The following is a 63813-nucleotide window of genomic DNA, read 5'->3' on the forward strand; positions in this document are numbered from 1 at the left end:
GAGTACTAATCAGCCATAAAAAGTAAAATAATGCCATTGGCAGCAACATGGATGGACCCAGAGACTGTCATTCTAAGTGAAGTAAGCCAGAAAGAGAAAGAAAAATACCATATGATATCACTCTTATGTGCAAGTAAAAAAGGAAAAAGAAAAAGAGGACACTAATGAACTCATCTACGAAACAGAAACAGACTCAGACGTAGTAAAAAATCTTATGGTTACTGGGGGAAAGGGGGTGGGAAGAGATTTGCAAATACTAACTACTATATATAAAAATAGATAGAAAACAGATTTCTTCTGTACAGCACAGGGAACACTATTCAATATCTTGTAACAACCTTTAATGAAAAAGAATTTGAAAATATACATGACTGGGACATTGTGTGCTGCACACCAGAAATTGACACATTGTAACTGACTGTACTTCAATTAAAAAAAAAAAAGGAATTACCAAATTATTTTACAGAGGGGTTGTATCATTGGACATTCCCCCGATAACGTGTGAGAAATCCAGTTTCTCCACATTCTCACCAGCGTACGGTGTGATCAGATCTTCATCTCAGCTACTCTGATTGAGGTATAGCTACTCCCATTGCAGTTTTAGTTTGCATTTTTCTAATGGCGAATGATACTGAACATTTTTGCATGTGCTATACGCCATCTGTATATCTCCCTTGGTGAAATGTCTGCATATCCTTGTGAATTTTAACGTGTTATTGGGTGATTACAACTTTAGGGTTCTTATATCTTCCCCATAAATACAACTTTTTATGATGAGGTGTTTATTCCGTTCGTCACGAGTAACGTCTCTTCCCTTAGCATCTGTTTTGTTTTGTATTACAGCTTCTCTAGCTTTTTGTTGCTGCTGTTGTTATATTTTACGTGTCTCTTAAAACAGCTGATACCTGGAGGGAGGGTATAGCTTAGCTGTAGAGCACATGCCTAGCATGCATGAGGTCCTGGGTTCAATCCCCAGTACCTCCATTAAAAAAATAATAATAAATAAGTATTAAATAAGTAAATAAATAAACCTAATTACCTCCCCACAAAAAATGCAATTTAAAAAAGGCAGCAATTAAAAAACTAGCTTATACCTGAATTTCTCAAAATCCAATCTGATGACTCACTAGAGTTTAATCAAGTCACATATATTGTGGTTACGAATGTATTTCTTCAACTTTATTACGTGTTTTCTGATTTTCTTTCTTTTTAAGTTGAACTTCTTTTCCTTTCTCCCCCATGTCCCTGCCCCGCCCTTCTCTGGAAGGTGTGCGCTGGATAGCGGTAATTTGGCGTGGTTCTCCTGGTTGTTTTAACACACACAGTGAAACAGAAAGTTAGTGTCTTTTCCCTCCTGAGGAGCAGCTGAAGTGCTTTAGAATGCCTCAGCTCCGCACACTCCGCCCAACGTGCATACCATTATCGACACTGTTTAGGTTCTATCCTGCCCAGCCCTGTGAGCATCATCATTATCATTATTTTTACCAAGGAGACGAGAAACTGAGACATTCTGCCAACAGCCCAGTGGATGTGCCATCTCGGAAGTACGTCCTCCAGCCCTGGTCAGCCTTGGAGGGGACCGTGGGCGCAGCAGACGGTCTTCACCGCAGCCTCACGAGACCCCAAGCCCATCTGGTTCCCGCAGAAATGGCAAGAAAATAGGTGTTGCTTTAAGCCACCAAGTTTTAAGCTGACGTATTCTGCAGCGATGGGTCACTAATTCATCCCGGTCTGTGATTCCTTCTAGAATTTTGCCTTCTCTCTGAAGTCCTTCCTCCGGAGTTGCCTTTAGTCAAGTTCTGTTGGTTGGAAACTCTCAACGTCAGTTTGTTTGAACCTGCTTTTATTTCGCCCTCACTCTTGAAAGACAGTGTCTCTGGGCGCGGGCTTCGGGGTTAGTTGCAAGGCTGTCTCGGCCACTGAAGGCGTTTCACCCGCTCTGGCCTCTGATGTCACTGTGGCGGCTCCCTTGTAGGCACCTGGCTTTCCGTCTCCAATTCTTTAACAGTCTGGTAAGAGAAAGTGGGTGTTTCTTTTTATTTGTCCTGCCTGGGAACCACGGGAATTCCTGGATCTGAGAATTGATTTTTTTTTTAGACAATTCCGGAAAAATTGAAGCCAGTTTAACTTCATGTATTGTCCCTCCTTCAGGAAATCCATCCAAACAGCCCTTTCCCTCTGTCTTTCCCGCCCTCCTCCTCCCTCACCTGCCCATGCCCTGTCCCTCTGGGCCGTGTTCGGGATCATTTCTGAAGTGCTGTCTCGCAAGTCCTTAAGTCTCTTATTAGTGGTGCTGAAATTTCCCACATGAAGTCCATTTTACTTTTAAATTTCACTTACTAACTATATATTTTTAAATTTCTAATTCTATTTGATTCCTTTTCATATTAATTGATCACTTTTCTAGAATAAAAGATCGGATTTTTTCTTAACGGAATAAGAAACTGTAAAGGCTCGTCCTTGTTCATGTTTTCAAGGATGTCTTTTATTCAGTTGTACAAAACAATTACTTTATATCCTCTGTCTGATTATTCCAACATCCGACATGGCTTCAGAGTCTGTTGTTCCTGCTGGCTTTCATGGTAGATCCTTTCCTTGTGGTGTCTGTGAAAAGGATTTTAACCTGGAGATGCTCATCCTCCTGGAGCTCAGTCGACAGGAAATCCTTGAGGCCTGGCAGAGCTGCATTGCTCTGGAGCAGAGATGCTCAGCCAAGGCTGACTTTGCCCTACCGCCATGCCTGGGCATTGGCAACACCCCGAGACATTTTGGTCATTCAGAGCTGAGAGAGAGAGAGAGAGAGTGTGTGTGTGTGTGTGTGTGTGTGTGTGTGTGTGTGTGTGTTGCTGGCATCTAGTGGACAGAGGCTGGGGACGCTGCTAACCATCCCACAGTGCACAGACTACTCCCTCAACTCACCTGGCCCCAAACGTCCCCCACGTGCAGCTAGAAACACTGCTGTAGCGAGGATGTGTTGTGCTTCTGTCGGCCACCTGGCCTTGCCAACCTGGGACCACTTACTGTTCTCCCCTTGAGGTCTCCGGGGCCACACAGGCAGCCTAGATTTCAGGCTGCAGGCAGAGGGTGCACTTCCCGCCCTGCGCAGAGTGCCAACGCCACGAGTAGCCTCTCCCTGAGTCTCAGGTTTATTCCACCTGAGGCTGCAGGCTCCACTTTCAGTGGGAGGTCTACTGAAGACAGTCGCCCCGAACAGACACTGCGTCCTGGCCACCTCGGCCACTTGCCCAAGGTTGCCGCCTTTGCTGTTTTGGGCTCTGCAGGCTCATTCACCCTGCATCTGTGCTGGAGGGCTGGGCAGGACCAGCCAGGTATAGCCAGGAGCAGTGCTCCAGGACAGGGACAACACGTGCAAAGCCCAGAGGTGGGAGGGCCTGGCTGCCTGCAGGGCTGCAGGGTGGGGGCCGTGGAGGCTGAACCCTGCTTGGGGCCTGGGTCTGCCTTGAGTCCTGAGGGGGTGAATGAGGGGTGAGGAGCAGGGAAGGGAGCCATTTTCAGTTCTGGAATTGACAAGGGCTGTGTTGGGAGCACGTGCAGGCAGAGGGACTCCCCGTGCCAGTGGGGGGACTGGTCATGGGATGGAAGTGGGGAGCGATCCAAGAATCAGGACTGGATGGCCTCAGGAAGGTCCTGGTGGGCAAGCCCCAGCTGGATAGCCTGATGGAGGGCGGACCTCTCCTCAGTGGGCACCGGTCTAGCCCTGCACCACAAGTCTGCTTGGGAGCTGGAGGCCAGGTCTGGTCTTTCAGGACCAGCTCCCTTTCCTGCCTCCCATCCCAGGGAACCTGCCCAAGAGGTCTAGGTCAAAGGGCGCATGATCCCCAGGAGTACCCACCCCTTTCCTCTGAGAAGGGCTGGGCCTGACTGGGGACAAGCGTCCATCCCCCGCCAGCCCTGAACACTGTGGGGAGCAGCTCCAGCCAGGTTGCTGCTGGCCTGGCACAGAGCGGCTGCCCTGCACCCTGGACCCCTCCTCCATGGTCAGCCCGCCCTCCGGGGCCATGAGAGGCCATGCACACAACCTCTCCAGTCCCCAGGTCCCCAAACATGCCCACACCATATCCAGGACTCTCGACCACTCAGCCTGTCTGTAATGTCATTGTGTCCTTGGCTTGAGGGGGGCGGCGGTGGAGGTGCTGTTAGCAGGCCCAGCTGAGCAGGGCGTCCCCTCTAGAGCAGGCCTGGCGCTGGGCACAGGGAATGACTCCTGATGGGACCAGCAGCCAGCCTCTTCCTATGTCCTGTGGGTCCCTTTCCTGGGGCCCAGAGCCAAGGCCAAGCTGGGGGTGGCAGGGTGGAGGGGGTGGCAGGTCCCCGCACTTGGGGAACCTTGAATCTGGTCGCTAGGGAGGTCCTGCTCAGCCCAAGAGGCCCCTTGAGGCGTGTCTGGGGGGCCCAGGCTGACACACTTTCTGGAGACAGCGTCCGGCCCATGGAGGGGCACACTTGAGCCTGCCTGGTGACCATAGCCCGCCCTGGCCAGCTCACCTGGCAAGCCCAAGGCTCTGCACCTGGGTCACAGATTGCTCAGTGGTCTTGGCCAGGAGGGATGACAGCTAACCCAAGTTTGTTTAGCATTCGAGGTCTGTAGGGAGGCGCAATCAGGCCAAACTTGGTCCAGGCACGATCCAGAACACCACCCCTGGGGGCTCCCCTGGAACTGGATGCAAGTAGAACCCCTCTTAGAGGCTACCCTCCATCTGCTCCTGGCTGAGGGACAGACCCTTAGTTTTTAGGGAAGGAAGATGCTCTTGGGCCCCCGGAGCCAATCACCTGCTGGGCCCCCTACTGCAGGCCCCATCTGAGACACCACCGTGGGGGCGTTAGGGCCACAGTGACCGGTGCGTGTAGCGCTCTCTGCTGGCCGCTCTTGGAAGTGCAGCCTAATGTGACGAGTGCGTTTTACTGGAGACTCCAGGTGGGAGGGGAGACAGGCCCTCTGAAAACACCTGGGCAGGTGCCCAGGATTGCCTGAGATCAGGTAAACATGAGGGGGGTGCCACTGTCCACTGACAGTGACAGTAGCAGCTTCAGGCTGTGCTGGCACGATGGAGTTCCACCCCAGGTCAGCCCCCCTCCCCTGATGACCAGGATGGAGTCAGTTCTGGGCGCTGGGGTTGGGGGAGGCCTGAGGAAGGCCCTGGGGCAGCCTAGGTTGGAAGGGAGGAGGGAGGGTGGTGTCCAGGCTGGCCAGGTGCCTTCAGCCTGAGAGGTGGGGCTCAAGGAAGTGCCTGCCCGGGGCTGAGGGCCAGGCCAGGCTGCAAGGCCCCGTGTCGGGGCTGGTGCCCGGCTAGATGAATGTGGAGTCCAGAGGCCCAGCATCCTGCTGGCTAAGGGCGCGAGCCTCAAACAGCTGCTTGATAAGGGCAGACTTCTCCTGCTCCAGCTGCGTGATGCGTTCGCTCTTGTCCGTCACCTCCTGGCGGGGGGGGGGGCAGTCAGGGCCTGCTGGGCCTCAGCACCGCCCCGTGCCCCTCCGCCCCGTGCCCCTCTGCCCCGTGCCCCTCCCTGCCCCGTGCCCCTCCCTGCCCCGTGCCCCTCCGCCCCGTGCCCCTCCCTGCCCCTCACCTGGGTGAGGAGCCTGTTCTGCTCTTTCAGGATGAGGACAGCCTGCTGCTGCCGCTGCCGCCGCCGGCCTAGGGCGGAGGGCGAGGCGGGGGCCAGGGCGGGGCACGGGGCCCCCGAGGAGGAGGACGAGGGCAGGGCCTGCAGAAGGGCACCGTCAGGCAGGCCTGGCATGCCCTGGCACAGCCTCTAGGACAAGGAGGAGGGGTGGCACAGAGCTGGTGCCAGCTGGTCTGGGGGACGCTCACCCTGCCAGCACAGGCCGCAGCCAGCAGATCCCCCAGGCACCGGGCCACCTCCTGGACCTTGGGCAGCAGCCGCCCCAGCAGGCGGGGACTCCCCTCAGCCCCAAAGTCCTGAGAGGAAAGCAGGGGCAGAGTGGTCAGAGGACAGGCCCAGCCTGGCATCAGCCCAGTGCCTCAGGGTGTGGGGGGGTCCCCACAGGTGAAGTCAGTGCTCAGAGCCAAAGGAGCCCAGGCATGTTGCAAGAGGGGAGTATCACGGGGGGAGGGTCCCCGTATCCTGGGAAGAGGGACAGCCCCTGTGCTCTGGAGTAGGGCAGCCTTACGCCATCCCCCCCAGGTGCCTGGGTTTAGGTGGGTGATCGCTGTGTGTGTTGGGGGGGGGTCACCCGCCTGGGGATGGGGGCAGCCTAGCCCTGGGCAGCATCACTCACAGCGCTGGCCCTGCTTTGGCCCAGGCGACGCTGGCGCTCCTGCACACGCTGCAGCTGCTGCTGGTACCACTCGCGGCCCCGCGCCATCATCTCCAGACCCTGCAGCAGCACCTCCTGCTCCTGCTCCAGCTCCTTCATCTGCTTCAGCTGCCACACACAGGGATGCACACATACCCATGAACACACCCGGGGGCAAGCCCGCCTCTGCCCGTGTGTTCACAAGGAGCCAGTCCACGCAGGTGCAGGTCCACCAACCTGGGTGCACACACCTGGACACGGGTGAGCCCTCGTGCTTCTGCATTGAGGAGCATTGCCCCACTCTTCCTCCCGGGGTTCTGGGCCTTCCTCAGCCCCTCCATGCCGGCTTCCCCAGGGGACCCTTCCTCTCTTTATGGCCAGTGGACAGCACTCAGCTGGAGCTGGCCTAACTTGGCAGGGAAGCAGGCAGTGCTGGGGAGGCGACCCAGCCTTCTCCCTAAAGGACTTCTTGACCTGACCCTGGGCCATCCCTCAAGTGAATTCCAACTAGGATGGGGAGAGATGCTTGGAACTGACTGATGTTCCCACCACAGGCTCCCCCAGAACCTAGCTGCCCCTTCTCAGGCAGAGGTGTGCTCCAGGAGACCAACGGTGGGGGCCAAGTCCAACCCCAGGCAAGATGGAGAGTCCCCCAGACCCCCCCGGGCCCCTACTCACCAGGTCACAGTCCACACCATTGGTGATGGTGTGCCTCCGACGTTCCCCTCGGGCACGGGGGGCCCACCGGGCATCCCCCGTACCTAGCTCCCTGGCCCTGCAGACCACTGCACCTGCAGCAGAGAGGTGAAGGCCTAGCTCGCCTCCAGGCCTGCTTAGTTGAGCTCAACTTCCCCCACCCCCCAAAGCCTGACTTCCAGGTCCATCTTAGACCCACCCCCCCAGCCGTCCTGGCAATGCAGAGCCAGGTGTCCAGGCCTGCAGGCCACTGGGATCATCAGCAAGTCAAGGCTTCTGCTGGGCCCCTCCCCATCTCAGTTGGACCCAGGGTCTTGGGGCACTGGCCTAGCCCCGACCCCCTTTGCCTGTGCCTGGCTGGGGTCTGGTCCTCCCTTGATCCCCACAAGCTCCCCTTGCACCTGCCTTGGGGAGGGCCAGGCGGCACGTTTGCACACACACCGCATGTGCCTCAGATGTGAGCTCCCTGAGGGCAGGGGCTTCATCTGGCTCATGCCTGCACCCCCAGGGCCCCGGATCCATCAGGTACACCTCAGGGGCTAGAGGCTGCCGGAACAGAGTGGGGGATGAAGCGGCCTCTGGTCTCCACTCCTGTCTCCTATATGCACTGGCACTTTAAGGATGACCACAGGTTGTGCAGGAAAAAGGTGGGGCGTGGGTGGCAGGGACCTGATTTTTCCCAGGGAGGTGAGCGTGCTGTAAAGTGAGTCCCTGTATGTGGGCAGCAGCAGCCCGGTCAGCGGGTAGCTGAGGAGCTCCTGCAGTGTACACGCCTACTTGCAGAGCTGGCTGGGGGCCAGAAAGCCAGGTGCTTCTCAGTGCGGGCCTCCTGGAGGGCCAGACAGCTTCCTTGGGGGTGGAGGAGTACGTGCAGGGCTTCCCAGGCGGGGAGGAGTGGGGTGCAGGTGTGGAGGAGGGCGCCCTCCCCTGGTTCCCTAGCTCTGCACCCCGCCTGGCCACGGCAGTAGAGGATGCAAGAAGAGGTACAGGCATGCCCCCCAGGGACACCTCCAAAGGGCTGGCACGGGGGCCATGTGGGCCCCCGTGCCAGCCCCGGCAGACGGGCTCCAGGCAGGCTCAGAGTTTACCTTCCAAACTGCTGTGCTTGCGGGGCAAGCAGAGAAGGCACAGCAGAGGGAGTGGGGAGAGGACACCCCAGAACAGCTCGGCTAGTCTGCACTATCATCTGGAGGGCAACTCCAGAGGTCCCAGATGACAGCATGCTGGACGCCCAGCTAGATAACCAGCAAGCAGAGGCAGCCCTGCCGCTGTCTGGGTCTGAGCAAGCAGCCTATGCCTACGGGGCTCAGGCCAGCCTGGGGTGCACAAGGAAGGAGGGCCTGAGAGGCTGTGGGGGGCTGGCTCTCTGAGCTCCAGGCTTGGCACCCGAAGAGTATGTCATGCCCCTTGTCTGTGCCTCTGCCTCTGGAAGGTGACAGCAAGAGCCCTGGCCTGACCCTCCAGAGGGACTGGCATGAACACTACCCCGTGGTGGGCACTGTCCACATGCCTCACCCTGTACTGGAACTTAGAGGGCTGCAGTAACTAACCTAGTGCCACACAGGGCACCAGGACAGAGCAAGGCTGGGCCACAGGCCAGGGGCCTCCAAGCCTCAGTCCTGTGGCTGATTTCCAACTGTGTGCAGTCACGTGGATGGCACCCTGCACTCAGGGCCAGCCACACCCAGAATCCTGCCCAACACATACACACACCATGGGGACAGGGAAGTTGGGCAATGAAGAGCCAGGATGGAGGAGCTCCAGCCTGGGGTGAGCGGCTCGATAAGTTCACCAGGGAGGCTGGGGGCTGCTGAAGCTCCAACTGGCAGTCATGGGGCTGGGGAATATGTCCAAGGCTGGGCAGGGTGTCCAGCGAGGCTGGCAGAGAGGTGGGCAACACAACAAGGGCTGGCAGCTGCCCCGGGGGAAGGCCTGCACCTGGCGGGCACGCGCACAGGCTGAATGGGCTGAGGGGCCCAGCCCCCGCCCCCGGCCATAATGCAGGTCTTGTTCCCAAGGCAGTCTCTAGGGGACAAACAGGACCATTCAGCGATCTCCTGTTCCTGCCAACTGGACCGGAAGCCAGGCCATCCCCAGGGACTGTGGTCGGTCCCTCCCAGGTATCAGAGGCACCATGGCTCCAGGCCTGGAGACCACCCACCCCTTTGTCCTTCCTGGCAACCCGGTCAGGTCTTCCTGGACCACCTCTAGCAGCTTCTGCCTGCCCTGGCCTCACAGCGGGGCAGTGGGCCCAGGCCTCTGGGCAGAACTGTCAAACTGAACAAGGACCCAAAAAGGCAACAAGGGCCCTTCTCCACAGTCTGGGACCCTCCTCCTATACCAGCAGGGGAGTCTAAGTCACCAGAGATGAGCCCAAGGGCCCAGGTGTCCCCAGGTGTGGGTAGGTATTAGTGGTGGACAGCTTCCTCATACCAGGCAGGTTCCCCAGTATCCAGCTCAGATTTGGCACTGAGTGGCTTCCTGATGGGGTTTGCCGAGTCGCCCATCAGCCCCTTTACCCGCGTCCCTGAGCACACAGGGATGGAAACGTTTTCTCTTTCCCTCCAGGCCACAAGGTGCTTTCCAGGCTCACAAGCCCACGAAGAGCTGCTGGCCCTCATCCCACGGTGGGAGATGCTCAGGCAGTACCGCTCGGGCTCGGGCCTCAGGCGCCGGCCAGGAGAAGTTTCGAGGCGGGTCCGGGGACCGCCCGGCACTCACCAGCGTCCGTGCTCGGGCTCCGCTCTAGCGCCGCGCCCTGGGGCCTCTCGGGCTCCGCGGGGTTGGGCACCGCCTCGGCCGGGCCACACATCTTCTCTAGGCTCCGGGCCGCACCTCCGGGACCTGCCGGCGTGGGGCGCGCGCCCAGGGGCAGGGGCTTCCTCTCCAAGACAGTCCGTGGCTCGTCGGCCGGCGCGAACACCAGGCGCTGGGGCGGCGGCGGCGGCGGCGGCGGCTGGCCCCCAGGCCGTGCCGGGCAGCCTCCCCGGGCGGGGGCGCGCGCCGGAGCCCGCGTGCCGCCGTCGGCGCTCAGCAGCGAGGTGCGCAGGCCGGCCACGAAGCGCTCGAAGGTCAGGTAGCCGCTGGCCGGGGCCACCTGGCGCAGGCCCTCCAGCACACCACGGGGCAGCTCGCGCGCGTCGGTGCCCTGCCAGCGGGACTCAATCTCGCGCAGGTGCACGAAGCCGCGCCGCCGGTCGTCCAGGATGTCGAACAGGGTGCGCAGGCTCTGCAGGAAGGCGCGCGGCAGCCCCTCCGTGCCGGGCGCGGGTGCTGGGTGCGGCCCGCGGCCCGGCTCGGCCCTTGCGGCTCCGGCCATGGGCGCCCGCCGGCAGGGCTCGGTCCTCGGCCCGCCCGGGGATGGTCCCCGCGTGGCCCAGGATCTGTCCGCGCCGCCCGACGGCGGGCCCGGCGGCTCGCAACCCGCCGCGACAATAGCTGCGACTTTTTGAATGGGCCTCCTCGTGGCGTCAGCGCTCATTAGCATTCGCGGCGGCCATTGGCCCAGGCTGGCTAATCTCCTCTCCGATTGGCTGAGAGGCCGCCAGCCCGGTTTGATTTTCGGGCTGAGGGACCCGCGCCTTGCGCGCTCCCGCCGTGCCGGGAGGGGCCCGGGGCGCGCGGAGGCTCGGCTGGCAGGGGGCGGGGCCTCCCAACTCTGCCTCCCTCCCGACCTTGCAGGTGGGCGAGGGAGCCCCGAGAGTCCTCCTCATAGTCCCCTACTCCCGCCACGCCGGCCCTCCCGCGGCGGCTCAGCCCTCGCTGGGTTTGGCCGCCCAGCCACCTCTCCGAAGGGCGGGGCCAGGCGCCCTGCAGAAGACCTGTCCCCAGGTGGCCTCGTGGGATAAGGATGGGGAGCACCGCCCTCAAGGGACCCACCTTCCCCTTCTAGCTCCCCTGGGCAGTCTTCACTGAGGGTCCCCCGGAACAAGCACCGCCAATCCTGGGGCTCCTTTCTCTTGTGCCAGGGGGATCCCAAGAGGACTGTGGGCTCCAGCCAGCTGGGCGCTTCCCCTCACAGAGGCTTCTCTGTCCCCACTGCTGCTAGCTCCTCCTCTGGCCCCTGGGGATAGCCTGGCCTTTCCTGCCGGCTGCAGGACAAAGCCACTTTTCCTTTGTCCCCAGATCCCCGTCTGATGACCAGTTCCTTCTGCCCCCGAGGTCCTCTGGTCTGGCCCCTTTCTCTGGCTGGACACGTCCTCCAGATGCTCGCCTGGCTCTATGGCCTCCTCAGGCAGGCCAGGCAGCCCTGTGTCCTCCCCTTCACTGCCCCTGATTCATTTCTAGCCAGGATCTAGTCCCTCTGTCTGGTTAGTCTGGGAAGGGCCAGGGCTTAGCCTGCAGTCCAGCACTGGGAGCCCCCCATCAGGACCGACTGATGCAACCCTCCTGAAGACAGGGAGGTGCCCAATACACTGTCTGCCTGGAACCCCTGCCTTCACCGTAGCCTGTCCTCCAGGCCTTGCCCTGCTCCTTACCCTCCCCTGACGTCTTTGCAGACAGCTCATGCTTCTGGCACCTTGCCACTGAATGTTGCGCATGTGTTACCTGCTGATTTAGAAGCAGACTGTCCACCTTCCAGGATAAAACAGCAAAGAGTTGCCAAATACCTCCTCCAGAGAGGCTCCTGTCACAAGGTACGGGATCCACCCTCTGGCTGACCTGCCGACCTGGGCCTCTGTGTCCTTGGGCCCCAAGGTACTGGTTTGCGTCTCAGGCTGTAAGGGCAGCTGCACTGGCCAGGGAGTGTCCTGGGCCCACTTCTCCCCTGGGGTTATCCCTCAAAGTGAGAGTTCTTTTGGTATGGAACTTGGAGGGCACATAGAAAGCTGTAAGCCTGGAGTCACCCCAGGGAGCCCTGCCCAGCTCTGCCTTCCTCTTTAGTGGCAGGACCAGCCAAAGTTCCAGGACAGCATTCAAGCCTTTTGTCCTGTAGTTCATCTCCCCCTCCCTCTCTGCTTCCAGCACCCACCCCAGGCCCCTATCCTTAGGGTCCCAGGATTCCCTTACCTTTGGGCCTTTGCTCATGGTGGCTTTCCTACTAGGAAGACCCTTCCTGTTTGCTCCTGGCTGATCCCTGTGCTCTTTGGGAGCAGGGCCTGGCCCACAGTGGTGCTCAGTGGATAGCTGGCACATGGGAAGCCATCCTGGGGGTCACAGCAGAAACAGCAACTTTGTGTGGGACACCAAAGCAGGGTGAGGCCTGTGGGATGGGCAGGCCTGGGGACAAGTCTGTGGGGGTCAGTGTGGGTGTGGGGGCCAGCGGCTGGCAGCGAACGACGATGCTACAGCTCAGGACCGCGTGGCCCACGGCACCCAGGCTCGGCCAGGGCCCCCGAGAGCCTGAGCCCACTATGCAGAGGAAACAAGGTCTTCTCAAGGCATCTGGAGCTGAGGGGAAGGGTTGTCATTGAAGGAATGGAGACCGGAGGTCGGCTTGGTCTGTGGACTTTCCCATGGCCCCTGGTGAGACACTGGAGGAAGGTACAGAAGGAACTGGAGTCCATGCATGCTCTGGGCATGGTGCCAAGGCGAGGCCCCTGTGTCTTTCTGATCCTGATCTCCTCCTTCCACACTGCTTCCAGCCTGGCCCAGCATGCTCCCACCTGCAGCTTTCAGCTTTGCTGCCAACCCTTGGGGCGGGGTTCCTGGAGCCCCAGGCCATGTGGGTCCTCTGCAGCCCCTGTACTTTTTGAGGTACTCATCGCAGTTGTAATTTTCACTGTGCTAGCCCGGAGTCCTTGGAGTGGGCAGGGCTGCTGGGCCCCTCTGTCCTCTGCTCAGCACTGGGCGTGGACCAAAGGATGGGCAACTGCCTCCCAGCCCCGAGTCCTGTCCCAGGGCTCTCTGGTCTCCACTCCTGCAATGACAACCAGGAACTAATGCTGCTCTCCTGAACCCTTTGGATGAGGCCCTAGGACAAAGAAAGGGTGACTTCTTGGCCACAAGTCTGCCCTTGGCAGGTGGTCCAAGAAGTTGCTACCCACCTCTGTCTCACTAGTACTCCCGCCCATCTGTGCCCCTGCCTACCCAGGTGGGTCAGCTCCGTTTTTCGTGGCCTTGCAGGTGCCTTGGACTACACAGCCTCAATTGTCCAGACCCTTCTGATCTCAGCTCCACCCCCACCTTGAGTTGGGATTTAGGGGTTACCCCAAGATGGACCCCAAGTTCATGTTGTGGGCACAGGTGCAGGGGCAATAAGAATTCCCATGGACTCTGGCCTGGCATATGGAGCCCTCTCTGCTCCCTGGTTCCCTGCCTCCCACCCACACCCCCACCTCCAACATGCGCCAGACCACCTATAACTGCCAGACTATTGGAGCAGAACGTCCACTCATTCAGCACGTGCTCTCAAACACTTGGATGGCCCAGTCACTGTGCTATGTGTGGGATCCAACACATTCATTACATTAACAAACATTTTCTGAGTGCCTACTGTGTGCTAGGCATTGCTCTAAAGTGATGGGGTGGAGCAGTGAGCCGAAAAACGTCCAGCTCTCGTGGAGTTTACTTCTCAAGGGGAAGTCAGGAAGCAGAGAATGGAGAAAAGCTGGAAGGAGCAGAAAAGGATGAGAGGGTCTCCCCACAGTAAGACCTGTGAGGAGACATCTGGCAAAGTGGGGCAGGAAGGCACGTGACTTTGTGTGGACGAGCCATCCAGGTAGGGGAGACAGCAAGTGCAAAGGCCCTGAGGCAGGCCTACTTCTTTCAGGTCCATGAGAACTATAGCAGGCCTCTAGCCTGCTGTAAAGCTCTGCCTCCTCACCCAGGACCGGTTTGTGCAGGGGGTGGGGATCTATGGGCAGAAGCTGCTGGCAAGGAGACACAATTGTCTTAACAGGGGTTAGCTGGAACAGGCTGGGGGACATCTCACTTCTCATTCTGGCTCTTAGAGCACCATCTGAACTTGTTTTAAAACAAGTTCATGTATTACTTCTAGACTTAATAAAGTTAGTTTCTAAAAGGAAGTTTTGTCTCCATGTGGCTGAAGCTACTCTCATATTTTTCACAAGGAAGCTTATAAACAGCAAGGTATTTAAAACCCAATAGCTACAATTACAAGGCAAGGGAGGAGCAGCCCCTGCATGGTTGGGTTCTGGTCACAGGGCAACGGGAAGGAGGAGGCGTGTGAAGTAGGCAGCCCCTCGGGATGCAGTGTGGCCTTCTGGGGGCTTTGGTGATATCCAGACTTCCCGCCCTGCTGATGGTGTGGCTCTCTCCTTCCCAGCTCAGCCCAGCCCTGAGCCTACTGGCCTCTTCACTGAGCCCCTGGACTGTTGTCCCTGGTGCTAGGAGTCTTGGTAAATGCAAACGTGGCCACGGGCAGGGACAGACCCTAACCCCCTCGGGTGCCCTGCCCTTCAGGGCTGGGAGCCGGGGTTGGGGTCATTAGAACTGCAGTCAGCCCTCCAGCGCCTGAGCGGGCAGGGGCGGGGCCCGGAGTGGCCTCCGGGGGAGGAAGAGAGGAGGGGACTCAGGGGGCGGGGCCGGGGCGAAGTCGGGGCGGAAGAGAGGCGGGTGGGTGGGGGATCCTTGACCTGGCCGGGGCGGGCCGGGGCGGGCCGGGGCGGGGTTAAGGCGGGGCGCCCTGGGCCCGCCCACGCTGGGCTCGGCACCGCCCTCTGAGTCCCGTGACACTGGTCGGAGCGCTCCGGTCACGAGTGCCAGCGAGGCCGGCGGCGGCAGCGGCGGCGGCGACATGGCTTCAGAGCGGGACATTCGCGCCCGGCTGCAGCGCGCCGGCCAAGAGCACCTCCTGCGCTTCTGCGCCGAACTGGCTCCCGGGCCGCGCGCCGCGCTGCTGGCCCAGTTGGAACCGCTGGAGCCCGAGGCGCTGGGCGAGCACTGCCGGCGCGCGGCTGCCGCCCGCGCGCACCCCTCTGGCCCTCCACCCGAGCTGGCCGCACGCCTACGGCCTCTGCCTCCCGAGCGCATGGGCACCGCGAGCGGGGGCGACCCCCAGTCGCGGCGGCTCTGGGAGGAGGAAGGTAGGCTGGGTGGGGCGGGGCGGGGATCCAGGCGGCGGGCGCTCTTGGCCTGAAGGGGGCCTCGCCCGCAGAGCGGGGCGAGAGGAGAAGTTGTACTTGGTAAAGTTTAGCTTGCCTTCGTGAAAGTGCCAACCCTTTTCATACGTACCAGCTCGCAACTGGGGTATGATATGAGCCTTGAGCGCTGCCAAGCTGGCAGCCGCCCCCTGGCCGCATTCCCTGGGGAGAATGCTTTGTGCATGAGCACATCTGGGTGGCCAGCTGCCCAGCCCACATATTGACAGCAGGGGACCTCTCGGACACTTGCACACGCTCCTTTTCGCGCCCGGCACAGGTGCACTCTAGCTTCTTGGCCTGGATGTGAGGCAGTTATTCCTGGAGGGGAGACTTCCCAGGGCCCCAGCTGTACCCTTCTGGCCAGGCTGACCCAGTGTTTCTTCTGAAGGACCCAGGTTGGCAATGAACCCAGGAGGACGTTGTCAGAACCTCAGCAGGGTCAGGGCAAGGTTAGGTGTGGATGAGGCTGTGGCCCAGATCAGAATGTTACCTGGAAATTTGTCTTCTGTGTCTGTCAGACATCTCATAGTCCCAGGCACAAGCTTGATTTGCTCTGAAATGAAGGGGCGGTTGTGTGGTGGGTTCCAGGCACCCCCTCATGGTACCCCATGCCCCCAGGTTTCCACCAGATCGCCCTGAACAAGGTGGCCGTGCTGCTGCTGGCTGGTGGGCAGGGCACTCGCCTGGGCGTGACCTACCCCAAGGGCATGTATCAGGTGGGGCTGCCCAGCCAGAAGACCCTGTATCAGCTGCAGGCAGAACGGATTCGGAGGGTGGAGCAGCTGGCTGGCGAACGCTGTGGGACCCGCTGCACAGTGCCCTGGTGTGCCCTCTCTGCCTTACCTTGGCCCCAGAGTGACCTGCCCCACGTAGCCCCAGTCCTGCCCCCACGATGACTTGAACCCCAACCCCTGACAGCCCAGTGCCCACCCAGACAGAGGCCTGACCACTGCCCTAAGACTGGGCCCTGATGCCAGCCCCATCCATCGGGGGGCCAGACCCCCCGAAAGGCAGACTAACCCTGACCCTTGCCTCTGCTTGCAGGTACATCATGACCAGTGAGTTCACGCTTGGGCCCACGGCCGAGTTCTTCAAGGAGCATGACTTCTTCCACCTGGACCCCAACAACGTGGTCATGTTTGAGCAGCGCATGCTGCCTGCTGTGACCTTCGATGGCAGGGCCATCTTGGAGCGGAAAGACAAGGTTGCCATGGCCCCAGGTACGCCCCATCCCTGAGGCAGGGAGGGTACGCCTGGAATGTGAAGCTAGCTAGGGGTCAGGAGACCCCGGATGGAGGCCAGAATATGCTGCCCCGAGGATGTGTGGTCCTGAGCCAGTGGCTTCCCCTCTCTGGGCCTTGATGCCAGTCTGTCACATGGAACAACCACAGGGCCACTTCGATAGTGACAGAGAGCTGCCTCAGGCACAAGGTCCAGCCCCGAGGGGCCTCCCCTGCCTCTCGCATGCCCTCAACTAGCTGGCTGAGGCCTGGCTGGAAGCCTCGCAAGGCCCATCCCTTTCTCCCTCCGCAGATGGCAACGGGGGCCTGTACTGCGCGCTGGCGGACCACCAGATTTTAGAGGACATGGAGCGGCGAGGAGTGGAGTTTGTGCACGTGTACTGTGTGGATAACATCCTGGTGCGGCTGGCCGACCCGGTCTTCATCGGCTTCTGTGTCCTGCGCGGCGCAGACTGTGGCGCCAAGGTGAGTCTGCACGCCTCCCCGCCTTGCTCCGCCCCCTTCCCCATGCGTCTCACTTCAGCCCCGCCCCTTGCCCCCGCCCTCCTCCCAGCCCACCTTGCGCCGCCCCAGTCAGCCATCCCAGCCCATCCCATGGGCCGCAGGTGGTGGAAAAAGCGTACCCCGAGGAGCCGGTGGGCGTGGTGTGCCAGGTGGACGGCGTCCCCCAGGTGGTGGAGTACAGCGAGATCAGCCCTGAGACCGCGCGGCTTCGTGCGCCGGGTGGGGGCCTGCTCTACAACGCAGGCAATATCTGCAACCACTTCTTCACCCGAGACTTCCTCCAGAGGGTCACCAGGTGTGCGCGGCAGGGAGCTGTGGGTGCTGGCCAGCCAGGCCACGGGGATTGGGGCAGACCTGATCTGGGTGGGGCTGTGGATTGAGGTGGAGAAAGGGGCTTGAGTTTCAGCAAGCAGGAGGCACCAGAGTTGGCCTGGCCCTCCTCCGGTGGAGTGGCTGTTGCCCACCCCATGGCTTTGCGGTTGCCTCTGCACTTGGGCAGGGATGTGGCGGATGGTGCCTGGCTCTCATGTGAGGTTGCAGGAGACTGTCTTACCCTCCCAGCGACGTGGCTTGGCCCCCACTGCTCTGTGCTGGGTGTGTCCACTTGCCCGCCTGCCCCAGCTCCAGGGGGCTCCAGAGTGTCCTGTCTGAACTGCGTCTTTCCTCCCTTGTCCTCTTGTCCCCAGGGAGTTCGAGCCCTTGCTGAAGCCACACGTGGCTGTGAAAAAGGTCCCCTACGTGGACGAGGAGGGGAATCCAGTAAAGCCGCTCAAGCCAAATGGAATAAAGATGGAGAAGTTCGTGTTTGATGTGCTGCCGTTTGCCAGGTTAGCGAAGTCCTTTGCTTTTTCCTTTTTCCCTTCTTGTCCCAGTGGTGGCTTCTGAGACCCAGCCTGGCAGGGAAGTGGAGGCTGAGGGCTTCACAGTAGGGGGCTGGGGGGTGCAGGTGGGTCTCAGGGAGAGAAGGCCAGAGGAAAGGCACTGGGGGTGTGAGCATAGGGACCATCTGGGGCAGCCAGAGCCCTTTAGGTTGTGCATTTTGGGAGACACCTGTGTCCCCTGCTGAACCCACCATCTGCTCCTGGCCTGGGGCTCAAAGCTGTTTCCAGGTGGGGTTGCTGGGGGCTCCCAGGATATTTGGTCCTCCCTGTGGGGTCCCAGGTTCTGGCTGGTGGGAAGGGGAGCGAAGGGAGGACTTCAGGTAGCTCTGGGGGGCTCAGGAACAAAGACTCATGCAGTGCCTGTGGGGCCCTCCCTGGCCTGCTGCCCACAAAACAGCCCCCCACTTCGTCACTGTAACCTGGTCTGGCCCTCAGTTGCCCAGGACCAGGGCCTGTGGGCCAGGACATTGAGTCCTCAGCTATTTTCCCCACCAGGAACTTTGTGGCCTTTCAAGTGCTGCGGGAGGAGGAGTTCTCCCCACTGAAGAATGCAGATTCGGCCGACAGGGACAACCCCTCCACGGCCCGGCGAGCCCTGCTTGCTCAGCACTACCGGTGGGCCCTGCAGGCGGGAGCCCGTTTCCTGGGTCCACATGGAGCCCAGCTCCCAGAGCAGCCAAGGTGAGCGGGACAAGGGAGTCAGGGTGTTACAGCCCCGGTGCCCTGCTGGCGCTGCCGCTGTCTAAGCTGGGGTGGGGGCTTCTGCCCAGCACCGCACCAAGTGCCGGGGCCGTGTGCCCAGCCTGGCCGTGGTGCCTGCCCCTGCGGCCTTTTGGCCCAGCCCTCTGAAGTCTGCTCAGGGCCCTGGGGTAAGTGGGGACCGCACCCTCCCCTGCTTATTCAGAAGTTCTTTGAAGCCGAGACCCAGCCCCGACAAACAGAAAGCAGTGGGCAGATCTCCTTTCAGGGCTGGGAAAGAAAAGGCCCTTAGGTGTCCACCTCCCCAGTTGTCCACGGCCACCACCTAACCTGGCTGCACAGGCTCTGGGATGCCTGCGGGGGGTGGAGGGGTGTTTTCCAGCCCAAATCAGGGCCTATTTCTCAGGTGAGGCAGTGCCCAGGGCTCTGGTGTCCAGAGAAAAAGGAGATTGCCGAGACAGGGCAGAGTGTGTGGTGGACAGCCTGCTGGGCCAGGCAGGGGCTGGGCCGGCTCCTGTGGTGGGTGGTGCTGGGGCGGGTGGTGCCGGGGTGCGCATCCCAGCACAGATGCTGACAGGCGGGCTCCCGCAGCCTGCCCAGCAGCGGAGAACCTGCAGCCGTCTGTGAGATCTCGCCCTTGGTGTCGTACTCTGGAGAGGTGAGAGCCACCCGGCCTGTCTGGGTCTTCTGGGGTGGGGCTTGCGTGATCAGAGGAGGGCCAGGGCGAGGAGGGTGCCGGGGGGAAGACACAGCTCTGCGCTGGTTGACCGGTGGGGTAAGTAGTCCCTCAGCTTGCGGAGGACTTTCCAGGATGTGGGGCGTGGTGAGGTGTCCAGAGGCCTGGGAGGGTTGGGAGAACAAGCAGGCCGGTCTGCGGCTGGGGCGGCCAGCTGGGCTTCCGTGGGAGCCCCACTGGGCGGGCAGCGCCGCGTCTTCCCTTCTCTGGTAAGTCCTGGCCGGAGCTTGTGGGAGGGCTTATGCTGGCCTGAGGTCTCGGGGAGGCATCCAACTCCTGTTCCTGGGAGCCTCTCTGGCCCTGTCCCTCACTGGCTCCAGACTGAATTGGAACCCCACCCCCCACCCCGGGGCCAAAAGAGGTGGACACTTGGATGTCATGACTTGCTTGTTTCCAGGGTCTGGAGGTGTATCTGCAAGGCCGGGAGTTCAGGTCCCCGTTCATCCTGGACGAGAACCAGGCCAGGGCACTGCAGCCCTGACTCGCTCCTGGCCCTGCCAGCCCCGGGTCCCCACGGGTGAGGACGCAGCCCCAGCCAGGGCTCTGGGTGGGAAAGCAGGCTGCCAGGCGTTTCCGGCCTGCGGAACGTGGAGCACAGAGGGAAGCGTGCTGGTCTCCTCCACGACACTGGGGACTCTCCCATCGCTGGGTCCCCTGGACACAAGCGACTCTGCCCTGCTGTGGGCCAGCACGGGCTCTCCAGCTTCCCTCCTGGCCATGGGGTCTGAGGGACTCAGGACCTCGGACAGTGGGGCTCAAAGGAGGCTAGGGTGAGCTCTGGGGGAGGAGTGCCTGGACAGAATGGTGGTGGCTCCTCGGCCCCACACCCAGACCCCGTGGTGAGGAGCACCAGCCACCCCGAGCTCTTCTGCAGACAGAGGAGGGGGACGACGTCTTTCCCTCCAGGGTGCCGTGTTTGAAGGGGCTGTCCCTCCCTCCCTGGCAGCTGAACTTGGGGGTCGTGGCCCAGCCCTGTCCCCGCCCAGCTGAGGCCGGCAGCAGCAGGCGTCCGATCATCCCAGTGACGGGCCAGCTGCACCAGGGGAGCATGCTCCCCAGGAGCTGGGCCTGCGCACTGGAGACTGAGTTCTCTCGATTTCTGCTATCCAAGGCCTCAGCCCCTTGGTCTCTCTTCTGCAGCCGGTTTAGGCTGCTGGGTTGGTGCTCCCCCAGGAACCAGTGGGACCAATACTGGTGGCCTCCTGTTGGGGCTGATTAACAGGAGTTGAACCAGGAGGGCAGTGCCACCCTTTGCCCAGCATGCCTGTCGCTCTGACAGATTTTGGTGCTCATGCCCCCCCCCCTCCCTCCCGTGTTGGGGGTTGGGAAGGGGAAACAGCCTCCACATTCGGGGCCAGGGCGCCCTTGCTGCAGCGCTGCAGCCCGGCTGAGGCCGGGAGACACCAGCTGACCCTGGACCCTCGCCCCTCCCTGGCTTTGCTGCTCTGGAGAGCAACACAGTGGCACCTACCTCTTCCTCCTGATGTGATGAGTGTCACAAAACATGTCGCTGCTTGGCAGAGGCTGCCTGCCCGCTCCCCGCTCCACCTCAGCGCACGGCCCATGTGGAGCCATGGCTTCCCCAGGGAAGGGTGTTATCCAGGGGTGGGTTCAGATGCAACGGTCCCTCCAGTAGCCTGGAGCGGACGGTGGCTGCGTCCACACATCCCATCCTGGGCGTGACGGTGGGGTCAGGGCCCTGCCCAAAGCCCAGGGGACGACACTGCCCCACCCAGGCCCTGCTGGGCTTCTCAGACTCAGAATTGAGCCCCGTGCCTTAGTGCCCTCCCGGCTGCTCCACAGGCGAGCAGAGGGCCTGGGCAGAGGAGGGTCCCTTGGGCAGAGGCCGTGGTGCTGGGTACCGCCCCAGTCCCAGTGGGACACCCGGGCAAGCTCTTTTCTACACAGGTAGAGATAGTTGGGTAAGCTATTGAAACAGCTTGCTTTTGGAAAAACTTTATTTTCAAGTCAGTAAACTTTTTATTATATCTTTACATAGAGTCTCAAACAGCACAGCGAGGTCCAGGGCACCCTTCCCCGAGTTCCCATAATGTTTGCATCCTATGTGGTTGGAGGATGCCGCGAGGCAGGAGACATTGGTAGAGCTGAGCCATTTGTCGCAGGTGTGGCTCCCTGTGCCCACTCTGCATTCAAGAGGCAGCAAGGTCAGTTGGTGCCATCACCACAAAGACCTCCCTCCTGCCTCCCTCGTAACCACACCCCACACCACCTCTCACCCAGACAACTGCTAATAAAATAACTGAGTTTTGAGAGACTGCCAAACTTGGTTTTCCACAGTGTGGGGGGCTCCCAGTAAACCCCAGGTACAGTGATTGATCCCTGGCCTGGCAAGTGCAGTTTCTGACCAGCACACGTGGTGGGAACAGTGCAGGGTGTTCACAGGTCTGCCTCCATCCAGGGCTGCAGCCTGCTGGGGGCCCTTTGGGGACGAGAGCCCACACACTGAGCTGAAGCTGCTCTGGGCTGCCCCCTGCCCCATAGTCCCGTCCAGCTCTGCCCAGGCTCTCAGGGGAGCCTGAGACAACCTAGTGAGTCAGGCACCCTGGGGGCCGGCCCAGAACCTGCCCCTTGAGCCAGGGCTCCAGGGATGGGCTCCTGCGCCCCCAGCTTTGAGAGCCCGTGACTCATCCTCCTGCACTGTGTCCTCCAGTTGCCACCATGTCCCTGACAAGGGGTTGTGCAGGGAGGGGTGCCTGAGGGTCTTGTTGGAACTGCCAGCAGAGCTGTGAGTGGGGTAAGACCTACAGAGACCTCAGGGACGGCCCTGAGAAAGGAAGGGGCAGGAGGGAAGGAAGGCCTTTCTGGAGCAGGTTCAGACAAGCCAAGGAGCTGAGCGGGAGGCGCAGGCACCGAGGAGCTCCCGTAACACCCAGGAATGTCATGGACAGGACTGCAGGAAGCAGTGGGCTCACCCACTGGGGAGCATCAGGGGGCGTCCCGGAGCCTGCTATCCTCAGGACGCCCCAAAGGGGGAGCCCACACAACCGCTCCCTCACTCCCTCCACGGCAGCAGCACCTGTGCCCCGCCGCCTCCAGCGGACTTTCCCGCAGGCCAGACGTCCCCCGTTTCTCCATAACGTTCCTGTTCTTTGCTCCCTGGACCTGCCTATGCTTTGCACGTCCTGAGTTCCAGTTCCTGTTACTCCCAAATAAACTTTCTGCTGGCAGAATAAGTGGCTATCTCATTCAGGCTGACGCCACGTGGTGTCCGGAAGTGGGGTCTGAAGGAGCCCCCGCCTCTGCTCCCCGAGCCCTTCCCGCTCATCTGGCAGGCCTGCCCTGGGTTCGAGCCCTCGCTCTGGCTGAGCGCTCCAGCTTTGGGGGCATGGTTTCCTTTTTGCTGCGTGTGCAGAGGCCTCATCCCTGTGCTGAGTGCGTGTCTGATCTCCCTGGTGGAAGTGCGCTGGAATTTGGGTAAAAACTCCTTTGGAACTGGGTTTCTAGGATTTTTTTTTTTTTTCTCGAGAAAACCTCTGAGAAGTGGGGTCCCAGTTGCCCACATGCTCTAAGGGTGGCCCCAGCTGGTTTCATGCTGAAAAACTGGTCTCTTAACCGAAAATAATTCAGAACACCAGTGGCCACCACAGGGAACTCTGGGCCTCCCCAAGCTTGTTTCTTTCAGAACCGAATCAGAAAGCTGCGGCCCTGAGCCTACACAGACTGAAGGGGGTGCTCACTTTTCTCTCTGATGGAACTGCTGGGGGTGGGGCCCAGGGCCTCCCGCACGCTCAGCACGCGCTCCGCCGCCGTGCTGCTACCCTCCCCACCCGCGATGCTTATTTTTCGGTACCTGAGGCGTCTAAAGTGGCCTCTTTGCGAAATACCGCTCCTAAACTGACGCCAATAAACAAAGGACGAAGTGGCTTCTGAGCCCCCCTCCCCCCCTCCTGTGGCCCGAGCACCACCTTCCCTGCCCCTCTGCGCACGCTCGCCCCCTCTGTGCCCCCCACGCCCTCCTTCTAACCCCCTTGCTGACCTCCCCCTTTTCTCCAAACCTCTCTTCGCTTCCCCCTCCCCTGAGCTTAGTAAGACCCGCCCATCTGGGGGTCCAAACGCTAAATTCTTAGTTTTTACGTTCCCTAAGTTAAATTAAGTTGAGTTGCAAGCCACAGTCCAAGACTTCCCAAAGGTAACTCAGGACACCCACAGGTTTGCTGAAGAATTTAACATTATTCCATCTTACCAACCTGGCTTCTCAGATTTGTATCAGTCCTCATCACTGTCGGTGAAGGTTGGGCCCAACATTGCATGACTTGCCAGATGGGGAAATCCTGGAAGGGATTTGGAAAAACAGCCCCTGACTGTTGACAGGAGGCCCGAGGACGTGCCGGAGATCTTTACCGAACAATTTCAAACGTCTTTCCTAAGCCTGCTGACGGGGACGCACACTGTCGGGATTGCAGGGGAAGACTGACACGCCTGACCACGGCTGTCAGAGCCAACTTCAGGTTGTCTTGAAAGAGAACTCCAGGTTTCCTTGGGAGGCTGAACCCACTCAGGTAGACTTCAGCTCTCTCTGTTCACTGACAGACAGAATGGGGATCTGTCCCTTCTGGTTAAAAGGGCCAGGACGGAATGGGAATATTCCAGATTTAGTTAGTTTAGCCGGGCAACTCACCTGTACCCTAGAGAATTCAGCCAAAAGACCTCTGAAACCCTCAACTCCCAACAGCAGCAAATGGAAGCCCCCAAACAGAAACAAAACTCTCCTGGTTTCTGCTACTATTGCCGAAGAAGCCAGAACACTGCAGAACAGACCGTCACAGGCCTGAGAGCTTCAGGGGCCTCAGCCTCTCCCCAGCCTTCCCAGCGCTGTCCAAACCCTCTCTCACAGGGCTCGTCCCATCCCTCCCTCAGCAGCTCAGAGAGACCCCTCTCCGGACGGGGAATGAGTCTCTCTCTTACTGACACCAAGGACCACACTTTCAGTGCTCAGCTCCCTGCAAAAAAGCAGCCCCTGCCTCGGAGAACAAATACGGTCCAAATAGTAGGGTCTCCGTGAACCCTAACAGGGCCCTGTCCCAGAACCTGTTCCCTCTGGTATAGGCCCTTTGAGAGATATCCACCCTTTCCTCCTTAGCTCCTCTGCCCCATTCAAGATGTCTTAGAAAATAGCGTGCTGGAATTTTTCATACCAAAGAGGGAAGTAATTCTAGAATTTGATGGTAACAATCAGAATGGCCAGCCAGCTGAACTAAGTGACCCTCTGCCATCTCTGCTCTGCTCTGTCTCCGACGGCCCTGGCGCTCACTGACCATCTGTTCCTACTGAACCGGCTACCATGCTCCTCAGGGGCAAAATCCACAGTGATTCTCCCATCAAGATTCAAGTAGGTCCCTCATAACCTCTCCCCGGAACTAATCCCCTAAAAGTAAAGAAGCCCTTCAAGATATAAAGCCCATAGGAGGATTACAAGGCCCAGAGCCTCATTACCCCTGGCACCAGTCCCTGCAATACTCTTATTCAACCTGTGAGAAAAGCCTAGTGGCCTCAGATGGAGGTTTTTCCAGGATCTCCAAGCAACAGTCAGCACTGCTACCCCCTGACACCCCGTTCTTAACACCCACATTCTACAAGCAACCCTTCCTACTGAAAGCAAAAACGTCCCCATAACTGATCTGTGCAGTGCGCACTTTAGGACTCCAGCTGAGGCTGCCGCCCAGGATCTTCTGGCCTTCACCTGGGAAAGATGACAGTGCATCTGGACAGGAATGCCCCAGGTTTTGCAGAAAATCCCTCCTACTTCCCACAAACCTTGAGCTCTGATTAGGATGATGAGAAGTTTTCGCAGGCTCAAATTTGTTACAACGTACAGTTGACCTTTGGGCAACACGGGTTTGAAGTGTGCAGGTCCACGTAGAGGCGGTTTCCTTTTTCAGTAAATACTACGGTACTGCTGCTTGAATCCACAGATTTGGGACTGCAGATGCACAGAGGTGATTGTAAACTTATACGTGGATTTCGACTGTGTGTTGGGGGGCGCCCTGAACCCCCACATCATTCAAGGGCCAACTGTATAGATGATTTGCTTCCCAGCTCCCCCTCTCAAACCTCTTCCTAAGAAAGCAGCACCCACCTGTAAGGGCTTTTGGCCTTGAAGGGACGTAAAGGCGCCAAGGGCCGCAATTAGGCAACGTTGGGATTGCTATTTAGGGCACAGGATCTTGAAACAAGGACGATGTTTGCATCCAGGTGGGTTTCAAGACATCTGAACTGCCCCAAACCGAAAACTAAGCCCCAGTTACGAGACTTTTTTAGGGCTAGCTGGCTACTATCGAAATAACTCACTTCCTTTTTTTCAGGTACAAACGAATTTTCCTCCCCGTTGTTTCTACTCACTTGCCTGTAGTTTTTCCATTGCGTGCTTATCCCAAATTGTAATTCTCTGCTATAACTGAAGGGGCCCATTTTTCTGGCAAAATAACTGGCTCTTTTACTGTTAAAGCCAACACCTCCAATGAACTTTCCTACAAAGCAGCGCCTCCCAAATTCCCTTTTTTCTCTGTAGAGTAACATTCCTCTCCTGGGTCGCTGGACTTCCTATTGTTTGCTATAGTTTTCAAGTCTTTACTCGCCTCCTCATTTTGCTAAACTGGCTACTTTATTTTTCAGGCCGATAGGTCCAATGGATGAAAACGCCCAGAGCCGCCCTGCCCTCCGCTGCAGCTGGACTGGTCCTCCCGCTGAGCCGCCCCACTGCCCCCGTCTCCCTAGGGCACTGCCGGGAACCCTCCTCGAATCCACCTGGTGGGGCGCGGGGTCGAGCCCGGGATCCGTGTGCGCAGGAACTCCCTGCTAACGCTGCGGGGAGGTGGGACACCTGCCTGCGGTCTCCGCAACCCCGAGAAGGCACGGCCGATCCTCCTCGCCCAGAGGCACTCAAGGGAGCCGGGCCGTGGGCGCAGGTGGGCGCAACGACGGGGACCGGGTAAGACGGGAACCAGCGGAACCCCTCCCACCGTGCAGCCAAGGACGCACTGCTGACGGACGTGCGCAGGCGCGGGCAGCGAGCGACGGCGGCAGTGATGTCACCGCGCACTGACGGAGGCGCGCGTACGCACGCGCGGCCGTGGAGCCGCACGCAGGGGCGGGGACGACGGGCGCAGGCGCGAAGAGACTACGAAGGCGCGGCGAAGGCGCATTGGCGGCGCGGCGCGCAGGGCAGGGAGCTGACGGAGCTGCGATGGCCGTTCGCGGGAGTCGGACTGGTGGACCTGCGGGACCCGCTCAGAGCGCGGAGTCCTGACGCCGCAGGCGGGCGGGGAGCCGCGGGCCTCCGCCGCTACCATGTATCCGCCGCCGCCGCCCCCGGCGCCGCAGCGGGACTTCATCTCGGTGACGCTGATTCCGAGCCGAGGCTACGACGGCAGCAAAGGCTGGCGACGCCGCTCGTGCTGGCGGGTGAGCGTGGGCCCCGCGCGTCCGGGAGGGAAGCCGGCCAGAGCCGCAGGGGCCGGGATGCGCGGGCGGGCGGAGCTTGGGGGCCTCGGGGTGCGGAGGCGCGGGACGCGAGTCCCGCTGTCCCGGGTCTCGGGCTGCGGGACGGAGGCCCAGCACATCTCGGCAGAGGCAAGGCCCGCCCGGCCTGAGCCGGGACACGAGAGTTGCCCGTCTTTAATGCCCATGCGTGGGGCGGAAGCGCTTCCGACGTGTGTTTTCGTTCGCATCGCGCCACCAGTGCCGTGTGTCAGCTGCAGTGTGGTCCCTGCTGAGACGGAGCTTCCCCCAGTTCAAAACCAACAGGGCTCCTCACTGGACCTTCTGAATTCCTCCTCGTCCTCACGGAGTTTGTCACAGTTGAGGTTTCCCGTTGTGTTACTGTCGGTAAACAGTGTCGTTCTCTGCCCGTCTCTCAGAAATGGAAGCAGCTGTCCAGGTTTCAGCGGAACGCCATCCTCTTCCTGCTGGCCTTTCTGATGCTCTGTGGCCTCCTGACCTACGTCAGCACGTCTGACCAGTGGCCAGGTACCCGCGGCACCCTCCTGACAGGACAGCTGAGGGGGCTGGGGGTGACTAGGCAGTAGCGCAGCGACCTCGCAGCTGCAGGAGGGGGACCTCACAGACTGGCAGGAAATGGAAATGGAGAGACAGGCCGAGAGCGTCCCCAGCACCTGGCTGCAACGTGGGGGTCACTTTGAGGCCGGCTGGCTGTTTCCCAGGCGTCTGGTTAAGCGCTGGCACCTGCTCCTCCGTCTCACGGTGAGATGCAGGTCCTGAGGGTGGAGGCTCAGTCCAGACACGTTCCGGGAACGTCCTCACGCGTGCTGCCGGGCGCTGGGGACGGAGCGGGCAGGGTGCCGGCACACACGCGGAGGACCCCTCCCGAGCTCCTCTGAACTTGCTCTGGAGGAGGAAAACTAAAGGCCCTGTGGGTGCTCGAGCAGACTGCCCGCTTGCCACCATCCATACGTGCTGAGACCGAAACTGCGAGGGGAGTGTTGTGTGCTGTGGGGTGGGCGTCGGGACCGCCAGGCGCTTTGGGAAAGGTTGGATTCCCTTTGGCCATTCTTGGCTTCCTTTGGCGCCTCTTCTGAGGTCCCCCACGTCCTTGTGCAGGGAGTAACACGTGTGTGGACGTTGTCCTCGGCGTGCTCTGAACCTCCTGCAGGCCTCGTGGCGGATTTGAGATAAAACAGGTTCTCTTGTTCAGCCGAGAACAGGTCGGCGGAAGGGCAGAGGATGAGACCAGCAAACCCACCGGTCCTGCCAGCCCCTCAGAAAGCAGACGCTCACCCAGAAACCTTCCCGGGGCTCTCACCGCAGGTACTTTGAATGCACTGTGTGTGGAGTTGTAAGCGGGTCCGTTCCGGAAGCACTTCAGAGCAGTACGTGCTGTTTCAGGCAGACTGGGGAGAACTCTTTTTCTCCCGTCTGTTGCAGGCTTTAACCTCACCCTCCTTGCTCAGGGCTGGTCGGACAAGTGGTAGCAGGGAAAGGAGGAGGGATGTTCTTTGCTCGTCTTACTTGCACACCTGCCGGGCCGGACCCCGGCAGGGTGTGAACAAAACCCATCCCTTCTCTCTGGGAGGTCCTGGCCCGGGCTGTGCCCAGACGGAGGTGTGGGGGCCCCGAGGGTCAGAGTTGCGTCCTGGGATACAGGTTTGGGAGTGCTCAGGTGCAGGGGTGCGTGGCGTCCACAAAGGCTGGAGGAAAGGGCCAGGCCTAGCTCTGCGGCAGCTCCACGCGTGCAGTGCAGGGTGTGGAGACTAGAGGGCATCAAGGTCAGCGAGAGAGCCAGGGAAGGACCCCTCCAAAGGCAGGTGGCTCGGGGGCTGGCCTTGGAGAACTGGGAGCTGTGCACCTGGGGAGCCTCCCCTGCTGGCTGGGTGCCGGGGCCGCCAGGAGGGGATCCGGGCCAGGTGCTGGCTCACACCCTGCAGGGCTGCCCTGGGGAGAGCCAGGAGGCCGCTCTCCCGTGTCTGGCGTGAGGGCCTGTGGAAAAGGCCAGATTTCTCCCCTCGAGAGCCCACATGCATTCTGTCCCTCCTGCGGCCGCGCTCTCGCACGCTGACCTTCACGGTCGTGTGAAAGCACAAGGTGGCGCGTTTCCCCAACTGAAAGACACACGTCCACACCTCGATGTCCATGAGCCGGGCGCTGGTGTCCAGGAGGGGCGTGGACGTGACGGGGTGAGTGTGTGCCTCTTCCCTGGCCCAAGTCCCCTTGGGCACGCTGGGCTTCTGGAGGCCACCTTCTTAGACCTTCTGTCGCCCGGACCCCAGCACTCGTCCAGGCCTACTTTGGCCGCGGTGCTTTGTCTCGGCCAGGCCCCCTTCTCTTGGCCCAGGGGCCCCAGCTCCTGGGGTTTGAATCTTTGCAAGGAAGATGTCTTCACAGACCCTCTCCCGAGGCTGCCACAGATCCCGAAGAGCAAGGGTTTTCCGCTCACAAGCAGGCGATCCTCTCTCCCCGGAGCAGTGGCCGAGCACACCCACTGGTGGGGACTGGCTGCGCCAGGATGGGGGCTGCTCCCCGCACGGCGCTTTGCCGCTGCCCGGCCACCCCGCCACAGCACTCCGAGGACCAAGCTGGGGAGCCCCAGACGCAGGCCGGCGACAGCATTCTCTGCGGCTCCGCCCATGGGGACACGGTGGTTCTACCCCTTCTTGGCCACCCTTAGGGTCTGACGCCTGTAAACGTCCAGGCCAGGGCTGGCCCGCTGTCCCGGGCTGTCCTCGCCCGTCGGCAAAGCTTCCGTCCGGGTACCCAGAGCTCCCCGCAAATCTGCACATCGCAGGAGAAGTGAAAAGACCTTCCCCTGGGACAGCACAGCCGCACAGCCGGCCCACGGCACTCCGCGCGGCGGGGTCTGGCCGCAGAGAGCGCCCCCGGGGGAAAAGGACAGCAGCTCCTCGGCAGGTGCGCCCTTTCAGGAGTGACTCTTGTTTTTGTCCAGAAGCTTCCAAGGCATTTCCGACGGGGACCACCCAACCTGCAGATCAGAGCCCCCGACAGAACTTTCAAGGACAGGGGGCAGGATGAGGCCGAGAGGAGGGCAGAGGTGGTGGACGAAAAGGGGCAGAGAACCATCAGGTACGCGGGCAGACGGGTCTGAACGTGAGCAACCAGGAGGCTGGCCTCTTTGCTGTTTGCTTTTCTGAAAAACAGGGAGAACCCGCGTGACGTCTGCCGTGTGTTCTCCTTTGAGGCAGACAGTCTGCGCCCGGTGAGGCAGGGCCCCGCCTCCTCGCGGTCCTGCCGCGTGGAGGGCACGTGGGAGCCTGAGTTGGGCAGCGACCGCGGGGCATTTGCCCCCTTGAGCTGCTCTGAATGCTTTTCCTTCTCTCCTCCTAGCTGGAGGGGAGCAGTGATGGAGCCAGAGCAGGGCAGCGAGCTCCCTTCTAGGAAGGCAGAGGGCCCCCCCAGGCCTTCCCCGCAGGCCCTCGGGATTCAGAACCCGCCAGGTAAGGTCCCGCCTGCGCCCTCCCGGGCCTCACCTGGGCATCTGGACAGAGATGGGGTGTGGACACGCAGAGGCGCCGCGGGGCGGGCGGTGCAGCGCCTGCTGTGCCTCCGGGCGCTGCTCAGCCTGGGACACCCGGGGGGCCCGGCGTCGGGGGCCAGGCACACACTAGAGCGCTAGTGAGGACACGTGGGTCCTGGACGGTCTGTCATCCCGCGTCCAGCCCTGCAGCCATGGGAGGGATGCTCTCAGGTGTTCTCGTCCGGGTCACCGGCACCTGTCACGTTGGACGTCCTCACAGCCACTTCGCGCAGCACAGCTGCCTTGCTTCCAGGGCTTCGGTTACCTTTGCTCCCTGAGTGTCCCGGCGCCCCGGAGGGTCACCCCTGCCAGGCCCCTGGTGCAGGTGGACGGCCGGGCTTGGCGGCCAGGTCCGGCACTGAGCGTCCTGGCCTTCACTGCGGTCCCCTGCTTCCTGTGGCCTGGACAGTGTCCCCCCATCTGCGTCGCTCGCTGTGGGACCAGAGCAGCTGGTCTCAGTGCTGACTGGTCCTCACAGCCGGCTTACCCCCCAGCATCCCCCAAGGAGCGCCAGAAGGCCGTGATCGACGCCTTCCGCCACGCGTGGGCCGGGTACCGCAAGTTCGCCTGGGGCCACGACGAGCTGAGGCCCGTGTCCAGGTCCTTCAGTGAGTGGTTCGGCCTCGGCCTCACGCTGATCGACGCCCTGGACACCATGTGGATCTTGGGTCTGAAGAAAGGTATCTCTCCTGTCTACCGTGCAGCCAGGTCCCCGTGGGTGACCCTCGGGCCGTGGGCCAGCCTTGCCCAGGAGATCTAAGTGGCGCTCTTCCCTTCTGGACCGCACATCCCCCCTTCCTGGGTGCCAGGAGTGGACGTGCTGGCCATGGGCAATTCCTTTGTCCCCTTACGTCCAGGCGTCCAGGGCTGGCTCAGGACAGGTGTCCCTTCTGGCCCCTGGAGGGCCGAATGTGGGCCCTGGATGTTTCTGTTGCATCGGAGGGGCCTTGTGGTTCGGGGGGGTGACCCGTGACCCGACGCAGCCACTGGCGCCCCAAGTCTTCCCCGACACCGCTATTATGCCACAGGGATTGGGTTACATGAAGATAATGTGTTTCTAGCTGTTTCTCTACTGGCACCTTAAAGCTGTTCTAAGGTTTCCGACTGGGCTGAAGACTGCCTGCCACGTGGTGACTCCTGTGGTCCCGTGTAGCTTGGCCTTAGAGTGACGAGCACGTGCCCCCACGTGCAGGGGCTTCCCAGCTGCGTGCTGCCTCCCTTCTGTCTGCAGAACTAAGGCCTCGGGGCCTCTGCACTAGGAGTGATGTTGAGACCCTGCAGGGAAAGGCAGACACGGGAATGCATGTAGAGCCAGAGGCCGTGGTCAGGGGGGCGCTGGGACTATGATTGCCTTCCTGTGCCTCTTCTGTTTCATGTGTTAGAATTTGAAGAAGCCAGGAAGTGGGTGTCCAAGAAGTTAGAGTTTCAGAAAAACGTGGACGTCAACCTGTTTGAGAGCACAATCCGGATCCTGGGGGGGCTCCTGAGCGCCTTCCACCTGTCAGGGGACGTCCTCTTCCTGCAGAAGGCTGTGAGTGTCCCAGCACCAGGTCGGCTGTCTCCCTGGGGAGCGCGAATCTCGAGTGTTCTGCAGTCATTCCTTCCCTCAAGGGTTGGGGGCTATTTCAGCTCCATCTCCTCCAGTGCGTGGAGCCAGTCTCTGTGCTCGGGCCTGAGCTGGAGCAGCCCTGCCTGTCCCCTGCTGCCTGCAGGCAGCCTCCCTCAGAGCAGTTTTGCTGCCATTGAGTGCTGGGGCCGGGTGAAGCCAGCAAACTCAACGTCCCTCTGCTCAGTTGGATGGAGCGGGTGATGGGTCAGTGTGGTAGTGTGGAGACGGGGCCACCGTGTGTAGGAGTTGCTGACTCAGCGCTGTGTTGTGCGTCAGGAGGATTTTGGAAATCGGCTAATGCCTGCGTTCCAGACACCGTCCAAGATCCCGTACTCCGATGTAAACATTGGCACTGGCGCTGCGCATCCTCCCCGGTGGACCTCTGACAGCACGGTGGCCGAGGTGACAAGCATTCAGCTGGAGTTTCGAGAGCTCTCTCGTCTCACGGGAGTTAAGAAGTTTCAGGTATGGAGGGAGCGCTGAGTCTCTCGCTGGAGCAGGTTTTGTGCGGGAGGCGCCGTGGCTCATGGAAGACCGTGCAGGCTCGCAGGGACGTGGATTCTGGCCCCTAAGACCACTGTTGTTTGGTTGTTGGCCACCCCCTGCTGCGTTTGTTTTTTCTGGAGAGTCCCGTTTTCTCGTTGCTACCAGGTGCATAGGCCTGAGGGCGCTGACTGGGGGTGAGTCCTCTGCCCGGCCCTGTGTTTGTACTGTCCTGTTTGTGTCCTTAGGGCCCTGACAGCGCTGGGGGCTTGTCACGCAGTGCTCTGCGTGGCCCTGTGTCCACCTGCAGCCTGTGCGGGGGCCGCCTCTGTCGTGGCTGCCCTCTCTGGGCTGTGTGTCCGGACACCAGTTGTTTGTAGCCGCTTCTGTGCGGATGGCAGCTGGAGCAGACCCTGGGTACACGTCCGTGCTGGGAGGGTGGCCGGGATCAGCTCCTCCGATGGGGCGCCCTGCTGTTGACAGGCTGCGCTTGTGGAAGAGGCATGGCGGGTCCACCTATGTTGTTTGTAATGTGTCAAGTGTGTTGAGCAGTTTGTGTTTGTCCCACGTTGGAAGGGCCTCTTCTCTTGAGGGTGAACCTTCAGCAAGTGTGTGTCCTCTAAATTTGACCTGTGTTCCATCAGCTTTTTTTTTTTTTTTTTTTTTTGGGAAACTGAGACACAGTTTAGACAGCAGGAAGTCGTGACTTTCCTTTGCAGGTCGCAGTGCACTCATACTTCGCGGCCAACACCATCATCTCCGGCCAGGCCAGGCCAGGCCCCAGGGGGAGCCCGGACTCTGTGACTGTCCCCCTGGGCCCTTCCTCAGCCCCTGCCCGCCACACTCGGCTCCTCCCTGTAGACGTTGCCCCTCTGAACAGCAAACGTTAAGCCCGACCCCGGCCCGCCTGTCTGGTCCGTCAGTCGGCGTGCTTTCACGGGTGTGGTGCCTCTCGGGCCCTTCCCTCCGTGACGCCAGGCAGGGCCTCTTCAGTCTTTTCCTGTTACTGAGCTCGTGACTTCCTTGCCACTTGGGTCAGTGAGAACAGTTTCCTGTCCGCAGTTCCCTCCCTGCACGGAGCTTCTGTTTTTCTCCAGCCAGCCAGCACTGTTTTTTCTGTCTTTAAGGTAAACCTCGTGAGGGGTGTGTGATGGTGTCTCCTTTTGGATTTAACCCTTATCATGAGCAGCGGTGCCTCTTCGGTTTACTTGGCGGCCTCTGTGTGTTTTTGTGTAGAACGGCGTTCTCAGGTCCCTTGCCCGTGGTCGGACTGAGCTTGCCATCTTCTCTTGCGCTGTGGGTGTGCTAACACTTGTCAGGAGATGCCCACCCCGCACCCGCATGCTGCCGGGCTTTGGCTGTTGCTGGGGATCAAAAAGGCATCAGGCAGCCCCCACCCCGCTCCCCAGAGAATTGTCTGAATTGGTGTGGGGGTGTGTGTCGGGTGGAGACCAGGAATCACCCCTGCAGGGTCCTGAGGACTGTGATAAAATGTGCACAGAGCTGTGGCAGCACAGACACACGGTGCTGCCCAGGCTAGACAGGTGACCTCAGAGGAGCCCGGGCTGCTTAGGTTTTGAAGGGTGAATAGGAGTTCACCAGGTGGATGAGGGCTCCGAGGCGGTCAGTGTCTTCGGCAGCAACCCAGGGGCCAGAGCCGGTGTGCCTGCCCACCCCGTGGGAAGCAGGAGCCTGTGGCCGTCCTGGGCAGGTGGTCCCGCCGAGCCTGGCTGTGGTCTTCAGACCCCGGCCCCTGCGGCGGGGCCGAGACCTGTTGAGAGGACACACTCAGCCCCGTCGCCTCGGAGGGCGCAGACCTGCCTGCCCTGCGGGGTGCATCCTTCTTCAGAGGCCCCGCCTGGGTGTCCATGGAGGAGGGATCAGCCACCAGGGGCAGAGCGCACGCAGCCCCCTGCGACTGCCCGGTCCTCAGCCGCACCTCCTCTTGTCTGCCCAGGAGGCCGCGGAGGAGGTGACGAGGCACATCCACTCCCTTTCGGGGAAGAAGGACGGGCTGGTGCCCATGTTCATCAATACGCACAGCGGCCTCTTCACCCACCTGGGCGTGTTCACCTTGGGCGCCAGGGCCGACAGCTACTACGAGTACCTGCTGAAGCAGTGGATCCAGGGCGGGAAGAAGGAGCCGCAGTGAGGCCTGCTTTCTGCCTCGGGCGGGTCCCCAGGTCCCAGGTCCCCCGCTCCCGGGCCCCTCCCTGGCCCGGCCTGTCTGCAGGGGGTGGGCGTGGCCGGCCCCCGCGGTCCAGGCTCAGCAGGCCCGTGGCTCTGCCCGGCGGTGCCCGGAGCAAGGCAGCCAGGCACCTGTGGGCCTCGTCACGCGCATTTTCACTCTCACGTGAAATTCAGGCTTCCCCGGACAGCCGTGGAGCAGCTGTCCCACAGTGTGCAGAGGGCAGATACAGCCTCCTTCGGGAGCTGGACTCGCCTCAGGCTCAAGCCCAGGGGTGATGCGCCCCGGAATCGGGGGTGGGGGCTGCATTCCCCAGAGCTGGGTGGGCTCGTCGGGTCCCAGGGGCCGTGCACCCACCTGGCGTGCGCACACACGACCTGCTGGTCCCCACAGGCTGCTGGAGGACTACCTCGAAGCTGTGGAGGGAATCAAGAGGCACCTGCTGCGCAGGTCCGAGCCAACGAAGCTCACCTTCGTGGGGGAGCTCACCCACGGCCGCTTCAGCGCCAAGATGGTGAGCGGGAGGGCGGTCCAGGGGGTCCAGTCTGGGGGGCTTCAGGCCCCTTCCTTTGTCCTTGACGTATCAAGGCTCCAAGAGTCTGGATGTTAGAGGGAACCACGCACTTCTGACCGCGGAGTGTGAGCTGTCACAGGGGGACGTGGGCTACCCGGCCTGGGCTGTCCTGTGACGGCCTGGGAGCTGAGGTCTGTGGGGTGCCAGGCCGCCTTCCCCAGAGCCCTCTTCTCCCCGCAGGTCCCTCCCTCTCCCCCAGGGGGTCCAGCTCCCCCACCTCCTGCAGCCTGTGCTCCATCGGCGTTTGGGGCAGGGAGAGGGGGGAGACCCGGGAGGCGGGGGTCCTTCCGGCTGCTTCTCCCCTGCCCACTGTTTGCCCCAGGTGCTCTGCCACCATGTATGTCACACGCACCCAGGCCTGCTGCCTCATGGGGACGTGGGTGGCCTGAGATGGCGCTGGACCCAGTGTGGAGTCCATGTGGCTGCAGGCTCCCCAGTGGTGAGGAGACCCTCTGATTTCAGGACCACCTGGTGTGCTTCCTGCCAGGGACGCTGGCTCTGGGCGCCCACCACGGCCTGCCCGCCGACCATATGGAGCTGGCCCGGGCACTCATGGACACCTGCTATCAGATGAACCGTCAGATGGAGACGGGGCTGAGCCCCGAGATCGTGCACTTCAACCTGTCCCCGCAGCCGGCCCGGAAGGACGTGCTGGTGAAGGTGGGCCAGGCCGGGGCGCGCTCGGGCCGTGGCGCGGCGTGGCGTGGCCGGGGCTCACCCAAAGCGCGTGCTCCTCCCCAGGCGGCCGACAGACACAACCTGCTGCGGCCCGAGACGGTGGAGAGCTTGTTCTACCTGTACCGCTTCACGGGCGACCGCAAGTACCAGGACTGGGGCTGGGACATCCTGCAGAGCTTCAACACCTACACGAGGGTGAGCCCCTGGCCACCTGCCTGGGGCTAGGGGGGCCGGCCAGGCTCGCTGTGGCCTCCAGGGGACCACACCCTGGCCAGGAGGGCCCGGCTGCCCGGCACGTCCCTCGAGGCCCAGGGTGCACACGACCCAGGGGCAGGGGGCCGGCATGTGTGGCGAGGGTCCCTGCAGGGGCCTGAGGTGCACGGAGCGTGTCCCTCCTGGGTCCTCTGAGTGGCCTGCACAGCATGTTTGCACCTGGGGTGACCTCTGGGCTGCTGCTCCCCAGGACGGCTGCCATGACCATGGCGCCACCCGCACTGTGCTCAGGCTTGGCTGCCCGTCTCACAGGTGGGGCCACAGCTCAGAGGTCATTTGACCCTTGCCCTGTGGCATATGAGGCCGTGCAGTCTACTCCCATCACGTGACCTCAAGGCCTTTGCAAGACCTCCAAGGCCCTTTCCATCTGGTCACTTGAGGGCTGCTGGCATCCCCCAGGGGCGTCCAGAGGAACGCTGGCTGACCACCAGGGCGGCAGGTTCCCCTGTAGGCCCCGGTGATCTCCCCATTCCAGTCCCTGCCCTGGGGGACTGTGTGTGCTGCGGTGGGAAGGGGCCTTCAGAGGGTGCCTCTGGCTGGCCGCCCTCGAGAGGGCCGAGCCCGCAGTCCTGATGCTGAGGCCTGGGCTCTCGTGCAGATCCCCTCGGGCGGCTACTCCTCCATCAGCAATGTGCAGGACCCCAGCAATCCCCAGCCCAGGGACAAGATGGAGAGCTTCTTTCTGGGGGAGACGCTCAAGTACCTGTACCTGCTCTTCTCTGACGACCCAAACCTGCTCAGCCTGGACACCTACGTGTTCAACACCGAGGCTCACCCCCTGCCCATCTGGGCCCCCGCCTAGGGCGGGACGACTCCCGAGTGGGCGCTGCCCACGGGCCCACACTTCCTGTCATCAGGACCCTGACCCTGACCTTGGCTGTGCCATGTCCGCCCAGCTGGCTGGACGTGCTCCAGGCCGGATTGACGGCAGCGGCCTCGTGGGCGACAGGGCCGGGACGTGTTGGGGCCCCGTAGGTGCTCGGGGCGGCCGCTGGGCCCGGCTCCTCGCCTGGTTCTCATCAGGACACCGTCAGGAACAGACAGGAGTAAATGAGCGCTGTGATTCGGGGAGGCCCTGCCCACCCGGGAGCCTTCCTCCTCCTGAGAGAATCGAATTCTGACTGCATTCCTGAGGCCCGACTGTCCTCCTCCCGGCCGTGCAAGGGCTTTGTGGGTGTCCTGGGGCCTCTGTCACCCGGGGCTACTCTGCTCCCTGGAGCCCAGGATGTGATCAGAGGCCGGAGCCGAGGGGACAGCCGGGTGCAGCTCAGCCTGGGGTCTCAGAGCCTGTGGACACGCCCTGACCTGAGGGTCTGGGGGCATCTGTGACCTGGGGATATGGGCTCCTGGCTGGCTGTGGTGTTTACACGTTGGACTCAGGGATCCTCCCACTGCCCTGCTCGGGCTGGGAGGGGCTGGGCGGGCAAGTCACCTGCTCCCAGGCCAGCCCAATAGATGGACTTTCAGTCGGGATAAAAGTACATTTGTTCCATCTGGTGTCTGCTGTCTTCAAACAAGTCTTGGCTCCCTGAAAGTGCACTGTGGAAGTGATGGGCAGTAGTTGGGTCAGGCTCACTTTGGTCCACAGGTCAGCTCTGCATCTGCCAGCAGTGGCGGGACTTTGGACGTGTCGGCTGTACGGGGCAGGTGATGGCCACTGTGATGGCCACTGTGGTGCCCAGAGCAAGGACTTGGGCAAGATGCTTCAGGCCCCTGCTTGCGGCTTCCCTGCCAGGCGTGGGAGTCTGAGTTGTCAATCCTAGAGCCTCTGGCCCCTCAGGATCATGTACCCGGGGCGGTCCCAGTGTCACCAGGCCCAGGCCTGCCACTTGGCTTGGGGTGCCCTGGGGCTCCCAGCCTCCCCTCACTCACAGGCCCCACGTGCTATGTGCATGGAAAGTGTGTGTGGCTTGTCTCTCCAGTGGTCTCCAGTCCCGGCCCTTGTGGCTGCTTGCTGCTCGCTGCAGAGCCCCCCAGGCTGGGGGGGTGCCCTGTAGTCCCGGTCACCCCCTAGCCCTGCCAGGCCAGGAGCCAGTCAGCACCTGTGTGGGACTCCTGACCGTGACGGTTCCCGTCCTATTGCAGGGTGCAGCCTGAGGCTGCTGAGAAGCCGACTCTCCAGCCCACGCCCAGGCTTGGCCCCAGGCAGGCAGCCTGGGAGGCAGCCAGTCTCCCCAGAGGGGCCTTGCCTTGTTAGCCACCTGCCACAGGAAAGGCCATGTCCCCATTGCCCAAGACAGCCAGCAGTGGAGCTGAGGACTGCTTTATTCAACAGTGAGTTTAGGAGGTCACATGTCTGTGCTCAGTGTCCTGCTTTCCTGACCTAGCCGTAGCCAGGACAGGACATGCTTGCCAGGCTGCCAGTGTTCAGCCTCTCCCTCGGGCAAGGGCCTGCCCACCCTGGGCTGAGCTCTGGGTTTAGGAAGGTGGGCCATGGCTTCTCTCCCCAGACTGCTGCTCTGGGCAAGGCTTCTCTGGCCCCACTGCGGGAGCGCCCCTCAGCCTCTAGGCCCCGTGTGCTGTGCCAGTCGCCACTCTTGCCTGGCCGCCTCCACCCACTTGCCAATGAGGGTGGCCTCCAGCTTGCGCGCCTCCACCACAGATTCCGGGTCCTCTGGGTGGGGTGTTCTGAGGAGCAGGTGTGGGGGGCACTCAGCGAGACTCATACTACCCTCGCCCGTGACCAGCCATCGGCCCAGGCCAGGAGCTGCGCCCCTCCCAAAGCAGGGCTGTACCTGAGGTCCAGGTGGTGTGCTCCCCCTTGGATGGTGATGGCGAGGACCGACGAGCTCAGGTTGCTCTGGATCTGTGTCAATGAAGGAGACTCATGTCAGGAGTGCAGTGTGCGCTCACCCTCAGCCCTCCCAGCATAACCTGATGGCTACACAGCCCAGCTTTCAGGGTGCACTGAGGTGGCTGTATAGCCTGGAAAAGTCCCGTTAGAAAGGAAAGGCTAAGGTTAATGAGTCAGATGCAAGGTCACCATCAGAGGTTAGGAAGAGAACCAAAACAGAGGGAGGGGAGGAAACAATGACGACCGGAACAGTACATGAAGGAGCTACAGAGCCCAGAGTGCTGGGGCCCACACGGCAGTGGGGCCGGGGGCCGCCTGGCGTGACTCACCCCGCCCCCTGCCCAGGGGTCCAGGTCGCCGTTGGAGAAGATGATGCTGCTGGCGGCTGTAAGATCTAAAAGAGCAAGGGTGGTGGGGACCAGGCGCAGCCCCCAAATCTCTGGTCCAGGGGCCAGATCAGACCCCAGCTGTATCCCAGGAGTGGGAGGGAGCAGAGCCAGCCCAGTGCAGAGGGAGGGATGCTGCCCCAACCCCCGCCTCGAGCCTCACCGCCCCCCCCGAAGCTGGTCTGCAGCCAGTCCTGCCGGGGCCACACGCCCCACGTGTCCAGGCAGTACTGCTGGCGGAGGGCCTCGGTGAACGGCAGGTCGGGGAAGATGTCTGACACGTTGTTGCTGGAAAACGTCAAGCTGATCTCAGTACAAGCCTGTGGGACACCCACACCATGGTCAAGTCGATGGGGTGGTCCATCTCACTAAGCACCCCCATACCCGGAAGTCGCAGGCCCCCAGCACCCCCATACCTGGTAGTCCCAGGCCTTGGCATTGGGACCCAAGCCACAGCCTGTGGGGTCCGCACAGGCCTGGTACTGCAGGTAGATGTCATAGCAGGGCACCAGGCCTGAGGAGTTGTACACCAGCCCTGGGGGAGAGGTGTGCTGGGGCCAGGTGCCTGGACACCCACCCTGTCCCCTTGGAGGGTTCCTGCAGGTGTTGGGAGCTCTGGGGTCCCATGGGCCCAGTGAGGAGTGGGGTGCCTGGGGTCTGGGCTATCTGCTCCTGTCCTGGCTGCTGAGGGCAGCTGGGCAGCCCACTCGATGTTCCCCCACCCAGCAGGGCGTGCCGCCCTTTGCAACTGGGGACTGCAGAGGGCCCTTGGAGCCCCGCTCCCAGGCTGGGCCAGGAAGGGAATGGCCACTTCCTCCCCAGGGGCCAAGTGGAGGCCTCTGTGTGCCCTGCCCCCATGCAGCCCTCACTGGGCCTCACTCCTCAGCCCACCACCACCGTCGGGCCCCTCACAGGGCAGCAGCCTGGGAAGGTGGGCAGACGCACCAGCCAGCTCACGGAGCCCCTTGATCCTCTGGCTTTTGCTCAGCAGCCGCTCACAGCCGACCTGGGGTTGCCAGAAGAGTGCCTCAGCCGGTGACCCCCACTTGAGACATGCAGCCCCCTCCCCAGCTCACCCTTCCCTGCTCCCAGGTGGCAGAGTAGGTGCAAGGCCCTCAAGCTGGCCAGCACTGACCACCCCTTCCCTGTCCATGGGACACTGCCTTCCCCTGATTCCAGCCAGCCGGGAGCGGGCGCCTTGCCTTGACGGGGTTGGCAGGAAGATGCCCCATGAAGTCGGTGGGGTATGGGTAGTCCATCATGGCCAGCAGGGTGAAGGCATTCCGGGCGAACCCAAAGAGCTGCAGTAGGTCCTTTGAGCCAGAGAGCAGCTGGCAGGTGCCAAACTCTTGGCTGACCGTGTCATAGTCTGGCAGGAGGGGCGGGACAAGGGCCTCTGGAGGCTGCAGGCTCTGGGTCAGGGGGTGGGGCAGGGAGGCAGGGGCCGGTGGGGGGCTGCCTCCTCACCTCCCTGTAGAAACAAGTCCTTGATCTGCTGGAAGGCATCCCGCGCGGCCTGGGCACACTCAGGACTCTGGCCCTCGAAGTCCTGGAGGAAGAGAGGGCATGGCTGCAGGCCCTGCTGCCGGGCTGTCCAGGGGCCCTGAGCCCTCACTTACCGCTGAGACATCCCGGAAGAACTGGTAGGGGTCACCGAGGCCTGCCGCTGCGATGACAGGTGCGCTTGCCGCCAGCGCCCCCGCCACGAGGTGGGGGTACTTCATCCTCAGGTAGGCGCTGAGCATCCCCCCATAGCTGGGCGAGGGCGCAAGGTTAGCACACCGGCCCCCAACCCGCGCAGCACCTGCCCACCGGCCCCAGGAGGGCGACCTTTCAGCCGGGACACGCCCCCTACATCCCCACTCTGCTCTCCCTTCTCAGAGCCGCCACTCCCCAACTCCTTGCCCCTGAAGAGCCCTGAAACTTCTAAGGCCCGTAGAAATTCTGGCCGAGAAAAAGCAAGCGTTTGTTCCAGGATAGGAAGGAGAGGAGGACGCACCTCCCGCCAAAGGCGATGGCGGGGGCGTCCAGGGCCCCAAGCTTCTGCCGCAGCGCCTGGAGCAGCCCTGCGAAGTCGGCCAGGGCCTGCTCCACCGTCAGCAGCTCCGTGTACCCGCGCCACGTGGACCGCTCCCCGAACGGGAGTGACTTTCCGTAGTACCGCTGCGGGCAAGCGACCGGCAGACACTGGTCCCGCGCCCCCACCGGCCCCGCGCCGCCCCGACCCCGGCCTCACCGCGGCGGGTACCCACGTGCTCCGCAAAAACGACAAGGGCTGCCTGCTGCGCCGCCAGCTCCAAGATGAACCCTGAGTTGTTGGCGAAGGACCACACGTCCCCCTCGTTGCCCGTGTAGAAGAATATGGGCCCCTCGCCCCTTTTCCAGAACTTCTCTGTCAGGTGGAGGCAAGGGGCCGGGTGAGGTGAGGGGCGCCCCGGGTCTCACCGGTCACCAGGAACGGTCCCCAGGGTGACCTCACCTGACACTAGGAACCGCTGGAGGAAGGTCTTGTTCCCAAACCTCTCAAAGTTGAAATGGTCCAGGAGCTGCTCAAAGTAGGCCTCCCGAAAGCCAGGGTCTGCGTCTCTGTGGACTGGAGGGCAGGACGCTCAGCGGGCAGGGGACGCGCGGGTGGCAGGGGAGGCCCGCGGGTCGGCACTCACCCACGGCCTCCAGGCTGCGCAGCTCCAGCGCCAGCAGCAGGGCCAGGGCCCAGAGCAGGGCCTGCCTGGGCGGGGGGCTCACGTCCATTTTGCCCGTTTGCTTCGGGTCATGTGGGCAAGGTCACGTGATGGCGGGACACCCTCACGTGAAGGCCTGGGCGGGGCTGTGAGCAGCGCTAGTCCTTCCTTCTCTTCCAGCTGCCCTGCTTCCAGGTCCTTAAGCCCAGGTCCTCAAGCTTCGGGCAGCCCTTGTGTCACCATGGAGACTGTCTCCATGGGGATACGTGAAGTGGGTTGAGGGTTCCAGTGGCCAAAGGGGAGGGGCGCTCCCAAGGGCAGGGCTGGGAAGGCTGCCTGCGGGGGTGGCTCTGACTGACCTTGAGGATGGTCGCAGGGTCCCTGAAAGAGGGTCAGCGGCCCTGAGAACGGAGCCCCAGCTGTCCCAGGGACAGTGAGGGCCGGTGTGGCTGCGGCAGGAGGCGGGTGGTCGGGAGACCCCCAGGCAGGAGTTAGGGCAGCTCCTGGCGGGTGAGAGGGCTAGGATGCAGGGCTGGGATCTGGGGTCCTCTCCCCTCCCCCTCGGGCTAGTCCCGTCCTGGCTCCTCAGTGAGATGGGGTCCCAGGAGGTGCCAGTACCGAGAGGACAGAGGGGCAACCCTTGCCCCCGTGTGTAATCCAGGGCCTGGTGAGGGGCCAGCTGGGCCACAGGGGGCACCATGCCAGTCCTGCTGGGGATGTGGGCAGTGAGCCAGGCCCAAAGCAGGTGGGGGGAGGTGGCCCTGCCCTAGGCAGCAGAGGGGAGGGGAGTCACCCCTACCCACTCCCAGGACTGTCCTTGGGCAGCAGGACTCATGGCTTCTGTCCAGGCCTGGCCTGTCCGGTGCTGGGATGGCCCAGGCTGGGCTGGGGCCCTGGGCTCTGACTGCGCTGTGAAATCAGGAAACTGGGCCAGCCTGGGGGGTGAGTGGGGTGTGGTCCATGTGTGCAGCCCTTTGGCTTTCCCTCCCACTGTCCCAGGACTGTTGCTGTGGCAATCTGCAGGGTGACAGTGACTGTCCATCGTGTGACACCACCCTACGGGTGTGGTCACCCAGTGCCACACCACAATCACCCCACAGTCTCTGTGTCCCTGGCCCTGTGACCCTATCCCCATCCTTTGGTCCCTGTGTCCCCATGTCCCCATGTCCCTGTGTCCCCATCCCTGTGCCACCATCCCTGTTTCCCCATGTCTCCCCTGTTCCCATGTCTCTGTGTGCCAAATCCCATGTCCCCGACCCTGTGTCCCCATCCCATATCCCCGTCCTTGTGTCCCCATCCCCCCATGGCCCTGTCCCTGTGGCCCCGTCCCTGTGGCCCTGTGTCTCCCATGGCCTCGTGTCCCCATCCCTGTGTGCCCATCCCCATGTCCCCGTCCGTATGTCTCCATGTCCCTATGTCCCCATCCCCATGTCCCCAGCCCTGTGCCCCTGTCCCTGTGTCCCTGTGCCCCCGTGTCCCCACCCCTGTGTCCCCAGGTTCCCATGTTCCCGTGTCCCTATGTCCCTGTTCCTGTGTCCCTGTCCCCACACCTAGGGATGCCTGTTCTGTGTTGAGGAGAGAGCTGCCCTTGCAAGCCCCCCATGGCCTCTTTAGGCTGGGGGCCAGGACAAGACACAAGGACTCGCAGCCCCTCTCCTGGCTGCTCCCGCTCCCCTCCCCTCCCCTCCTCTCAGCTCAGGGGCCTGAGCCGACTCCCCAACGCCGACCCACCATGCTCCCCTTCCAAACTCTCCAGGCAGCTCCTTCAAGCCTGGGGTGGCACCGGGAAGGCCCATGGAGGTGCGTTCTGATTCCCTCCGACACTGTCCTGCCACACCTGGTGGCCCTGAGCATGCAGGTATGTCTGGGGGTCCAGAAGCCCTTCCCCCAGCTGCCTGAGGCCCCTGACTTTGGGAATAAGGCTGGGGCCTGATTCCGCCTCCACAGCCCACAGATTTGGGGAGCCAGACCCTCGTCACAACCTATTCTGCCCCTTTCAGACCTCAAAGCTGGCAGGCTCGGGGGGGTGGGGGTGGGAGAGAGGGAGGGCCCTACACAGGTCCCGGGGCGCTCAGCTCTGACCCACGTGGCACCTCCACTTGTGGCCACGCTCTCGGGTGTGTGTGAACTGACACCCCTTTACCACGTTCACGTTCACTGGATTCAACAACATCCACACCCTCGTTATTACCTAGTTCTAAAACGATCTCATCTTCCATCACAGAAGCTCTTCACTCACTGAGCCGCAACTCCCAATTCCCCTCCCCCAGCCTGGGTGGCCCCTACTGTCCTCTCTGTCTCTATGAGTTTGCCTACTCTAGGTACCTCATATGAGTGGAATCCCACAGAACTTGTCTGTCTGTGTCTGGCTGGTTTCACTGAGCCTAAGGTCTTCAAGGTCCGTTCGTGTCGTGGTGCGTGTCAGGACATCCCCCCTTTTTAAAGGCAGGTAACATCCCGTTGCACGGGTGGACCACCCCATGCACGTCCATTCCCCCATCAGTGGACACGTGGGGCGTTTCCCCCTTTTGGCTATTGTTAACAGTGCTGCTGTGAGCCTGGGTGTACGGGCACCTCTTCAAGACCCTGCTTTCAATTTTTGGCAAGTATATACGCAGAAGCGGGACTGCAGGACCATATGGTAATTCTGTTTCCTCTTTTGAGAAACTGCCGAACTTTTTCCACTGTGGCTGCACCATTTTGCATTCCAGCCAGCAGTGCACAGAGGTTCCAGCGTCTCCACAGCCTCACCGAGCCCTTGTTTCCGGTTTAAGAGCAGCCATTGCCATGAGGGTGAGGCGGTCCCTCGGGATTTTGATCTGCGTTTTCCTGATGATCAGCGATGTTGGGCAGCTTTTCATGTGCTTATTGAACATTTATCAATCTTCTTTGGAAAAATATCTGCTCAGGCCCTTTGCCTATTCTTGACTGGCCAAGGGCTGTCCCCAGGCAGGTCCCGGTGCCTGCAGCTCCGACCCGTGTAGCACCTTGCAGCCGCATGTCCACATTCGTGTGTGTGGGTGCTACGTTATACGTAACGCATGAGGTTCCCTTGTGGCGCTGTGGAACGTGTTTTCATTCTTTGTTTATGCACTGCTGAGTTTTAGGAGGGTTTTTAGTTGCAGAATTTGGGTTTGTTTGTTTTCGATGTGTTTCAAAAGGTTTTGTTTGCTTTCGTTATTGAGTTTTAGAAGTTTTAAAAAATATATTCTGGTATGTATGACCGAAACATCAGCTGTCCACCAGATATTGACACAACATTGTAAACTGCCTGTACATCAATGCAGAGGAATGCTCTACGTATACACGTATGTATATATTCTGATGGTTAAACTCGCACAGGTATGTAGTTTGCAAATATTTTCTCCCCTTCCAAGGGTTGCCTTTTCACACTTGTTAGTGTCCTTCGGTGCACAAAAATTTTTATTCTGATGAAATTCAACTCGTCTGTGTCTTTCATTGCTTGTGCTTTGGCGTTTTATCTAAGAATCCATTGTCATGTCCAAGCTTATGAAGATTAACCTGTATGCTTTGTTTATAGGGCTAAAGCTTTTAGCTCTAACGTTTAGGTCACTGATCCATTTTGAGTTAACTTTTTGTATGTGGTGCGAAGCAGGGGTCTAACTTCATTCTTTGCATGTGGAAATCCAGTTTTCCCAACATCATTTGTTGAAGACGAATTATTTCCTCCATGGAATAGACTTACTACCCTTGCGAAAACCAACTGGCCGCAGATATACAAGTTTATTCCTAGACCCTTACTTGGGTCCCGTTTTGAATGCTGTGCCTTTGTAGGATGTTTTAAAATTGGGAAATGTGTGTCTTCCAACTTTTGGCGATTCAGGCTCCACCCCTTGCAGTTATTCCATGTGAAATTGGGGATTGACTTTTCAATTTCTGCAAAAAAAATACTGCTGGAATTCTGATAGGGATTGCACTGAACTGGCAGGTGACTTAGGGCGGTACTGACCTCTTAAAGTCAAGTCTTCCCACTCATGAAAGAAGGGTATCTTCCCACTCATTTGTGTCTCCTTTCTTTCAGCAATGTTCTGCAGCTGTCAGTACACATTAAACACCTCCCTGGTTGAATTTATTTCTGGTCATTTTATTCTTTTAGATGCTATTTTAAATGGAATTGCTTTCTTAACTTCCTTTTGGATTGGTCATTGCAGGTGCATAGGAACAGGACTGATTTTGTTGGTTGATCCAGTACCTTGCCACTTTCCTGAATTTATTAGCCCTGGTAGCTTTCTTGTAGATTCTTTTGTACACAGCTTCTACATATTTTTCCTCTGGGTTACCATGGAGATTACATTTAGCATTGTAAATTTATAATAATCTACTTCAATGGACGACTTCCCTCAATAACATACATAAACTATGCTTCTAAACAGCTTCATCCTTTCCTCTTTGTGTTACTGCCATCACATATTACTTGTTTGTACATTACACGCAGAATGACATACATTTGTAATCATTGTTATGCATTTGTCTTTGAAGTCTGGTAGTAAATAAAAAGTTGAGTCACAACCAAAAATACAATACTACTAGTGCTTCCACTTACCCATGGATTTCCCTTTAACAGAGATCTTAATGTCTCCCCATGTCTTCGAGGTGCTGTCTCAGGTCCTCTTATCTCAATCTGAAGGACTCCGTTTAGCATTTCTGGCAGGGCAGATCTGGTGGCAACAAACTCTCAGCTTTTGTTTATCTGGGAATGCCTCAAATTCTCCCACATTTTTGAAGGTCATTTTGGCCAGATAGAGAATTCTTTGCTGACAACTTTTCCCCCTATCAGTTTATGTATATCATTCCATTGTCTTCTGGCTTCTATCGTTTTTTGGTGAGAAATTATGTTATCTTACTGAAGACTGCTTGTACATAACAAGTAATTCTCCCGTGCTATTTTCAAGATTCTGTCTGTCTTTCAACAATTTGATTATTAAAGTATCTTGGTGTGGGTCTCTTTGAGTTGATCCTACTTGGAAATCATTGAGCTTCTTGAATTTATAGGTTCATATCTTTCATCAAATTGGAGGCGTTTTAAACAATATTTTTTCAAATATTCTTTTTGCCCTCTTCTCTCTTCTCTGAGACTAGTATAATGCACACGTGAGACCTGCTTAGGATAGGATCCCAGAGGTCCCCTGGTCTCTGTGCGCTGTTCTCCACTCTTTCTTTCTGTCTTCACATTAGTTTCAATAGTCCTGCCTCCACCTTTGCTCATTCTTTCTTCTGGCTGCTCAAACCTGCTACTGAGCCCCCTAATGAAGTTTTCATTTTAGTTACTGTACTTTTCAGTATGAGACTTTGTTTCCTTTTAATAATTCCTCCTTATTGATACTCTCATTTTGTTCATATGTTATTTTTTATGATTGCCTTTCCTTCCATGTGCATGTTTTCTTTGAGCTCTTGTTAGCATTGTAAAGAGAGTTCTCTTAATATCTTTTTGTAATAATTCTGATGTCTGCAGTTCTTCAGGGATGGTGGCTATCAATATTTTGTTCCTTTGAGTGGACCATACTTTCCTGTTTTTTAAATTTTCCCAGTGATTCTGTTGTTGCTGCTGTTGAAATATGGTTTTGATGGTTCTGATTTTTTTTTTTAAATGTTTATGTGGGAATGAAAGCTTGGAGCTGCCTACTCTGCCTTGTGGATGACAACCTTCCCTCTTCTTTGGCTTTGCTGGTCTTTCCATTATACCTAAGTTCCGTATTGCATTAACTTTTGTTCCATCATTAGCTACACCCCTTTCCTGTCTGGTTTTGTGGTAAGCTGGATAAGATGCCACCACCTATTCCAAAACTAAATATGTAACCTGACATGACAAAAGGAAAGCTGTAGGTGGAATTAACTTAAGGACTGAAGATAGCAAGATTGTCCTGGATGGAAATATGACTATCAGAGGACTAGAGTTGGAGATGTGACAGCAACTCCAGTCTCTCATTCTATACCCAGACATTTCACAATAATGGAGATCTGCTTACCAACATGGGAAATATCACAGTTAGAGCAAATGTACTTTTATCCCAACTGAAAGTCCATCTATTGGGCTGGCCTGGGAGCAGGTGACTTGCCTGCCCAGCCCCTTCCAGCCCGAGCAGGGCAGTGGGAGGATCCCTGAGTCCAACGTGTAAACACCACAGCCAGCCAGGAGCCCATATCCCCAGGTCACAGATGCCCCCAGACCCTCAGGTCAGGGCGTGTCCACAGGCTCTGAGACCCCAGGCTGAGCTGCACCCGGCTGTCCCCTCGGCTCCGGCCTCTGATCACATCCTGGGCTCCAGGGAGCAGAGTAGCCCCGGGTGACAGAGGCCCCAGGACACCCACAAAGCCCTTGCACGGCCGGGAGGAGGACAGTCGGGCCTCAGGAATGCAGTCAGAATTCGATTCTCTCAGGAGAAGGAAGAAGGTTCCCGGGTGGGCAGGGCCTCCCCGAATCACAGCGCTCATTTACTCCTGTCTGTTCCTGACGGTGTCCTGATGAGAACCAGGCGAGGAGCCGGGCCCAGCGGCCGCCCCGAGCACCTACGGGGCCCCAACACGTCCCGGCCCTGTCGCCCACGAGGCCGCTGCCGTCAATCCGGCCTGGAGCACGTCCAGCCAGCTGGGCGGACATGGCACAGCCAAGGTCAGGGTCAGGGTCCTGATGACAGGAAGTGTGGGCCCGTGGGCAGCGCCCACTCGGGAGTCGTCCCGCCCTAGGCGGGGGCCCAGATGGGCAGGGGGTGAGCCTCGGTGTTGAACACGTAGGTGTCCAGGCTGAGCAGGTTTGGGTCGTCAGAGAAGAGCAGGTACAGGTACTTGAGCGTCTCCCCCAGAAAGAAGCTCTCCATCTTGTCCCTGGGCTGGGGATTGCTGGGGTCCTGCACATTGCTGATGGAGGAGTAGCCGCCCGAGGGGATCTGCACGAGAGCCCAGGCCTCAGCATCAGGACTGCGGGCTCGGCCCTCTCGAGGGCGGCCAGCCAGAGGCACCCTCTGAAGGCCCCTTCCCACCGCAGCACACACAGTCCCCCAGGGCAAGGACTGGAATGGGGAGATCACCGGGGCCTACAGGGGAACCTGCCGCCCTGGTGGTCAGCCAGCGTTCCTCTGGACGCCCCTGGGGGATGCCAGCAGCCCTCAAGTGACCAGATGGAAAGGGCCTTGGAGGTCTTGCAAAGGCCTTGAGGTCACGTGATGGGAGTAGACTGCACGGCCTCATATGCCACAGGGCAAGGGTCAAATGACCTCTGAGCTGTGGCCCCACCTGTGAGACGGGCAGCCAAGCCTGAGCACAGTGCGGGTGGCGCCATGGTCATGGCAGCCGTCCTGGGGAGCAGCAGCCCAGAGGTCACCCCAGGTGCAAACATGCTGTGCAGGCCACTCAGAGGACCCAGGAGGGACACGCTCCGTGCACCTCAGGCCACTGCAGGGACCCTCAGCACACATGCTGGCCCCCTGCCCCTGGGTCATTTGCACCTAGAGACACATTATCTTCATGTAACCCAATCCCTGTGGCATAATAGAGGTGTCGGGGAAGACTTGGGGCGCCAGTGGCTGCGTCGGATCACGGGTCACCCCCTGAACCACAAGGCCCCTCCGATGCAACAGAAACATCCAGGGCCCACATTCGGCCCTCCAGGGGCCAGAAGGTACACCTGTCCTGAGCCAGCCCTGGACGCCTGGACGTAAGGGGACAAAGGAATTGCCCATGGCCAGCACGTCCACTCCTGGCACCCAGGAAGGGGGGATGTGCGGTCCAGAAGGGAAGAGCGCCACTTAGATCTCCTGGGCAAGGCTGGCCCACGGCCCGAGGGTCACCCACGGGGACCTGGCTGCACGGTAGACAGGAGAGATACCTTTCTTCAGACCCAAGATCCACATGGTGTCCAGGGCGTCGATCAGCGTGAGGCCGAGGCCGAACCACTCACTGAAGGACCTGGACACGGGCCTCAGCTCGTCGTGGCCCCAGGCGAACTTGCGGTACCCGGCCCACGCGTGGCGGAAGGCGTCGATCACGGCCTTCTGGCGCTCCTTGGGGGATGCTGGGGGGTAAGCCGGCTGTGAGGACCAGTCAGCACTGAGACCAGCTGCTCTGGTCCCACAGCGAGCGACGCAGATGGGGGGACACTGTCCAGGCCACAGGAAGCAGGGGACCGCAGTGAAGGCCAGGACGCTCAGTGCCGGACCTGGCCGCCAAGCCCGGCCGTCCACCTGCACCAGGGGCCTGGCAGGGGTGACCCTCCGGGGCGCCGGGACACTCAGGGAGCAAAGGTAACCGAAGCCCTGGAAGCAAGGCAGCTGTGCTGCGCGAAGTGGCTGTGAGGACGTCCAACGTGACAGGTGCCGGTGACCCGGACGAGAACACCTGAGAGCATCCCTCCCATGGCTGCAGGGCTGGACGTGGGATGACAGACCGTCCAGGACCCACGTGTCCTCACTAGCGCTCTAGTGCGTGCCTGGCCCCCGACGCCGGGCCCCCCGGGTGTCCCAGGCTGAGCAGCGCCCGGAGGCACAGCAGGCGCTGCACCGCCCGCCCCGCGGCGCCTCTGCGTGTCCACACCCCATCTCTGTCCAGATGCCCAGGTGAGGCCCGGGAGGGCGCAGGCGGGACCTTACCTGGCGGGTTCTGAATCCCGAGGGCCTGCGGGGAAGGCCTGGGGGGGCCCTCTGCCTTCCTAGAAGGGAGCTCGCTGCCCTGCTCTGGCTCCATCACTGCTCCCCTCCAGCTAGGAGGAGAGAAGGAAAAGCATTCAGAGCAGCTCAAGGGGGCAAATGCCCCGCGGTCGCTGCCCAACTCAGGCTCCCACGTGCCCTCCACGCGGCAGGACCGCGAGGAGGCGGGGCCCTGCCTCACCGGGCGCAGACTGTCTGCCTCAAAGGAGAACACACGGCAGACGTCACGCGGGTTCTCCCTGTTTTTCAGAAAAGCAAACAGCAAAGAGGCCAGCCTCCTGGTTGCTCACGTTCAGACCCGTCTGCCCGCGTACCTGATGGTTCTCTGCCCCTTTTCGTCCACCGCCTCTGCCTTCCTCTCAGCCTCATCCTGCCCCCTGTCCTTGAAAGTTCTGTCGGGGGCTCTGATCTGCAGGTTGGGTGGTCCCCGTCGGAAATGCCTTGGAAGCTTCTGGACAAAAACAAGAGTCACTCCTGAAAGGGCGCACCTGCCGAGGAGCTGCTGTCCTTTTCCCCCGGGGGCGCTCTCTGCGGCCAGACCCCGCCGCGCGGAGTGCCGTGGGCCGGCTGTGCGGCTGTGCTGTCCCAGGGGAAGGTCTTTTCACTTCTCCTGCGATGTGCAGATTTGCGGGGAGCTCTGGGTACCCGGACGGAAGCTTTGCCGACGGGCGAGGACAGCCCGGGACAGCGGGCCAGCCCTGGCCTGGACGTTTACAGGCGTCAGACCCTAAGGGTGGCCAAGAAGGGGTAGAACCACCGTGTCCCCATGGGCGGAGCCGCAGAGAATGCTGTCGCCGGCCTGCGTCTGGGGCTCCCCAGCTTGGTCCTCGGAGTGCTGTGGCGGGGTGGCCGGGCAGCGGCAAAGCGCCGTGCGGGGAGCAGCCCCCATCCTGGCGCAGCCAGTCCCCACCAGTGGGTGTGCTCGGCCACTGCTCCGGGGAGAGAGGATCGCCTGCTTGTGAGCGGAAAACCCTTGCTCTTCGGGATCTGTGGCAGCCTCGGGAGAGGGTCTGTGAAGACATCTTCCTTGCAAAGATTCAAACCCCAGGAGCTGGGGCCCCTGGGCCAAGAGAAGGGGGCCTGGCCGAGACAAAGCACCGCGGCCAAAGTAGGCCTGGACGAGTGCTGGGGTCCGGGCGACAGAAGGTCTAAGAAGGTGGCCTCCAGAAGCCCAGCGTGCCCAAGGGGACTTGGGCCAGGGAAGAGGCACACACTCACCCCGTCACGTCCACGCCCCTCCTGGACACCAGCGCCCGGCTCATGGACATCGAGGTGTGGACGTGTGTCTTTCAGTTGGGGAAACGCGCCACCTTGTGCTTTCACACGACCGTGAAGGTCAGCGTGCGAGAGCGCGGCCGCAGGAGGGACAGAATGCATGTGGGCTCTCGAGGGGAGAAATCTGGCCTTTTCCACAGGCCCTCACGCCAGACACGGGAGAGCGGCCTCCTGGCTCTCCCCAGGGCAGCCCTGCAGGGTGTGAGCCAGCACCTGGCCCGGATCCCCTCCTGGCGGCCCCGGCACCCAGCCAGCAGGGGAGGCTCCCCAGGTGCACAGCTCCCAGTTCTCCAAGGCCAGCCCCCGAGCCACCTGCCTTTGGAGGGGTCCTTCCCTGGCTCTCTCGCTGACCTTGATGCCCTCTAGTCTCCACACCCTGCACTGCACGCGTGGAGCTGCCGCAGAGCTAGGCCTGGCCCTTTCCTCCAGCCTTTGTGGACGCCACGCACCCCTGCACCTGAGCACTCCCAAACCTGTATCCCAGGACGCAACTCTGACCCTCGGGGCCCCCACACCTCCGTCTGGGCACAGCCCGGGCCAGGACCTCCCAGAGAGAAGGGATGGGTTTTGTTCACACCCTGCCGGGGTCCGGCCCGGCAGGTGTGCAAGTAAGACGAGCAAAGAACATCCCTCCTCCTTTCCCTGCTACCACTTGTCCGACCAGCCCTGAGCAAGGAGGGTGAGGTTAAAGCCTGCAACAGACGGGAGAAAAAGAGTTCTCCCCAGTCTGCCTGAAACAGCACGTACTGCTCTGAAGTGCTTCCGGAACGGACCCGCTTACAACTCCACACACAGTGCATTCAAAGTACCTGCGGTGAGAGCCCCGGGAAGGTTTCTGGGTGAGCGTCTGCTTTCTGAGGGGCTGGCAGGACCGGTGGGTTTGCTGGTCTCATCCTCTGCCCTTCCGCCGACCTGTTCTCGGCTGAACAAGAGAACCTGTTTTATCTCAAATCCGCCACGAGGCCTGCAGGAGGTTCAGAGCACGCCGAGGACAACGTCCACACACGTGTTACTCCCTGCACAAGGACGTGGGGGACCTCAGAAGAGGCGCCAAAGGAAGCCAAGAATGGCCAAAGGGAATCCAACCTTTCCCAAAGCGCCTGGCGGTCCCGACGCCCACCCCACAGCACACAACACTCCCCTCGCAGTTTCGGTCTCAGCACGTATGGATGGTGGCAAGCGGGCAGTCTGCTCGAGCACCCACAGGGCCTTTAGTTTTCCTCCTCCAGAGCAAGTTCAGAGGAGCTCGGGAGGGGTCCTCCGCGTGTGTGCCGGCACCCTGCCCGCTCCGTCCCCAGCGCCCGGCAGCACGCGTGAGGACGTTCCCGGAACGTGTCTGGACTGAGCCTCCACCCTCAGGACCTGCATCTCACCGTGAGACGGAGGAGCAGGTGCCAGCGCTTAACCAGACGCCTGGGAAACAGCCAGCCGGCCTCAAAGTGACCCCCACGTTGCAGCCAGGTGCTGGGGACGCTCTCGGCCTGTCTCTCCATTTCCATTTCCTGCCAGTCTGTGAGGTCCCCCTCCTGCAGCTGCGAGGTCGCTGCGCTACTGCCTAGTCACCCCCAGCCCCCTCAGCTGTCCTGTCAGGAGGGTGCCGCGGGTACCTGGCCACTGGTCAGACGTGCTGACGTAGGTCAGGAGGCCACAGAGCATCAGAAAGGCCAGCAGGAAGAGGATGGCGTTCCGCTGAAACCTGGACAGCTGCTTCCATTTCTGAGAGACGGGCAGAGAACGACACTGTTTACCGACAGTAACACAACGGGAAACCTCAACTGTGACAAACTCCGTGAGGACGAGGAGGAATTCAGAAGGTCCAGTGAGGAGCCCTGTTGGTTTTGAACTGGGGGAAGCTCCGTCTCAGCAGGGACCACACTGCAGCTGACACACGGCACTGGTGGCGCGATGCGAACGAAAACACACGTCGGAAGCGCTTCCGCCCCACGCATGGGCATTAAAGACGGGCAACTCTCGTGTCCCGGCTCAGGCCGGGCGGGCCTTGCCTCTGCCGAGATGTGCTGGGCCTCCGTCCCGCAGCCCGAGACCCGGGACAGCGGGACCAGTGGCCCCCACCTCCTCTCCCCTGAAAATGTACAAGTTTCTCGTGTCTCATTAAAGGCTTTGTGCAACGCAAATTGAAAACTAACTGACTATGGTTGTGGCCGCTGGATATTCTTGACCCATTAGGTCTTAAAATAGGACCACAGTGCCGTCAGCAAACACAATTTATTGAGGTGAGTTCAAGTACAATTTTCACAACTTAAATTTGGGATCAGTGATATAATGGAAACTTATGAACCAGAAGGGGCCTGTTGGGCGCCCAGGAAAAAGGGCATGGGAGTTGTGCTTCTCCTTAACTACTATGAGACCATGGAGTCCGAAATCACAGAATGAAGGTAAGGGAGATTTGTTTGTTTGTGTTTTTTGTCACCTCTCAGTAGCCAGACCAAAATCTCCTGATTCTAGACAGACGTAAAAGAAAATCACCTCTCAGGATGTAAATCCAGGCCAGAGGAAGAAGTCTGTATAAAGCTTAAAACGGTGACTGGGGCAAAGTTTGTCCAGAGGAAACAAGATTGAGAAGAAACCTTCTGAATGTCTTAGCTCTAGAGGCCAGCATGAGGACGGTCTGATAGACAATGTTGAAGACATTAGAAAGCCGAGAGGCAGACAAACCATCAGTAAACAGATGTTAGAGACCAGAATAAAACTGCACCAAGTTGAAACAGAAATGTAATCAGATTACTAAAACACCACTGAGGGGCTTACTCCTAGGAACAAACATACAGACACACACACAGCAATGCTGCAGTGTGAATGGAACACCGGATGTCCGCTCAGCCTGGACTGACTTCCGGGCCAAGGGCAGGGACCACCTCGGGCACGCAGGGGCACGAGAGCCTTCAGACGGTCCGTCTGAGGGTTGTGTCCAAGGCCATGAACCTCCCTCTGTGAAGCCCTTCTGTGAGGAACAGGCCAGGCTAGTGACTCCCGGGCACCGCTGAGAACACGCCCCACGGGAGGAGGGACTGGACCCGGGCAGGAGGACGGACTGGACCCCCGCAGGAGAAAGGGCTGGACCCCGCGGGAGGAGGGGCTGGACCCCGGCAGGAGGGGGGACTGGACCCCCGCGGGAGGAGGGGCTGGACCCCCGCAGGAGGAGGGGCTGGACCCCGGCAGGAGGAGGGACTGGACCCCCGCAGGAGGAGGGGCTGGACCCCCGCAGGAGGGGGGGGTAAGCCTCTTATTGGGGCCCCTTGCTGGTGGCAGGCGGCCGCGTCGTCCGTGCTCAGGCGACAGTGTGACAGCGCCGGCCTCAGCCGTCTCATCGCGTCCCAGACGACCTCGTCCGAGACTGGGTCCCAGGCGTCTCGGCCCGGCTGTCGCCGCCGCGGCCGAGCCCTGGACGCCAGGGGCTCCTACGTCCTCCCCGAGGCACCGGCGCAGGCTCGGCCCGGCCGGGAACCGCTACGGCCTCCCGCCCGCGCCGCGCGGCCCCGCAGTCCCGGCCGCCAGCCCTCACCGAGCGGCGCCGCCAGCCGCTGCCGCGCTCAGAGCTGCGGCCGGGGCTCACCCTCAGCGCGAAGCAGTCCCCACGCGGCGCGGGGGGCGGATACATGGCCCGGACGGCCCTCGGGGGTCCGGAGGCCGGCTCGGAGCAGGCGCGGAGCTCGCTGGCCTAACGCCGCTCCCGGCGGTTTAGCGCCGCGCCCTCCACGACCGGCCTCCGCGAGCGCAGCGCGCACGCGCAGGGATGGGACCTGGGGCGCCGTTCTGCGCCTGCGCAGGCCTCCTCCGAGCTGGGCGGTGGCCATGGCAACAGAAGCGCGCGGCGGCCATGGCAACAGAAGCGCGCGGCTTCCGCGCGGGCAGGTCTCCCGCCGCTCCGCCAGGCTGGCAGGGAGCCTCTGCGCCCCCGGACCCGGGGCTCCACCCGCCCCCACACCAGGCAGATTTGAGGAGGGTTCCCGGCCATCAGTCCTCTCGCTGAGGCCGCCCGCTGAGTTGGACAGACGCGCTCTGGGAGTTTTCATCCACTGGACCTGTGAAAACTAATAAAACCTTATTTAAAATGGAGTCGAAGGGGAGGGTATAGCTCAAGTGGTAGAGCACATGATTAGCATGCATGACGTCCTGGGTTCAGACCCCAGTACCTCCGTTTAAAAAGAAAAACTATTAATAGATTAAAAACTAATAGACCTAATAAACCCCTCCCCCAAATAAAACAAATAAATGAATGAAACGGAGTTGAGAGGCCAGAAAGGGGAGCTCTCACGCCCGACCACTCAGCCTCAATTTCAGACCCAACAGGAAGGTTCCTACATACTACCCAGCAGGAGGAAGGGAGATTTTCTCCCTGCCTGGCAACAGCCCAGCCAATGAGAGACCATCACAGCTCAGCCAGTGAAAAGCCACTACACCTCTAATTCCCATTTTCCTCCAATGGACCCTTTGTTTAGATCAGGCCCTCCCAACTCCCCTTCTCCTCTATAAAATCATTTCCTCGCCTTTGTTCTCTGTCCTCGCCCGTGGTTCACCATAGGTTGCTTATCCTGAACTCCAGTTCTTTACTGTTCCCAAATAAACATATGTTGCTGGTAAAATAATTGGTTGTTAACAGTCAATTACAACCTGCAACAGAACCTTCAACAGGGAAGTACCAACAGTCAGAGGCCCCAGTGGGAAAAGGTATACATTGCATCTCCCACAAGAAATCAATCACCCCAGCAACGCATCTGATGAGAAACACTTCTCACCCTGAACTCTCTCATTTTTCCAGAGGGCTTTCATTCAGAAAACACCTCTCAACTTCATTTTTCGCTGTAAAATAAGCGTTGCCCTCCTTTGTTTGCTGGATCTACCCACGGCTTTTGCTGTAAGCTTGCTTGTCCCAAATTGTAATTCCTCTGCTGTTCCCAAATAAGCTCGCTTTTCCTGGTAAAATAACTGCCTGCTTATTTTTAAGATCAACAGACTAGCTAGTTTTCAGGATGTGCTCAAGATCACTCAGCTGTGAGCATGTTTTTCCCTCAACAAACAAGGTAAAGCACCCCTGTACTACCCAGGATTGCTCAGCTGAGGGCCCCGTCCAGCACTTTTCTCGGGCCAGCCTCAAACTCGGTCCCTCCCTTGTGCTTTCAGGACAGGCTGCCCCCTCCCCTGTTGGTGAGCCCACTGCTTCCTGCAGTCCTGTCCATGACATTTCTGGGTGTTACGGGAGCTCCTTGGTGCCTGCGCCTCCCGCTCAGCTCCTTGGCTTGTCTGAGCCTGCTCCAGAAAGGCCTTCCTCCTCTCCTGCCCCTTCCTTTCTCAGGGCCGTCCCTGAGGTCTCTGTAGGTCTTACCCCACTCACAGCTCTGCTGGCAGTTCCAGCGACACCCTCAGGTACCTGTCCCTCCACAACCCGTTGTCAGGGAAATGGTGGCATCTGAAGGATGCATGTGCAGGAGGGTGAGTCACGGCTCTCAAAGCTGGGGGCGCAGGAGCCCATCCCTGGAGCCCTGGCTCAAGGGGCAGGTTCTGGGCCGGCCCCCAGGGTGCCTGACTCCCTAGGTTGTCTCAGGCTCCCCTGAGAGCCTGGGCAGAGCTGGACGGGACTACGGGGCAGGGGGCAGCGGGCAGCCCAGGGCGGATTCAGCTCAGCTAATCAATGGTCTGATTAGCATAAGGCTTCTTATTGTCTACCCTGATGTTAGAAAGCAAAGCAACACCTTCAGAGTTCTAAGGGGGAAAAGGGAACTCTTTGTTCCTAGTAATATTTTTGTCTTAAAGTTGATTTCATCTGATTTAGGTATAGCTACTCCGGCTCTTATGGTTGCTGTTTGCATGATATATCATTCTCCAACATGACAATTAAAACACATATGCACCTAAGAACAAGGTCCAAAAGCATGGAGCAAAAAGCTTACAGTGAAGAGAGATTCAGACAATTCAAAGGTAATATTTAATGTCCCACTTTCAATAATAGCTAGAACTTGGCATAGCATAAGCAGTGGCTAGGAGGTGCGAACAGTGCTAGCAACTGACTCGACCTCACTGGCATGTGTAGAGCACTCTGCCCCAAATGGCGCGTCACACGTTCTTCCCAGTGTGCATGCAACGTTCTTCAGCAGGACCACATGTCACACCGTGAAGCAAGTCTACACACATTTAAAGTGTTTCAAGTCGTGCGATACATGTTCTAACCACAGTGGAAGTAATCTAAAAAGAAAAATAAAGATTTTGGTAACCCCGAAATACTGGGGAAATTAAAACAACACACTTCTAAATCAACCAGGGTTCAAAGAAGAAATCACAAGGGGAATCAACAACAGTTTGAACTGAATGAAAACTGAAAATAAACCAAAATTTATGGGATGCAACTAAGGCAGAGCTTAGAGGAAAATGTGTAACTGTAAACATTTATATTGGAAGAGATTTAAAGATCTCAAATTTTAAAACCAAAGTTTCTATCTTAAGGAGCTAGGGGGAAAAAAGGCTCAAACTAAACCCAAAGCAAGCAAAAAAAGAATAAAGTTTAGAGAAATCAATGAAAGAGAAAGAAGAAAAATAACAGAGAAAATCAATAAAACAGAAAGTCGTTCCTTTGAGGAGATCGACCAACATTTAGCCAGGCTAATCAAGAAAAAATTAAATCAGGCACAAAAGAAGGGCCATCACTACTGACCTTACAGAAATCACAGGGATTGTAAGGGAATATTATTAACAACTTTATGTCAATAAATCAAGGTTTAGATGACATGGGAAAATTCCTAAAAAGGTACAAATTACCAAAAGCGATGCAAGAAGAGATAGAAAATATGAATATGCCTGTAAGAAAATTGGATTAGTAATTTTATAATCCTGCTCCCCGCCCCAAACCCCACCCACCGGAAAAGCCCAGGCCAGGGTGGTTTTCCTGGTGAATTCTACCAGACGTGTAAGGAGAATTAACACCAATCCTTCACAAACTCTTCAGAAAGTAGAACTCGTTCTACGAAGTCAATATTAACCTAATACCAAAACTAGACAGAGGCATCACAGGAAAACCACAGACCAAAGTCCTCCATTAATATACATGCAAAAATTCTCCACAAAATATTAATAAACAATTCAGCCACATATGAAGAGGGTTGTGCATTGTGACCATTTGCTTCAGAAATAAAAGTTTGGTTTAACATCCAAAAATTCATGTTATGCACCATATTAACATAATAAAGCAGCAACTACACGACCATTTCAATAAATGCAGAAAAAAGCATTTGACAAAGTCCAGTACGTTTTCACAATAAATATTCTCAACAAATTAGGGACAGAAGAGACCTTCCTCAACCTGGTTAGGGAGCCCGCGAACCCCTGCAGCTGACATGGTACTCACTGGAGAAAGACCAAAGGTTTTGTTCCTCTAATTAGGAACAAGGCAAAGACGTTTGCTCGCGCCATTCATATCTGCCTTGGTTCTGGGATTCTGCCTTGTTTAATCACACAAGAAAAGAAACAAAGGACACCCAGACTGGGAAGGAGGAAGGGAAACTGCTAACACACGGCATGGTCTTCCACACAATGCTTGGGAGTCAGCAACAACCAAAACTCCACCAGAACTAATCAACAAATTCCTAAAGCTTCAGGGACAAGACCAATATTCAAAAGTCAACTTTATTTCTGTATATGAGCAATGAACAGGCCAAAAATGAAACTAAGAAAGCAAGTTCATTCACAATTGCATCCAAAAGAATAAAATACTTAGAAATAAATTTAATAAAGTAAGTGCAAGCCTTTGCACATTAAAATTTACAAAACATTGCGGAAAATAAAAATGATCTTGGGGTGGGGACGGCACAGCCCAGTGATGGGGTAATGCCTAGCGTATGTGAGGTCCTGGGTTCAATCTCCAGTACCTCCATTAAAGGAAATACATAAATAACCCTGATTGCCTTCTCCCCCCAGAATCAATTAAAAAGAAAATAAAGATGAACTAAATAAATGGATTAAAAGACCCAATATTGGTCAAGACTGCAGTTGTCTTAATAACTGATCTATAAATTCAATGCAATCTCTATCAAATCTTAGCAGAAGCTGACAAGTTAATCCTAAAATGTATACACAAATACAGAGAAGCCAGAATAGCCAGAACTCTCTTGAAAAAGAACAAAGTTGGGGGACTAATGATAGCTGATTTCAAAACTTGGTACAAAGGGACAGTAATCAAGATAGTGTGGTCCTGGCATGACAACAGACATTCAGATTGACAGAACAGGATTGAGATTCTTGAAACAAACACTTACATTTATGGTCATTGATTTTCTGCCAAGGTAGCAAGACAATTCAATGGGAAAGGATAGCTTTTTTAACAAACAGTGCTGGGTCAACTGTGTACCTACATAAAAATGAATGAATTGAGACCTTGCCTCATACCACATAAAAAATTAATTTGGTGGGGGGAGGGTATAGCTCAGTGGTAGAGCGCACGCCTAGCAGGCACGAGGTCCTGGGTTCAAGCCCCAGCACCTCCATCAAATAAATAGATCAAGAAGACTAATTCCCTCACCCCCAAATTAATTTTAAAAAATAAATTTTTAAAAATTAAAAAAAAATTAATTCAAAATGGATCGTAGACCTAAATGTATGAAACAAAAGTGCAAAACTCTTGAACAAAACATAAAATAAAGTCTTTGCAGCTTTGGGTTAGGCAGGTAGTTTAGATACACCAAAGTGCAGTCAGTAAAAGAAAAAGAATTGGTAATAGGCCTTCATCAAAATGTAAAGCCCTTGCCCTTTAAAGAGAACACTAAGAAAATGGGGGAGGGTACAGCTCAGTGGTAGAGTGAGCGCTTAGCTTGCACGAGGTCCTGGGTTCAATCCCCAGTACCTCCACTAAAAATAAATAAATAAGCTTAATTACATCCCCCCCCCCAAAAAGGCAATCTTAAGAAAATGACAGTATTTTCACAGACTTGGGAAAATGTTTACAAAACATGTATCTGATAGAAGGGTTTCATCCATAATATATAAAAACATTAACAACTCAATATCAAGAAGAAAATTAACCCAGTTAATACGGGCAACAGAGTTGAGTAGATGTTTTTCCAAAGAGAATATACGTAAGGCCAATACGCACGTGAAAAAGTACTCAACGTCATCAGTCACTAAGGGAAACGCTCATTAAAAGGAACCCACAGTGAGGTGCATTTACACTTATTAAAACACTCCACCTAATGTCAGAAAAACACACAATTTCCTCTAGTGCTCATAGACTATTCACCAAAAAAGCCACATTATGGACTGTAAAAGAAGTCTCAGCGTATTTAAAATCATGCAACCTATGTTCTCTGACCACACTGAGGTTAAAGTAAAAATCAATAGCAGAAATACATGCGGAAAAACTCCAGATGTTTGACAATCAAGCAGCACCCTGCTAAGTAAGCCGTAAGTCAAAGAGGGAATCACAGGGGAAATCGGAAAACACGGGAAACGCATGAAGCCCGCCACAGCCCGTCAGAGTCTGCAGGAATCACGGCGGGGCTCAGTGGGGACTTCACAAGGAAACGGAAGTCTGGACTCCTCCTTCAGAAGACCTGCTCCCCGCCACATCCCCATTCCCAGTGGTGGTGCCACGACCCTCTCATTGCGCAGGACGAAAGCTTTGGCGTTCCTCTTGGATCCTTGCCTTCCTCATCCTGTGCCCCGGTCACCTGCACGCCTCCTGCTGGGCACACCAATCACCCCAGTGACTTCCTGGTCGGCCACTCAGCTTCCTCCCTCGGTTATCCACACGGCAGCCAGGTGGTCCTTTCTAAAAAGTAAAGTGAACCGTGAGAAGAGAAAAGACTCTCCTGGTCTAGTCCCTCCAATGGCTCCTCATCCCAGAATAAACCTGGAGCCCTAGTAATGGCCGGCTCCGTCCCGCAGGACCTGGCTCATGACCTCTCTGGCCTCCTCCTGTCTCCCCATCGCTCCTTCTGCTCCGTGGCCACCCCTCTCCCTGGAGCACCCTTTCCGCGGGTATCTGCTTGCTCTCTCATTTCATTCCGAAAAATAGCAACCTGTATTGATCAGGCAGTCATCTACAGCTGCACGGCAAATTATTCCAAAACTCAGGGTCTAAAACAACAACAAACATTTATCATCTCTCACAGTTTCCGTTGTCAGGAATTCTGGAGCAGCTTGACAAGGTAGTTCAGGTCCAGGGTCTCTCATGAGGTGACAATCGAGAGGTCAGCCAGGCCTGCAGTCACTTGAAGGCTCCGTGGGGGGCTGGAGGCCTCTAGACTTTCCAAGGTGGTTCGCTCCCACCGCTGGCGAGTCAGTGCTGGCCACTGGCAGGAGGCTGTCGGCGAGGAGTTCCTCTCCACACTGGCCTCCCCCAGGGCAGGTGACCCAGGAAGGACAGTGCCAGAGGGAGGCTGTTCTGCTCAGCTCAGAAGTCACACACTGTCATTTCTGCCAGGTTCCTCTCAGTAGGAGGGTCGTTTAGTCCATCCACATTCAGAGAGAGCAGAATTGGGCTCCCCCCCTCAAAGGGATGCACGTCAGGGAAATTGCAGGCACGTTAAAACCACCACACAGTGCCATCACTCTGTCCTCCTGCTCTGCTTTCCTTTTCCTCAGAGAACATAAAGCTGCATGAAATGGTCTGAGGTGCTTATTCGTTTGATATATGCTGAATCAGGGGTCTAACCTTCCCCAATAATTTAGAGCAGCACCTGCCACATAGAGGGAGCTCGGTGAATGCCTGTGGGTGACTCAAATGTGAAAGTCCAGCCTTGCCCACGGTGGGATCTGTGGGGACCATGTGATGGTGGGAAGATGGGCTTCCAGGAAAGTTGGGATCTGCAAAGTCAGAGAGGACAGGGACAGGGGTAGAAGGGACCTGGTGGTGGAGGCGGGGGTAGAACCGTGCGGAGAGTGTGCGAGTGGGAATCAGCAAGAGGGAGGCACGATGGTACCAGGGGCTGCAAGTGCTCCCTGTGAGGGCCCCTGGGCTCCTCAGATCAGGACGGGGTCCCAGTGGCCAGGCCTGCTGACAGCCAGCCCACTTCCCCAGTCCTGACTGGGAGGCCGGCCCTTGCAGCTGGGGGACGCCAGCCAAAGGCCACCCTCTGCCCGCTGGGCCAGCCACAGGCCAGGTGTCTGGGCACAGCTCTCGCACAACTGCTCCTGCCTCCCAGTCATTCTCCTCCTCTCCTCCTGTCAGTGTGTCCGCAGAAATGTTTCCACGGGCAGCCCAGCACTCAGATTCACCTCCAGAGGAGATGTGGAAACGGCTTCTTGTCCCAGTTTCTGATCTGGCCAGAATCCTAGGGAAGAATCCTGAGTGGTCAGCTTGGGTCATGTGACAACCTCTCGGCCAATCGACTGAGGCCAAGGATGGCTGTATCTATGATTGACATCCCTTACTAGAGCCCCTTGGTTGCAGTTGGGGAGAAGGAGGAGCAGCTCCCTCTAGTGGAGGGAATGAGTGAGCACTGAGGCAGGCTGTACACTCAGAGGGCACCTCTCCCTGGGGCAGTAAGGGCCTCCTCCCAACTAGGGGCCAGAAGCAGCACCCAGGTCTCCTTGGCCCTCCCCACAGAGTTTGATGAACCAGGATTCAGAGGGGTCCAAGTCCCAGCAGTCTCTTTCATAGCAGGGCAAAGCAAGTTCAACGCCTTCCACAGCTGCACGCCCCTCAGTGGGGGTGTGGACGAAACCCACAAGGTAAAGCTGAGCCCAGGACAGACTCATTCATGGGAGGGGCTGAGGCCCGTGATGTGCAAGGAGCAGATGCCTGAGCTCCAACAGCCTAGGGGAGGCAGTGGTGTGCTGGTAAACTGGCAACTAAAGCAGGAGAAATAAAAGCCCTGATTTGCAGGGTTTGGTAGTTTCCACGTAACTACTCTGACCATGTCAAGGTCAGAGAACCAGGGCTGGTTCTCCTTCCACTGTGGACCTCAATCCCAGAACAGAGAGAGGTGGAGGGCTGCATCCGGATGTGGGCAGATTAGCCCCCAAGCAGCGATTTCCTTGCACTGCAAGAGAATGACAAGAAGGCCAGCACACCAAGCGCTGCAGCCCTGGGCCTCAGAGCTAGGGGATTCTGCAGTGTCTATGCTGGGCTGAAGACGGGGAGGTCAGCCTAGTTGTGAGAATTGTAGGGGGACAGGGAGTGT

The 63813-nt window shown here is 58.8% G+C and overlaps 5 protein-coding genes across 10 annotated transcripts; 2 read left to right on the forward strand and 3 right to left on the reverse strand.

The window, feature by feature from the left end:
- Positions 1-2460: 2460 nt before the first annotated feature.
- SAPCD2 (suppressor APC domain containing 2) lies at positions 2461-10409 on the reverse strand. The gene is made up of 6 exons (XM_031450990.2): positions 9695-10409; positions 6956-7068; positions 6260-6406; positions 5832-5939; positions 5587-5724; positions 2461-5437 (listed from the first exon to the last, which is right to left on the reverse strand). The coding sequence occupies exons 1-6, from the start codon at positions 10290-10292 to the stop codon at positions 5309-5311; spliced, it is 1233 nt and encodes a 410-aa protein (XP_031306850.2). The 5' UTR covers positions 10293-10409; the 3' UTR covers positions 2461-5308.
- A 4207-nt stretch (positions 10410-14616) lies between these two features.
- UAP1L1 (UDP-N-acetylglucosamine pyrophosphorylase 1 like 1) lies at positions 14617-22273 on the forward strand. 2 transcript variants are annotated; one of them, XM_031450985.2, is made up of 9 exons: positions 14617-14961; positions 15637-15841; positions 16063-16238; positions 16552-16724; positions 16865-17058; positions 17450-17590; positions 18140-18325; positions 18935-19001; positions 19477-22273. In XM_031450985.2, exons 1-9 carry the CDS (start codon positions 14673-14675, stop codon positions 19558-19560), a joined length of 1515 nt encoding a protein of 504 aa, XP_031306845.2. In that variant the 5' UTR covers positions 14617-14672; the 3' UTR covers positions 19561-22273. The 2 variants fall into 2 exon arrangements, with proteins under 2 accessions (XP_031306845.2, XP_064346863.1); XM_064490793.1 differs by having other exon boundaries at positions 18935-22273.
- A 3929-nt stretch (positions 22274-26202) lies between these two features.
- MAN1B1 (mannosidase alpha class 1B member 1) lies at positions 26203-37381 on the forward strand. Of its 3 annotated transcripts, none has more exons than XM_064490792.1 (13): positions 26203-26501; positions 26957-27065; positions 27751-27863; positions 29497-29633; positions 29895-30004; positions 30579-30764; positions 31467-31615; positions 32006-32158; positions 34134-34324; positions 34758-34878; positions 35401-35598; positions 35680-35811; positions 36488-37381. In XM_064490792.1, exons 1-13 carry the CDS (start codon positions 26388-26390, stop codon positions 36689-36691), a joined length of 1917 nt encoding a protein of 638 aa, XP_064346862.1. In that variant the 5' UTR covers positions 26203-26387; the 3' UTR covers positions 36692-37381. The 3 variants fall into 3 exon arrangements, with proteins under 3 accessions (XP_064346862.1, XP_064346861.1, XP_064346860.1); XM_064490791.1 differs by having other exon boundaries at positions 26204-26501; positions 29500-29633; positions 31970-32158; XM_064490790.1 differs by having other exon boundaries at positions 26205-26501; positions 31970-32158.
- A 755-nt stretch (positions 37382-38136) lies between these two features.
- Positions 38137-41877, reverse strand: DPP7 (dipeptidyl peptidase 7). Its single transcript, XM_031450986.2, has 13 exons — positions 41733-41877; positions 41549-41662; positions 41322-41461; positions 41069-41232; positions 40689-40824; positions 40537-40618; positions 40272-40438; positions 40015-40075; positions 39486-39604; positions 39233-39389; positions 39013-39077; positions 38625-38695; positions 38137-38517 (listed from the first exon to the last, which is right to left on the reverse strand). The coding sequence occupies exons 1-13, from the start codon at positions 41818-41820 to the stop codon at positions 38388-38390; spliced, it is 1494 nt and encodes a 497-aa protein (XP_031306846.2). The 5' UTR covers positions 41821-41877; the 3' UTR covers positions 38137-38387.
- Positions 41878-45839: 3962 nt separating this feature from the next.
- Positions 45840-55402, reverse strand: LOC105106783 (endoplasmic reticulum mannosyl-oligosaccharide 1,2-alpha-mannosidase-like). 3 transcript variants are annotated; one of them, XM_064490797.1, is made up of 7 exons: positions 55260-55402; positions 53293-53401; positions 52495-52607; positions 50725-50861; positions 50354-50463; positions 49594-49779; positions 45840-48655 (listed from the first exon to the last, which is right to left on the reverse strand). In XM_064490797.1, the coding sequence occupies exons 1-7, from the start codon at positions 55302-55304 to the stop codon at positions 48531-48533; spliced, it is 825 nt and encodes a 274-aa protein (XP_064346867.1). In that variant the 5' UTR covers positions 55305-55402; the 3' UTR covers positions 45840-48530. The 3 variants fall into 3 exon arrangements, with proteins under 3 accessions (XP_064346867.1, XP_064346866.1, XP_064346865.1); XM_064490796.1 differs by having other exon boundaries at positions 50725-50858; positions 55209-55377; XM_064490795.1 differs by having other exon boundaries at positions 55209-55373.
- Positions 55403-63813: the final 8411 nt, after the last annotated feature.

Source organism: Camelus dromedarius, chromosome 10 (assembly GCF_036321535.1).
Source record: "Camelus dromedarius isolate mCamDro1 chromosome 10, mCamDro1.pat, whole genome shotgun sequence".
Lineage (NCBI taxonomy): Eukaryota > Metazoa > Chordata > Mammalia > Artiodactyla > Camelidae > Camelus > Camelus dromedarius.

Coding starts and splice junctions, on each gene's coding strand:
- SAPCD2 (XM_031450990.2), bottom strand. CDS start 10,292: ATGGCCGGAGCCGCAAGGGCCGAGCCGGGCCGCGGGCCGCACCCAGCA. Junction 7,069..9,694: donor GAGCCCGAGCACGGACGCTG/GTGAGTGCCGGG, acceptor TCTCTGCTGCAG/GTGCAGTGGTCTGCAGGGCC. Junction 6,407..6,955: donor ATGGTGTGGACTGTGACCTG/GTGAGTAGGGGC, acceptor TGTGTGTGGCAG/CTGAAGCAGATGAAGGAGCT.
- LOC105106783 (XM_064490795.1), bottom strand. CDS start 55,304: ATGTATCCGCCCCCCGCGCCGCGTGGGGACTGCTTCGCGCTGAGGGTG. Junction 50,862..52,494: donor TCCCGGGGCTCTCACCGCAG/GTACTTTGAATG, acceptor GTTTTTGTCCAG/AAGCTTCCAAGGCATTTCCG. Junction 49,780..50,353: donor CGGGATTCAGAACCCGCCAG/GTAAGGTCCCGC, acceptor CTTACCCCCCAG/CATCCCCCAAGGAGCGCCAG.
- MAN1B1 (XM_064490790.1), top strand. CDS start 26,388: ATGTATCCGCCGCCGCCGCCCCCGGCGCCGCAGCGGGACTTCATCTCG. Junction 32,159..34,133: donor CGGGAGTTAAGAAGTTTCAG/GTATGGAGGGAG, acceptor TTGTCTGCCCAG/GAGGCCGCGGAGGAGGTGAC. Junction 35,599..35,679: donor GGAAGGACGTGCTGGTGAAG/GTGGGCCAGGCC, acceptor GCTCCTCCCCAG/GCGGCCGACAGACACAACCT.
- DPP7 (XM_031450986.2), bottom strand. CDS start 41,820: ATGGACGTGAGCCCCCCGCCCAGGCAGGCCCTGCTCTGGGCCCTGGCC. Junction 40,619..40,688: donor TCTTCCGGGATGTCTCAGCG/GTAAGTGAGGGC, acceptor CTCTTCCTCCAG/GACTTCGAGGGCCAGAGTCC. Junction 40,439..40,536: donor GGACTTGTTTCTACAGGGAG/GTGAGGAGGCAG, acceptor CCCTCCTGCCAG/ACTATGACACGGTCAGCCAA.
- UAP1L1 (XM_064490793.1), top strand. CDS start 14,673: ATGGCTTCAGAGCGGGACATTCGCGCCCGGCTGCAGCGCGCCGGCCAA. Junction 16,239..16,551: donor CAAGGTTGCCATGGCCCCAG/GTACGCCCCATC, acceptor CTCCCTCCGCAG/ATGGCAACGGGGGCCTGTAC. Junction 18,326..18,934: donor CAGCTCCCAGAGCAGCCAAG/GTGAGCGGGACA, acceptor GGGCTCCCGCAG/CCTGCCCAGCAGCGGAGAAC.